Source organism: Grampus griseus (assembly GCF_964374135.1).
Source record: "Grampus griseus genome assembly, chromosome: 2".
NCBI classification, from domain to species: domain Eukaryota; kingdom Metazoa; phylum Chordata; class Mammalia; order Artiodactyla; family Delphinidae; genus Grampus; species Grampus griseus.
Window position 1 is genome coordinate 8,643,635 of NC_139018.1, and position 71,632 is coordinate 8,715,266.

The window sequence follows — 71,632 nt, forward strand, 5'->3', positions numbered from 1 at the left end:
CAGGCCAGTGCTGGCCCTTGAGGCAAACCTGCAGCAAAAAAAAAAAAGGCTGGGAGGTAGCATCACTCTACAGGCATCTAGATGCCAGCTCTGACATTTACCACCAGTGTGACTGAGCCAGTGGCCGCCTCTCTGGGCCTGGGTCCCCCCACTTGCAGGACTAGAGACTGTCTCCTGCCTGCGGGTTGTGGTGAGGACCCAGCGGGATCAGCCCTGGCCGTCAGGATCTCATTAGCCCTCGGCTCCCTTTTCTGCCTCGGAGTAACCGTCGCCTCCACGGCACCCCAGATCCAGGCGTGTTCTGTGCGGTGACCGCCCCGGGGGGCCCACCTCCACCCCCTCAGCCACGGCCACCACGGTCCACACACGCTCTTGGAAGAAATTCCCCAGGCCACTTGAAAGTCCCCGTGGCTGTGATTTATTTTTGCAGTAAGCACACGTGTACACCGCTGGGGACAGGCAAGGCGGCCCAGTCGGGGAAGTCAGCGCCCAGCTGGGGCTTTGGGATGTTGCCCCAGAGTGGGAAGGCCCGGGCTCCCCCCAGCATCTCCAGCCCTGGCCCCTCTTTCGCTTCCCCACCTGCTCTCTCCCCCGCAGTGGCAGGGCTGGTCTCCTCGCCGCCGCCGGCCTGAGCGCACCTCCTGATGCCCATCTTGACATCTTTTCCCATCCAGGGAGCCACGGCGTCCTCGTGGGGGAACCAGACCAGGTCCCGATCCTAGCGCCGCCTCCGACCAGCTCTGTCACCTCTAGAGAGCGTTGCATCCGTGCCTGGGGGAACCAGACCAGGCCCGGATCCTAGCGCCGCCTCCGACCAGCTCTGTCACCTCTAGAGAGCGTTGCGTCCGTGCCTGGGGGAACCAGACCAGGCCCCGATCCTAGCGCCGCCTCCGACCAGCTCTGTCACCTCTAGAGAGCGTTGCGTCCGCGCCTGGGGGGAACCAGACCAGGCCCCGATCCTAGCGCCGCCTCCGACCAGCTCTGTCACCTCTAGAGAGCGTTGCGTCCGCGCCTGGGGGGAAGCACCCCCGCTCAGCAGCTTTAGCAGAGTTCTGAGGGCGGGGGTGCCGGGGGTAGGGCCGAGATATACACTCTTGGGGCCCTGGGTGGGCTCCCGCCTGGTCCGTCCCACTGCATGTCCTCCCCCATTTACACCCGCCCTCCGCTTTAAAGGTCTAGGACCCTCCTGGGAGAGAACTTGAACCCTGCCCACAATGACAATTCAGAGAGCATAGGTGTCACAAGCTGGTTATGGGGACATGCAGGCAGCAGAGAGGTAGTGGTGTGTGTCTGTGTGTGTATATGTGTGTACGTGTGTGCAGTGTAGTGTGTGTGTGTGGTGTATTTATTTGTGTATATTTGTGTGTGTACGTGTGTGTGTGAGCTCTGTGTGTGAGTGGTGTGGCGTATTTGTGTGTACATGTGTATACATGTTTGTATGTGAGTGTGTGTGAGCGTGTGGTGTGCGTTGTATGTGTGTGTGAGTGTGTGTGAGCTCTGTGTGTGTGATGTGGCGTATTTGTGTGCACGTGTGTGTACATGTGTGTCTGTGTTGTGTGTGTGTTTATATGTGTGTGTGAGAGTGTGTGTGAGCGTGCGGGGTGTGTGTGTGTGTGAGTGTGTGTGTGTGTGAGATGTGTGAGTGTGTGTGAGCGTGCGGGGTGTGTATGTGAGTGTGTGATGTGTGAGTGTGTGTGTGAGCTCTGTGTGTGTGATGTGGCGTATTTGTGTGCACGTGTGTGTACATGTGTGTATGTGTCTGTGTTGTCTGTGTGTGTTTATGTGTGTGTGTGTGAGCGTGCAGGGTGTGTGTGTGTGTGAGTGTGTGTGTGTGTGACGTGTGAGCGTGTGTGTGTGACATGTGTGTGTGTGTGTGACGTGTGAGTGTGTGTGTGAGATGTGTGAGTGTGTGTGAGCGTGCGGGGTGTGTGTGTGTGTGTGTGTGTGAGTGTGTGACGTGTGAGTGTGCGTGGCAGGCTGGCACGCAGAGGCCCAGGAAGGGGAAGGTGGAGATCATGCCATCTGGCTCTGGATTCAGGAGGCCCAGGACAAGCAGAGGGCGTGACTGTCCCGGGTCCTCTGGGCTGGGCCCTGGGGTCACAGGAGCAGGGTGCTGAGTACGAGTCTCCCAGGCCCTCGCCTGTCTCTCCCACAGGCTCCGCACTCCTCGTGGGCAGAAGCCTCCGAGCTGGGAGCCCAGAGAGTCTCTCCCGAGTGGTTCAGAGAGGAGGGAATGAGCGGGCCCTGCGCGGCGTGGCCACTTTCACACACGGTCCTGCCGTGTCGGCTGCGCAAAGGCTGTGCACAGTGGTCTTGATTCCCTGATGCAGGTGGGAAGGGAGGGGCTCAGGCCGGTCGGCGACCTGCCCTGTGTTACTCAGCAAGCCGTTGGCCAAGCCTCGATCAGAATGCTGGGCTGTTGGACAATGAGGCCGGTGTCCTCCACCACGGCCTCTGCCCAGGGACTGGAACTGGCTGGAGGCCACCTTCGGAGAAGCTGGCACTCAGGGTCCAGAAGTAGGGACTTTACAGAGTGGTGCCGGCCTACCAGTGGCTGCCATGGGACCCCCTGGGGTCGGAGCCCATTCCCTTGGGGAAGGCACCCGGGCTCAGAGCTGGTGGGCTCAGAAGCCTCACCTGTGCCCCAGAGCCTTTAGGACATGTGGGCGTGGCAAGACCCATGGAAAGGAAGGCTGGAAACCTGCCACCCGACTGTTAGTCTGCAGTGACAGAGAGACCTCCTCGGAATCCCTGCTCCCTCCAGGCCAGAGGCCACACTCAGGGAATGCCATTGCTCACCGGCCCTGGCGTCTGATTGTCACTGCAGAGTCCGACCTCCCAGGAGGCCTGCTGAGCCTACCAGGGTACAGGCCCTAACGGCCAGGAGGGCGCTGCAGGTCCCCTGGGGACCAGGCTGGGAATGGACAGAGGGGTAAGATGAGGCCCTGGCCTTTGAGGGGGCTCACAGGCTGCAGGAGAGGCAAACACACAGATGATGCCAACACAGCATGGCTAGTGCTGTCCCTGAGGGGCCAAAGGCAGTTGCGGGGCACCAAGGAGAGACCTAGCTTCTGGGAAGGGGTGTAGAAGGCTTCCTGGAAGGAGGGACCCCTTCATCTCAAAGACTGAGTAGGAGAAGAAGCTTGAGGAAGGTGTGGAAAAGCATCAGAGGCACGGGAACAGCATGAACGAAGGCTCAGAGGCATTGGAGAGCATCGTGTGCTTAGGATCCTGGGTAGTTCAGATTTTCCTCAGTTTCACACCAGCTTTTTCCCCTCTCTGTTTGGAAGAGTCAAGCCCTCCAATAAGGTCTCAACTCCACGGCTGGGTGTTCCTGCTTTAGACCTGGGAAATGCTCCGTGTCTAAGGCACTCTGCGGCACCATCGCAGGCCCATTTTAGAGCTCAGCCCCCAGAGGCTGGCGTGGGGAGGGGCTGTCTTTGCCCTCCCTTACGTGGGGCTGTTTGGGGGAGAGGCTGCCCTTGTAAATCTGCTCGGAAAGTTCTTTCTCCCAGTCGTAACCAGCTCAGCTCTGCCTCAGTGGCCTTCACCAGTCTGCACCTCTCAACGTGTGAAGCAGGGCCTCAAATTCCAATGCCCACAGGGGCCCATTAAAGTGGGGTGCTGGAGGTGAGAGCAGATGCTGACGCTGGGGGAGGGGTGGGCACTCTGACGGCCAAGGTCTGACCTAAAGAGCCGTGTGTGGCCAGGTGGGGCATTAATTTTCAGCCTTGCCAGAGCCGTCTGCATTCCTAGAGAAGCTGGGAAGCTGAATTTTTATGTGAAATATCCCATTTTAAAATTATTGACTCTTGTAAGAAATGCTGGTGGCTAAATACTTAGCACATCTGTGAGCCTGTTGGTTCGTGGGCTCTGACTGAGACTTAGGTATAAAAGGTTCAAGCAGAGATGATGGGATCCCAGGCCCAGCGGGGGGCAGGGCTTTGAGCTCTGCTCTCCTACCTTCAGGGACATGGGACCCTCCCAGGGAACAGGAGGCCAGTGTGGAAAGAAGGCCTTCACGGGTCCAACAGAAACCCCCAACCAGGCAGATCGTCCTTCCCACAGCCTGGAAAGGCTGGGATGCTGGGCCCCAACTGTGCTGCAGGCCACTCTTGACCGCAAAGTGTCTGCTTATCACTTCCTGTCTCAGCAACTTATCCTAATTCTCCGCATGGCACAGATCGCTTCCTAATATTTCCTCCCCCTTCGCTATTTTCAAAGAGCCAGCCTTTGGTTTTTCCTTAGATGGAATACTGATATTAACGTTTGTTTCCTTTCTAATTAATCATTTTGTTTTGTCATCATTATTCTTTCTTCTACTTCTTTTTCTTTCTTTCTTTTCTTCTTTCTTCTACTTTTTTTGTCCATCCAGCTTCTTGAACTGAACATTTTATGCATTTACTTGCAATCTCTATAAACAATAATACAATAATCATCATCATAATTATTATTATTAACATGAGTTCAACTATGAGTATGGCTTTGTCTGTATCCCATAAATTTGATTAACAGTGTTCTTGTAACTGATCTTGTCTCAGATATCTGTAATTTCAGTTTTGATGATCTCTGATGGGAGAGTTCTGAGGAAGAGCATTTCCTAAAATTTACAAGTGATCTGTGATGTTTAGTTTCTATATTTCATATTAATTTCTACAGTATGGTCAAGTAATGCAGCCAGTAAGAGTTTTATATCTGGGACTATATTAAGGTTTTCTTAGGGCCTAGAACATAATCAATTTCTATAAATATTCCTTAGAATGTATTTCCTTTGTTGAATACAATATAAGCTAATTTATCATAATTTATAATAATTATGTTACAAATATAACATACTATAATTTTATATATATATATATATATACTCTTCAATTCTTCTAGTGGTTATCTTTAAAATTTTAACAAACATATTAAAATTTGTGTCCATTATTAGCATCAGGAATAGAAAAATAGCTGTTCTTCCAGCTAAGATAAAATCTTTAGTGTACATCAACTATACTTCAATTTAAAAAAATCTTTAGCACACTTTTCCTCCTCCCTTCTTTTTCTCTTCTCACTTTGCAGATTTAGCTGGAATAATAAGAACTTTTTGTTCCAGATTATTTCCTCATTTTTGTGTCTATTTTAGGTATCCTGCCTAAACAGTTACAAAGCTTCACAATCACAATACAACCAATTTGTCAGCCATAGTTTAGAATTGAACTGGTTTAACTGATCAGCTAATTTTCCCTATAACTTGTCTTTCCTTTTCTTGCATTATTTGATGGGATTACTTTCCCATTTGGCTGGAAGGTGCAATCTCAGAGGCTCTGGAAGGACCAGAGAGCCTCCCTACTGCCGTCGGGGTGTCACCCCTGCTGTGTAGGTATTCACAGTAGGTGCCGCGCTGGGTTGGGTTCAGTCTTTTCCCTGGAGGGGATTTCGTTTGGGTGGGAGAGGCAGGACACAGCTTGGTGCTTCCTGAGGCCCAAATCCACCTGCAGGGGAGCTAGGCTGGGAGCTGTCTGAGGCCCCGAGCTCTCAGGGAGAGTGTGTCTGTCGGTTCCTGAAATGACGTGGGAGGGGGCGGTGATACAGCCCTGGGTACCAGGGTTTGGGGGCCCTGAATTTCGGCCATGGAGATTAAGAGGAGGCATCTGGGGATGGCGGCTTTGGGGTCTAGGGCAGGGACAGGGCCTGAGTTCCTTTCAAATTTGCTCCCCCGAGAAAGCCATTTGCAAAGGCAGTGTGTGTCCATGGTTGGTCTTCCCGGTCAGGCCACACCCCCTTGGAATATGGTCACTTGGGGACCCAAAAGAAAGAAGAGGGAACACGATGTCACAGGTACACATCAGCGCAGTAACAGCCACAGAAGCGCTGGGCTTGCCCAAGTGCCTGGCACGCTACAGTTTACCGACACCCCACGAGGTGTCTGGCACAGGCGCTGCTGACCTCGTGAGGCTCAGAGAAGCAAAGCGACCTCGCTGAGCAGGCTCAGCCAGCTAGCCAGTTTGGATCGGGGTCTGGAAGCCAGTTCTCTGCGCCCGCCTTCCCAGAGCTCCACTGGCCAGAGAAATCAGAGGGGCCTAGAGGCGCTGGGGAGTGTGGGCTGGAGACCTGAAGTGGGAAAAGTTACAGGGCTCCAGCTGTTGCCACCCACAGGTGTGCTGCCTAGGAATATGAGTGCGGGCACGCTGGGGTCCCCTGGGAACCCCCAAGCTGTAGTGACCCCACTGCGGGGCAGACAACACCTCTGGTAGTCCCAGGTCCTTGCTGCCGTCCGCCTGCTAAGTGGGCACCTGCAGTAAGCCTGGCCCTGTTTGCACTGCCCTAGCACCATCCGAGATAAACCTCTCTATGCTCCTCAGGAATAGGAATGACTACCCCCATCGTACAGATGAGAAAACTGAGGCTCGGGAGCCTCTCCAGCAGTAAACAGTCGGAATTTGAACGCAGGGCCTTCAAATTGTTCCACCCTGCTTTGTGCTGCGATGATTTTTTTTGGAGGGGGTTCACATTTTTCTAACCTGTAGAACCCTGCAGATTCCAGAGTCAAAGGAATACTTTACTTCTTGGGTTTGTTCTGGAAAGTATATTTTGATTGAAGAGCTGTGGAAGTTTTGCTCAGGCAGGACCCATGGGATGAGAATTATACAGTCCCACTCCAAGAGATAGAAAGTGGCCCAACGCTCAGTGGGAGAGGGATTTAGCTTCAGTCTAAGGAAGGACTTTTTTTTTTTTTTTGCGGTACGTGGGCCTCTCACTGCTGTGACCTCTCCCGTTGCGGAGCACAGGCTCCGGACGCACAGGCTCAGCGGCCATGGCTCACGGGCCCAGCTGCTCCGCAGCCTGTGGGATCTTCCCGGACCGGGGCACGAACCCGTGTCCCCTGCATCGGCAGGCGGACTCTCAACCACTGTGCCACCAGGGAAGCCCTAAGGAAGGACTTTTTAACAGTACAACCCTCTCGAGATGGAGCAGGCTGCCTTGTACAATAGTGACCTCCCCGTTCCTGGAAGCATGTGCACAAAGAAGTCAGGGGATTCCTGGGCCGGGTGGGTGTTGGAGGTGACGTACTCAGTCTTAGTATCGAGTCTTAGGAAGTTCTGATCATCTGATTCATGGCTCTGGGATTCCCTAAGTGCCTTCTGAATCCTCAACACACAGTCCTGCACTGTGTGCTTTAAAAAAAAATTAGACTGTATTTTTAAAGCAGTTTCAGGTTCACAGAAAAATTGTGCAGAAAGTACAGAGAGTTCCCATATGCCTCCTACCCTACCTGTGCACAATCTTCCCCACTTATCAACATCCTGCACCAGAGTGCTGTGTTCTTACAATCAATGAACCTACACTGACATATCATATCGCCAAAGTCCATGGTTTACGTTAGGGTTCACTCTTGATGTTGTACATTCTATGGGTTTGGACAAATGTATAATGACATGTATCCGCCATTACAGCTTCATGCAGAGTAGTTTCACTGCCCTAAAAATCTTCTGTGCTCTGTGTGTTCATTCCCCCCTCCCCCCAACTTTGGCAACCACTGATGTTTTTCACTGTCTCCATAGTTCTGCCTTTCCCAGAATGTCATATAATAGGAATCCTACAGTACGTAGCCTTTTCAGATTGGCTTCTTTCACTTAGTAACATGCTCTGTGTGCTTTTAGTGCCTGCCAAGTGACCAGTATTCATTTATTCATCCATCCACCCATCCATCCATCCATCCATCCATCCATCCATCCATCCAGCTATCCATCCATCCATCTACCCATCCAGCCATCCACCCACCCATCTACCATTCAGTCATTCAGCAAATACTGACCTGTGCCCACTTCATGGTAGGCACGGTTCTCAGTGCAGGCGAGCCAGCTGTGAATGGACAGACATGATCCCTACTTTGATTTTGAAAACCAGAATCCCCTGGTGGGTCTGCAGGGCAATCTCCAGTGCCCTCTCTGACCCCAAGGCTGCACAGGTCAGAAAGGCAGCCATTAATGTTACCCTCAGATCCCCTCTGAACTTTTTATCCAGGCACGGTCACTGTGTTAGCAGAGACCACGTGGCACGGCTCTTTCCCCTGCTTGGTGCCGTTGGCCAGCATGTCTCCAGTTCGGTCTAATCCCATGTCTTTAGTCTCACCATTCGTCAATCATCGGAACCTTCCTATAAGTGACAGACCTGAGTCCCAAACAGGTCAAGGCCTTTCCCGGACCCTGAGCAGAGGGCTTTGCTCAGTTACGTCCTGGCTCGGAGACTCAGTTTCCTCATGTGTTCTGTGATGGCCTCGGAGCGCATGACTGCAGGGGTTCTGTGAGTTCCCGGCAGAGCTGGGATGAGACCCTGGGTTCCTGGCTACGGGGCCAGTGTGCGAGCCTGCATCTGCAGTGTTCTCCAAATCCCCTTCTCCTGGCTCGTCCCCACCCCCCGCTTGACTCCTGTCCCGAACGGGAGAAAAACAGTGAACTCTTCCTTCAAGTTTGTGGGGCTCCTGTTGTGGAATGTCCCCTTCACCCCGACTGCTGCCAGGGCCCAGAAGTACACAGAACAGTTTTCCTCCAGACAAGGAGAGTGGACAGTGTCCTGTGGGGTCACTCACCCTGCCCCCAGCCACCCACTGAGAGAAGGAATAAGAGGCGGCTTGGCCCTGGGGCCCCCATGGCCCACTACTGGGCCAGAGCTCCCACTTCCTGTGGACTGGTGGGAGCCCCAGGCAGCCTGACTCAAGGAGGCACATTCTCACCTGCCTGGGAGAGCAACTCCCACCCCCCACCCCGGCACAGCCTGGGGAAACTACCTGCCCTCGGCAGCTCTGATAACCGCTACGATTTATTGAGCACCTACTGCACATGCGACACTTCACTTCATCAGCCCATTTCTGTCTTTGCCCCCCATCCTGCCAGGTCAGCTTTCTGGCTCAGGAAACTGGGAAAAAAAACGGACTCAAAAACATTACCCAGGGGATGAGAGCAGAGCTTGGTGCCAACCCAGGACTAGATGCAAAGCCCACGCTCTGAACAAACAAACTGTTTTATCCCTCCATCCTGGACAGCCAGGACCAGACAAGAGGGATGTGAAGCTTGTCTGAGTTATCACCACCACCGCCCCAACGCACATCATCAGCCGTCCTTTACAAACCCCCTTCCGTCTGTGGTCTGATTAACTCCAGCCGCCCCGGGGAGCAGGCGAGCAGGGTACTTTGCAGATGAGAAACTGAGGCTCAGAGAGGTTAAGTAACTTGCCCAGGGTCACATAGGGCCAATGAGCGGTAGGGCTGTGAGTGAAAAGCCAGATTCTTGAGTCTAAACCCCACACCTTCCCTGCTTTACCACCCTCTCTGCTTTAGTGCAGGAATCCACCCAAAAGTCAGGTCACTAAATGACTCACATAAATACACACCTGCCTGTCTGTCTCCTCCATTCAGGGAGAAGACAAACCTAGAACAAACAAGAACATTTCTCTTGCTGGGAGTCCTTCTTGTTACCTGTAGGGAAGGAAGGGAACTTTCCCAAACTCCCTAGGACCTGAGGAAAACTTCTCACCCAGCCTGGGAATCAGCCCCCATGTCACCCATCTGCCCGCCCTCCCTCTGTGTTCGGTCTGCCTGTCCTTCCCCGAGAAGGTGAGGCGGCTGGACCAGCCCCTGCCCGGCACCCACCTTGTCCGGAGAACAAACGCGGGCACTTCGTAGCTCCCTGGTCCAGCGGGGCTGCCCGAGGGCCCCAGTCCTCCGAGGAGCCTCCGGAGCTGAGCTGGAGTGGCAGTGGGAACAGATCATCTTTCAAGGGCTGGGCTGTGATGTCATCACCATGCTGGGCACTTCCTCCCTCCACCTCCAGCCTAGACCAGAGCTCCGGCTCCTGCCCAGCGCCGGCCCCAGCCAGGCTAGCTGCAGCTTCCAGATCCCAGACCTACAGATCCCCCCTACAGAGGGTAACTGCATCTGCCCAGGGCTCCTGCTGCCCTCTGTGCCTGGGGGGCTGGGCCAGCCGCATGGATGATTTCCAGGTTAGTCCATGGAATGTTCTCTTGTGTAGACAGCCTGCCCTTTAGAGGCTCGGATTGGCAAACGCGTTCTGGGCTCCAAGTCAGCCTGGATTTCAGTCTCCGTGCTGCCGCTTTCCTGGCAAAAAACCTCGGGCAGGTGACTTAACATCTCTGAACTCTGAAATGTAGCTGACAGTGAAAAATCTCAGAGAGGGGAGTGGTGAGGATTAGCAACAGTTCTGACGTGTATATAACTTTTACTGTGGCAGGCGCTTTTTTAAAGCCCGTAAATGCATTAACTCAGCTAATCCTCCCAGGAACCCAGGCAGTCTGGCTCCAAACTCTGTTCTTAATCACTTTCCCATCCCTTTTCTCAACTAAATGAAAATTTGGTGTGAATATTGGATGCATAGCAGGTGACCCTTAAAATACTGGTTTTCTTCTTTCTGGTATTGAGGTAGGTAGCTGACACACTCCACAAGTGAATCCATTTGTCTAATAGCACATGTATTGCTTATCATTATTTCTTTTCCCTGTGTGGTTGTTTTGTGTCCGAGTTCAGGTGTAAAACAGTGGGCATTTACACAGAAGGTAGAAACAAGGGTGGCCAGGGAGGCAGGGGAGTTCTGATTTTTTTTATGCCATGTATACTTCCAAAGGGATGATGGCAGCAGAAACTCGGAAACGTCTTCAGAGATAGAACACCTTTCCCTGTCCTGTTTTCTGGTGACACTTCCGGATCTGTGCCTCTGAGACTCTGCCATTTCTTTGGGGATGTTTGCCTGTGGTTTCCTCACACTTCAACACTGGTTGGCTTTCTTAGCTTCGCTCTGGAGACTAACTGACAGTCCACAGCACTTAACACTCCCAGAAGCTTAGAAGCTGCAAAGTATGGGGGCCTTCGAACATTTTTGCTAAAAGTCTTAAAGCCTTTCCTTCAAAAGAGAGCTGATGACGTGGGTCCGGTGGGACTGGGGGAATAAACGGGAGGGTCACAACTCCACCTGCCGTCTCCCCTTCCCCTGTAACTTCTCTGAACCAAGTCTTCAAACCAGCGACTGAGTCCAACTCCATTGTCAGAGATACGGGGAAACTGAGTCCCAGAAGGGTTAATGGGGAGGCCTGGGATCTAGGCCTGACTTGCCTGTGAACTGGTTGCATAAACTTGAATGTGGTCCTTTCCCTGACCTGGTGTCTCAGTGACTCCTCTGCAGAGTGGCTGGTTCTACGGTGCTGGGACTCCTTGATCTGAGGTTTCTGACTTCCTAGATGGGAGCAGTGCTCTGTGGACAGGCTGCCTGGTGTCCACCAGCCCTATAACATGGACTGTGCTCTATGCTTTTTCCAGGATAGAGGATCTATAGTCTTCGTCAAATTACTGAAAGGATCTTCTATGATCCAAAGCATCTTGAGTCCCTCAGACATCAGAGAGAGAGAGAGGCAGACCTTGTGAGGTCCCTTCCAGCTCCCATATTCTAGGGTTCTACTTCTACGAGATGAAAAATCTTCAAAGATCTGAATCCAGTGCTGATGCTTCTGTAAATACTATTGACAGAGAGAGCTCCAAAAGGCATCATCCCTCTACACACTTCTCCATCCACCACTGTAATATAGTTTTTTTTGTGGGGGTGGGGGTGGGGGGGAGATGCTATCTTGACCCAGTTTTGAAATCCTGGCTGGCGGTTGGTCAATTCTTCTTGAACAGCTAAGTTCACACTCCCATCACTTCCCTTCTCGGGCTTTCACACTCTGGGCCACTATGCACCTGCCCTAATCACACGGGGGCCAGGTACCAAACAAATATGGACAGCCCCTATACCTTGGAACTTACAAAATGATTCAAATTAGCCAGTCCACCCGGAGCCTGAGAAAGCTGCCTGACCCATCTTGCTTGCTGTACATAAGCTCTCCCGGTAGCACCTGCTTGCTGTTACTCTGTCCCCAGGTGCAGCCCCTGTGCGGCCCTGCCTGGAAGACTTCTCTCCTCTGGGGAAGTAATTAACAAAAAGTTCTGCCTTTCATCTATCTGAGTGCCGTTGTGTCATGTCTCTCCAACAAAAGAATCTTTAAATCTTGTAAAATAATCCCCCACTCTTCCATTCACCTACACTTGTATCTACCCATTCACCCATCCACCCACCCGCTCTCCCATCCACCCATCCGTCCATCCATCCATCCATCCACTGATTTATCAGACATCCGCATAGGTGGTCTGTGCATTGTGAGGCAGAAGTGAATGAATCCATGCACCCATGTCTGGAAGGAGCCCACCACTGAGGCCAGGGAACCATTTCGAAGGGAATTTCTCACAAACTCAGTAACAACCCACACTCATTTATATCTGGATCGGCACATATTTGCATTTCATTTTTGCTATGAGAAAATTTAGCTAAACCCTTCCTGCGAAATCTGACGCCCCTGACTTATTCTATCCCTTTCCACTTATCCACTTGGCTGGGGTCACAAGGGGACTCAGCCCTGCCAGGACTCCGGCTCCAGCCAGCCCGGGGGTCTTCAGGGACAACTAGAGGAGGCACCAAGTTCCTCCTGCATGTAACCCTGATGGCCTCCACACGAAGCCAGGGCCCCTCTGTGGCTTGGGAAGAACCGACCCCTGGCCTCTCCAGCTCAAGTCCGAACCTAAGCCTTAGCAACGCGCAGTCATCTAAGTCTCCCAAATGTGGCGGATGGCAGCTGACTCCACGCCTTTGCACGTGCAGCGATCTCTGTTTGGAGCGCCCTTCCTTTGGAAACTCCCGCCCTTCTTTTAGGAGCCGCTCACGGGCCTTTTCCTGATGTGCCTGGTGGAGGCTGCCCCTCGCCTGCACTCAGCGCGCTGGCCGCTTCCCTTCACAGTGCTGAGTTTTCCTCCATGCCCCCTGGACATGAATCCCATGAGGCAGGGACTCCTGTCTTATTTATTTATTTATTATCCTGTCTGTTATCCAGCACATAGCAGGGCCCCTGTGAACTCCTGCCGGTGGAATGAAGACACAGGTCCATCTACGGCCAAAAGCCCCCAGATCCAACCTCGCTGGGGTGGAGAAAAGAGTCCATAAAACAGAACAGCAGGAAAGCAAGCTACGTGTGCACGTGTATGCACACGTGTTTGTTTATGTATGTCTGTCCCTCCATCCCAGTGTTCCAGAACTTCCTCTCCAAATGTCTGTGTGTGAGGCTGAGGTCCTCAGTCCCCTCCCCAGGAAGGCCCTTCTCCATCCACCTCCAGAAGTGGGCTGTGCTTTTGTCCAGAACTCTGTGGTCTTGACCAGAAAGCAACCCCTGTTCTCTGTCACTCGGCAGCCGCCCGGCATACCACAGGCAGACCAATCCTGAGAAACTGGGTGAGCACGGATTTTGATTCAGAGCGAAACATGCACAAAGCCTACAGTGTGGACTGGTTGACACTGATGCCAACGTCCACAGACCCTGCAGAGCAAGTCCCAGCCAACGTGCAGCCCCCTCCGTTCTGCCTCTGTTCTCGCCCCGACCCCCAGAGGCCCCCATAGCCCTGCAGGAAGCTTCGTCCTGGGCACAGCTGGCTCTCAGTCCCCAGCTCCGACCCCCGGGCTGTCCATTCCCCAGTGATAAGTTACTAGCTGATTACAGTTCTTCTGAGTAAAGGAGAATTAAAATTTTCATTTATTAACATGTATTTTACCATTCACCTTTATATCACTCAGCTTGAAGTGCAAATATCTGTGCGTTTAACTCACGTGTGAAATCACTGAGATAGCGCCATTTCTATTCTGCAGTTTATACGCGCATATGCATTTTGTTCTTTCCAGAACAGTGGAAACATGGAGAGAGCAAACTCTTCTGCTTTGATTTAACTCCTTGATATGGGTTGTTTTCCTCACAATTTCTGTCCGACTGGACTTTCCCACACCCTGTCCCCAGATTTAGGGCATGAGTGAAATCCTTGCTATTTCTGGTGCAAAGACCTTCAGAGCTGCGCTCAGAGAGGAACTTGAGGAAGGAAGTGGGGGCGAAGGGCACAGGGAGGCTAATCTTTCCTCCGTCTGTCTGTCTGTCTCCCTGCTGCCCTGGGAGGTGGATGGGGGCCTCGTCCTGCTGGGCCGGCAGGTTGGTGGGAAGGAGGCCTCGGTTGCCGGTCGGCCTGGCCACACTGCTTCCTACCTCTGTCCTCAGCCCTGGGGCTGCCGCTGCTCTTACGCCCAGAGGTGATTCCTCACTTCCTGCCCGGGGGGCAGGCTGGGGGCTGCCGAGTTTGGGAAATCCTAAGGGTAAGGAGCCCAGGCTGATTCCTGGCATCCCTTGCCCCTCTTCTCCAGGGACTGGCCGCTGAGCCAGGGTCCCCAGGGAGCCGGCTCTACCTGCAGGGTCCTCGTGCCTCCCGTGGAACCTGGGACCCCAGGTCCGGTGCCCACTAGGCTCGGCGCTGAGGCCCCTCCTTTCCCCTTCCCACCCCCTCATCAGGAGACTGAAGCTCCGAGAGGAGATTTACTCTAGTGAGTGGCGCCCTCGGATCTCCCTATTCTGGGTATTTCATAGAAACGGAATCCTATGACATGTGGCCTTTGGGGCCTGGTTTCTTACACGCAGTGTCATGTTTTTGAGACTCAGCCACACGGCGGCACATAGCGGTCCTTCATTCCTGTTTGTGGCTCAGCAATGCTCCGTCCTATGGCTGGACCACATCTGCTTGTCCCTTCCCCCATGGATGGACTTCGGGGCTGTTTCTCCCTTTCAACCACTGTGAATAACGTTGCCAGGAGCACTCACGTGGAAGTGTTTGTCTGGGTTCCTGTTTTCAGTCTTTTGGGGATGTACCCAGCTGGGCCACGTGGTAACTCTGCGCTTCACTTTTGGAGGAAGAGCCAGACTGTCTTCACAGTAGCCGCATCAGGAAGCGCCCCTACCCCTTGCTGTTCCCCACTCATAGGTTCAAACACCTAGAGCGCTGATGCTGCTGGAGGGTTGCGGAGAAGGACACTGCCCTGGGGGGCATTCTGGAGCGAGCAGAACCCTATGGGGCCTTTCCCAGACAGACCCCTCCCTGATATCCTCTGCTGTAGCTCCTCTCTGAAGTACCTGGGTAATAGCATCTGATGCACATTTCCTGAGTTTTTCAGACGCTAACACCACCACCAAATGGAAGAAATTAATTGGATAATCACAAGCATGCAGCCCCCAGACCTTCTGGCGCCTAAGGATTGATAAGGTTAATTCCCTGTGATACTGCTCTGTTATCTCACCATCAGCCAATCAGAGAACTGTGGACAAGCTGATCACAGACCCTGGGGTGCCCCGCCCTCGCCTGGCCTTTAAAAATGCTCTGCCCCTATGATACTGTATAGCACAGGGAACTCTGCTCAATATTATGAAATAACCTAAAAGGGAAAAGAATTTGAAAGAAGAATAGATATGGATAACTGAATCACTTTGCCGTACACCTGAAACTAACACAACATTGTTAATCAATTGTACTCCAATATAAAATAAAACTTTTTTTAAATTAAATAAAAAATAGGGCTTCCCTGGTGGCACAGTGGTTGAGAGTCCGCCTGACGATGCAGGGGACACGGGTTCGTGCCCCAGTCCGGGAGGATCTCACATGCCGCGGAGCGGCTGGGCCCGTGAGCCATGGCCGCTGGGCCTGCGCGTCCGGAGCCTGTGCTCTGCGAAGGGAGAGGCCACAGCGGTGAGAGGCCTGCGTACCGCAAAAAAATAAAAAAATAAAGAGCTGTAAATTGCTGCTCTCAAAAAAAAAAAAAAATGCTTTGCTGAAACTTTTCAGGTAGTTTGGGGTTTTGGGGGGCATGCGCCACCCGTTCTCCTTGTTTGACCCTGCGATAAACCTTCCTCTGCTCCAGACTCTGACATTTCGATTTGTTTGGCCTCCCTGTACATCGGGCACATGAACTTGCGTTCAGTAACAATTCGAGTTTCTACTGACTCAGTGCACTAACCGTTGATCACCATCACCATCAGCTTCCATTTCACTTCATCCATTTGTTTCGTGTATTTTCAGTTCAGAGAGGTGCATTCCCACGTGCTACGCATCAGTCTTACAACTAAGAAGAAATGTTGAGTAACCTGCCCAAGGTCCCCCAGCTAGAGGGTGGCCGAGCTGGAGCAGGAATCCAGGCCTCCTCTGCACTGTAGCCTGCAGACGGGAGCCTCTGTTTCCCAGTGGACGTGGCCCCCGAGAGCCAGCCGTTCTCTGGAGCACTCTGCTCCCCTTCCCTCTCTGCCCAGGCTGGCACTGCATTCAGATTCTGAATTCGCCCCAACTCTCCCTGGGAGAGAGAAACTTAGTACACAGCATTGTGGGCCACATTCCTCTGCCTGGGGGCCTCCAGCCGGGTGCCCTTCACTCTTGAGTAATTTCCCTTTGGCTCACCTTCAAGTCTGTTTTCCTAACGCAGCCCCAGGCAGCTCCCAGCCTCCACCCCCTGCCCTGGCTGGTGAGTCCCATCCACCCTCTGGAAAACACAATCAGCCAGGCTCCCACGTGCCCAGCACCTTGCTCTAGACAGGCCCCTCCAGGCAGGTTTCAGGTGACATCTCCAACCCACACAGTCAGCTTCTAGGTGGGAACCATGTCCCCAGTGAGGAGACAGGCTCCCAGAGGTCAACAACCTGAGCCACCACTAGCCCAGACCCAGCCACTCTCACTCAGGCCACTGCCGTTAGCCCTGGCCAGTTTCCCACTTCCTCTCCTGCCCCTCCCACCCTTCCCTTTCACAGTTGCCAGAGGGATCTCTTTTATTTTTTAATAGAAAACTTAAAAAAAATTGCACAGAGTCACGTTCCCTCTTTGTGGTGTCCGGTTGGTTCTGTGAGATTTGACAAAGGCACAATCGTGTATCCACACCCTCGTGCCCCGCAGAACAATTCAATCACCCTGCACATTGCCTGCAGGCTCCTTTGCTGTCAACCCTCCCCAGTGCCCAGCTCTCTGGCAAGTGCTGATCTGTTTTCTATCCAGAGGGATTTTAAAGAAGGTAAAATCAGTCTCCGGTGCATCTAAAGTAAAATGCAGGTCCAGACCTCTTGCTCACTCAGTGCATACCCTGCCACAGGACATTAGCATCGCCCACTCCTCCCCCAGGAATGTTCCTCCCTCTTCTCCCAGGGCCAACTGCTCTCCTCCCCAAGTCACAGCCTTAGTGGTTCCTTCTTGGGGGGGGGGGGCGGGTCTTCTCTGCCAGCCTGGCTAAGAAGGTGCCCTCCTTCCCACCTGGGGCCCTTCTACGGAACACCCACAAGGTGCAAAGTTGTATGTGTGTGCTCGTGTGTCTCCTTTGTCTGCCGTGAACTCACAGCTCCATAAGGGCAGAGCCGTGTCTACACTGCCCGCCAATCCACAGGCAGGCAGGTCCTAGGTGTTCAGAAAACACTCCTTGAACAGATGAAGGGCGGCTGCTGATGGCAATAAACCCAGTCTGTGTCTGACTCTCAATCTGTACCTTTTCCACTGTGCCTTGTGCGTCCCCAGAATTCTCACTCATCTGTCCATCTATTCATCCGTCTGTCTATCAAACACTCACTGAGGCCAGCTCTGTCCCTTGTGCCAGCCCAGGGCTCCCAGAGCTGGTAAGGCTAGCCCCTGCGTTCCCACGGTCAAGATTAACAGCCACCCATCCCCACCGTGCACTTCAGAGGTGGGAGAGGACTCCCCCGCCCATGTCCTCATGTTGCCTCTTCCTCCCAGCCCTGTGGGGTGAGTGACACTAGAATAATCAACAGAAGGGGAAGTGACCTGCCCAAGGAGAGCATGACCTGAAGATACCGCAGGACACCACAGCGCCCTCAGAGAAAGGCAGGAGATGGGCAAGAGGATGTGTCCTCAGGTGGGCAGAGAGGGAGTCTGGATCCCGGAGGGTCCACAGGAGAAGGCAGGGCGGAATGGGCACCTCAGAGCTGGGGGGTCCCTCAGTGCCCCGCAGGGAAACGGGTCCAGAGAGGATGTTTTAGTCAGCCAGCCCATCCTTGAGGGTCCCTGTGTTTCTAGGGTGGGTCACAAAAGCAGTTGCGTAGGAGACGTAGGGGAGGGGTGGCCTGGGGCCCGGGGAGGAACCAGCCCTGACGATGTCAGGGGAACATGAGCAAGTCCGTCCTGTTGTTTCTGCCCCATAAATAGGCACCACCTTCCAAACACCTCTCTGTCTCAAACACTGAGGGCGTGGAGGTGATGCCAGAAATAGGCCAGGGCCCCCCAAGCTGCAGAGACGGTGTGGGCGGTGACCGACTGCCCTTCTGGGAACCGAGCTCTGTTCTCTTCCCAGACCTGAGTGATTCAGAGTGAGGAGGTGACCTTTTCCTTTCCTGAGGGCTACGTTTTTAATTTCAGGGTTTATTTGAGTTGTTTGTTTGTTTGTTTTAGCAACCTAATGGAAGCCGAAGTGAATTTTGTCAAATTATTGAGATGGACACAGCGCCTGGCCCAAGGGAAATGTGTGATAAACAGTTGCTGATTGATTAAGCAGATGCCTTCTCCCCCCTCCCCTCTGCGCACAGAGCACTTGAAGACCTACAATAGAAGGCTGGTCTTTGGCGCAGGTCTGTGCACCCAAGGCCATGAGTAGGTGGCCCAAGCCTGGCGGTGGGCGTGGGAGTGGGGACACTAGAGGCTGGGCTTGGAGGCTGTCCAGCCAGGAATGGTGTCCCAAAGCCACCTTGGAGCAGCTTCGCCTGTGTAGACACTGTTGCTGCCACTGCTGATGCGCCCAGGCCCTGGCACTGGACGCTGGTGCATCAGGGAGCTGTGGGGCAGCTGCCGCCACCCTCCTGGGATGCGTTTCCAGGTCCTCACTAGCTTCTGATTCAAAGGCCATTTGGGAACGTCTGATTGGGACTCGTGGCCACATGCCTGCACCCCAGTTGCAAGAGAGGCTGGGAAAGCATTTGCTATCCTCCAAAACTCATTGGGTGGGGGATCCCCCAAACTCAGCAAAGGTATTCCGAGACGGAGGGAGACCAACGGGAATAAACATGCTCACAGCAGTGCCCTATGGACCTTCCATGCTTAGGCCAACCCGTGTCTCATATCGCCATGCCTCTGGGCCTTTGCTTGTGCTGCTCTGTGCACTCAGCCTGACATTCTACTGCACATCCCCCCATCTGTGTGCATGACTATATATATTCCTCTTGCTCTGCTCCCCCCATCACTCCCAATATGGTAATATAAAATATTTGGTTACATCGAGCATCAGTTTTCATGTTACTTTGTCTCTGATATGAAATGTTGTTTCTGGGTAGATGTATAAGATCTCTGCTTCTTCTTTTTTTTTTTTTTTTTTTTTTGCGGTACGCGGGCCTCTCACTGTTGTGGCCTCTCCTGTTGCGGAGCACAGGGTCCGGACGTGCAGGCTCAGCGGCCATGGCTCACGGGCCTAGCCGCTCCGCGGCATGTGGGATCCTCCCAGACCGGGGCACGAACCCGTGTCCCCTGCATCGGCAGGCAGACTCTCAACCGCTGCACCACCAGGGAAGCCCCTCTCTGCTTATTCTTGTTCCTCTTTTTTTTTTATAGCATTCTGTTCTTCTTTAATGGGTGCACTATTTCATCCTTATGAACATATAAATTATACTTTTAAAAATTTCTTCTATTTTCTGCACTGCTTATCCTTGGTCTCTTTTCTTCTTTGCTTTTAGCTTAGAGGGTTTCCTCAAAGGGCCAGTTCCCTTAGCTGTCTGTTTCTTTTGAAGAGTGAGCTGTCCAAGGTTCTGCATACCTGGGCTGGCCTCAGTGCCAAGCGCACCTCATGGAGGAACAACCATGCAAGCAGGGAATGCTGTCGGGGAACCTCCAAATGTCAGTGCTGCAGTGTTTCCTCTGCAGCCACTCAGCTTCCCAGAGAAGAGCCTACCGATCCCCTGGCTTCCCAGGGACAGGTCTGTGGGTGCCAGAGCTCAACGTGCTGATGGTTACAGCTCCCTAGGCTGTTCAGCTTCACACCTCACCTTTACGCCTTTCCATCTGACTTTTCCAGAGGATAAACCTCATGTCCTGGGGCTGGAGGTGGCATGGGAAGGAAGAAGCTGATGCAGGTGTCAGACAGGGGACCGGCAGCCCAAACATTTTGTAGAGAAACTTTCATCCAATCTCCACTCCCCTTTTGGTCCGGAATCCAACACCCTCCTTTCGTGGTACCTGGTGCCTCAGACGCCGATCCCCTGTGGGTTCTGTGGTCAAGTGGTGTGTTTATATGGACTCTCCTTCTTCGTGCCCTTAGATGGAAACCATCTCCATTCTTCCAGATCCCTCTTCTGCTTTCACTCCACTAACAACGTCGTGACTCTCTCAGCTGCGAGTGCAGCTTCTCCTGCGTTTATGTTCTTATAGAGTATTATCATTTTTTGGTGATACCTCTCTTAATATTTTAAAGGGGTTTTGGGGAGACGGAGGAGACCCATTAATGGTGAATGTGCCACTTTTAACAAAAATTGGCATTTTACTTTCTATGACCTCCCTTCTTCCCACAGGACGTGCATGACTTTCCCCCACTGTGACATTGCCCGTTGTCCCTCCCTGTACCCCTGTCCCTCACTGCCCCCCATCCCCTCTCTACTAAGCTCATACAGCCCTGATGCCACTGTCGACTGAGAATTGCCAACCCCAGCCGGACCCCAAACAGCGCCTAGAATCGCCCATCGTTTCTCGTCTACTGGTCCTTCTCTTTTCCTTCAAATCCCAAAATTTCCTCTTCCTCCAAGCAAATGACCCTCCTGCTACTTCACAGGGAAAACCAGAATCACTGGATGAGGGTTCCTCCTGTTCTCGTTACCACCATCCTCTCCAGCCTGGGTACCGTCTTCAGGGACACATTTGCCCCTCCCCCACCCAGTCTCCACCCAGTAGCCCAAGGGCCCCTCCAAGAACATACCTCAGCATCTGTCACTTAAAACCCTCACCGTTTCTCACTGTTCCTAGACTTGTCAACCTCCCCCTACGCCCTCTACTCTCCACTCAAGCTTCCTTTCAGTCCCAGAAAGAGCATGCACTCAATATTTTTACATTTGCTTTTCTCCAAGGGTGATATTAAAAATATTGAACGATGGCAATATGCAACAACAGGGTCCCAGAGGCCTCCTGCTCTACGAGGAGTTACCCTTTAACGTCTGGATCGCGAGAAGGCATTAGCTCCTGGGGCCGCTGTACCAAAGGGCAGCAAAGTGAGTGACTTAAACAGCAGATATTTATTGTCTTGCATTTTTGGGGGCTGGAGGTCTGAGGTCAAGGTGTCGGCAGGACTGTGCTCCCTCTAAGGGTGTCGGCAGGCCTCACTCCCAGCTTCTTGGCTGTGACAGCTTAACTCCACTCTTCACATGGCGCTCTCCTGACGTGCGTGTCTGTGTCCAAATTTCTCCTCTGTATAAGGACACGGTCATATTGGCTTAGGGACCCACCCTAATGACCTCCTCTTAACTTGATCATCTGTAAAGAACCTATTTCCAAATAAAGTCACATTCGTAGGGATTGGGATTAGGGCTTCAAAGATTTTTCTAGGGGACACAATTCAATCCTTATGGGTTGACCAGAGTGTTAGCGGTGGGCATGTGGGAAAATATCTATTTATTGATGCATATGGAAGAAGGTGACTATTTTAATAACCAGGACATCCTGGCTGAACATGTACTCAGCCAGCCCTGGAACTCTCCCCATCACTTCCCATTCCCTTCATGTTGCAGCGTCCTCAGCTTAACCATACGTGCCCCTGAGCCCCTGCCCTGGAAGCCCCGGCTGCAGGGGCTTGTAGCCGTGCCATGAGCACCACAGCACCCAGGCCTCCCTGCCGTGACCTGTCCGTTAAGAGGGATTATTTCCCTTCCCTGGGCACCTGGAACCCAGCAGGTGCTCCAGGGTTATTTGCATGCATGTCTTTTTCCCATGGAGTCCTGGGGGCAGTGGCCTCATCTCTTACACGTCAGCCTCACCAGTGTGGTGGACACTGGAGAAATGGTGGATGAATAAACAAATGCTTTCATGAATGGATTTTTAACCCGTCCACCAGTATCGGGCTGTATCAACAACCTTGCTTTGTTTTACACTCTGATAGGTGACGTGGAACTCACAGGCCAGCAGGTAAGAGACTTAAACAAACATTTGGGGAGGGGAGGTTTGCTGTGTAAGATAAAATCTGACCTCCCGTGCTCCATCGTGAGAAGGAAATATGAGCTGCAGGTGGGGAAGGGCAGATCACAAAGGAAGGTCCCTAGGCAATCAGGGCTCTCTGAGAAAGGGGAGGAACGCTAAATCTATCGGCGTCGTCATTTCATGGTGGAGGTAAGTCAAATCACTATGCTGTAGAGTGAAGTAAGTCAGATAGAGAAAGAGAAATACTGTATGATGTCGCTTATATGCGGAATCTAAAAAGAAATGATACAAATGAACTTATTTACAAAACAGACTCACAGATTTAGAGAATGAACTTACAGTTAAAGGGGAAGGGTGAGGAGAAGGGATAGTCAGGGAGTTTGGGATCGACATGTACACACAGCTATATTTAAGATGGATAACCAACAAGGACCTACTGTATAGCACAGGGAACTCTGCTCAGTGTTATGTGGCAGCCTGGATGGGAGGGGAGTCTGGGGGAGAATGGATACATGTATGTGTAGGGCTGAGTCGCTTTGCTGTGCTCCTGAAATGATCACAGCATTGTTAATCGGCTGTACGCCAATATAAAATAAGAAGTTTAAAAAAAATTCAAAAATATGACTATGCTGTACACCTTAAACTTATACAGGGCTGTTTGCCACTTACATCTCAATAAAACTGGAGGGAAAAAAAACACATATTGCTGAAGCCCAGCCCCAGAATTTCTAATTTAGTAGGTGCGAGCTGGGGCCTGGGAAGCGGGGCTTCTAACAGATTCTCAGGTAATGCTAATGCTGCTTGGCTTCAACTTGAGGATCACTGATAGAGTCAACAACTTCAAGGTAAAAATGGGAACGCTAAAGCCCAGAAATGTGTCTTGCCCAGCAAAATTGGCTAATGCCCAGGATGGACGTAAAACCAAGTTGTCACCTTCAAGTCAGTATAACCCCTACAGCAGGCTGCCTTTGGGGCACTCCCTCAGGAGAGGATGCCTGCCTGACCTCGCAGTGATTCGAAGAACAATCACGGAAGGAAAGAATTAATACCTTGGTGGTGTTTCACCTGGTTCTTGTTTATATTGTATTTTAATGTCTGATTCCAGAATCAGCCATGTTCTTGACATCTGCACCAATCTTGCACCACCAAGCATTCTATTTTGTGTGTGGAGATCTGATCTGTTTTTAAAAGCAACATTGCAATCACAGTATCATTTTCAAAAGGCAATTCTAAAACTTACTAATCTTCTCTTCCTAATAATAGAGGGTTCTCAGGACTAAGGTCTGCTATTATAAGATCACTTTTCTCTGTAGTAGCCCCCTGGTAGATAACTGATTGGGGAACTAACAAAAAACCTACCATGATCATTGAGAGTAAGGAATTAAAATAAGTACTGGGAGACAATTAAAAAAAAAAAAAGAAAGGGACTTCCCTGGTGGCACAGTGGGTAAGAATCCGCCTGCCAATGCAGGGGACATGGTTTTGAGCCCTGGTCCGGGAAGATCCCACATGTCGCAGAGCATCTAAACCCGTGCACCGCAACTACTGAGCCTGCGCTCTAGAGCCCACGAGCCACAACTACTGAAGCCTGCACACCTAAAGCCTGTGCTCCGACAAAGAGAAGCCACCACGATGAGAAGCCTGCGCACCACAACAAAGACTAGCCCCCGCTCACCACAACTAGAGAAAGCCCGTGTGCAGCAACGAAGACCCAACACAGCCTAAAATGAAAAATAAATAAATAAATTTATTTTTAAAAAAAAGAAAGAAAAGAGAGGAAGGCTGGGAGCCATGATGCACTGGCAGGGCCTCCATACGAGGGGGTCCGGAACAATGACGAGCTTGGCAGAAAGGCTCCATGTGGAGCACAGGGTTCCTCTCGGCTCCTTTGGAAGCTCGGCCAGGACTTTTCATTCCGTGGGGCTCAGAGGACTCGGCGGTTCATTCCTCTGTTTGTCCTCTGCCCACCTCTGTCTACACCCCTCGTGTGTTTTCACCAGGAGTGACCCCAAGTAACAGGTGGGGTTGACGCTGTCACCACGTGCCAGAGCTGTGGCCTTGGGGGCGGCCCGTTCAAATTGTCCCCTGTTCCGTGGTCAGGTCTTCTGCTCATTCAGGCTCAAGGGTCAACTCTCCAGGAGGCTCGCCGGACTGCACGATCTACAGTAGCCTCCAGGGGGAGGGGCAAGATGGTGTAGGGGATTAAGAGGTATAAACCGCTATGTATAAAACAGATAAGCGATAAGGATATATTGTACCGCACAGGGAATATAGCCAACATGTTATAATAACTCTAAATGGAGTATAACCTTTAAAGACTGTGAATCTATGTTGTACCCCTGAAACTTACATAATATTGTAAATCAACTGTACCTCAAAAAGAGTAGTCTCTAACACGCACGCGTGCGTGAACACCCAAGCCACACAAACCCAAGTACACACACATCCCACCAACACACATACACTGACACCACACACACACACACACACACACACACACACACACACACAAGGTGGTCCATTCTGGCTCAGAAATTAAAATCTTAAATTGCAGCTGGAGACTCCGCGTGGTTAAGCAACAGCCCCTCAGGTACGTGTGGATTTCTCGACTCCACCCTCAGGCACAGGGGTGCGGAGATCAGATGTCTGTGCTGCAGAGCTTCAGAGACACTGGGCATCCACCCCATCAGCCCAGAGGGTGTGAACCCAGGGTGCGGTTCACCTGACCCCCGGCTCTCTGGCCCGGGGTCTGTCTCAGCAAACCCTTCTGAGCTCCGCGTGCGGGCACCCGGTCCCCTGCAGCGCCGTGAAGGCTGGTTGTGGACCCCGAGTGGTGGGCGTGCAGCCTGGGAGAGGGGCTGCCTGCTCCACACTCTGGATCTGCTGTGAATCTCAGCTGAGGCCCTTATCTTGCCTTGGCTGGGCTTCCTCATCTGTCAGATGCAGAAGGAAGACAACACCGAGCTGACAGGCTTGTGTAAGGACTTAGTGGGCTACGCATCCATGGAGACTGAGACACAGGCTTCTGGGCAGGACGCTGTCTGGGAGGTGACCACGTGGACCAGAGGAGGAGCTGGTGGATGGGATGCTAGGAAGGCGGGCAGGCGATGCAAGGATGCTTTCCTGAATTGGCCACTGCTGCGGGTGCTGGGCCCTGTCACCTCGAGGACCTTCTAAGGTGGGTTGCACTGTGTCTCAGAAATGCCTGCCCTGGGACAAGAGAGAGAGGCATTTCCCCAACTCGGGGAGGGTTTCCCAGTGAAGCACTGGTTCCCCCACGCTCTTTTTTTTTTTTTTTTCCATTTTAACATCTTTATTGGAGTATAATTGCTTTACAATGGTATGTTAGTTTCAGCTTCACAACAAAATGAATCAGTTATATATATACATATGTTCCCATATCTCTTCCCGTTTGCGTCTCTCTCCCTCCCACCCTCCCTATCCCACCCCTCTAGGTGGGCACACAGCACCGAGCTGATCTCCCTGTGCTATGCGGCTGCTTCCCACTAGCTATCTACCTTACGTTTGGTAGTGTATATATGTCCATGCCTCTCTCTCGCTTTGTCACAGTTTACCCTTCCCCCTCCCCATAGCCTCAAGTCCATTCTCTAGTAAGTCTGTGTCTTTATTCCTGTTTCACCCCTAGGTTTTTCATGACATTTATTTTTCTTAAATTCCATATATATGTGTTAGCATACGGTATTTGTTTCTCTCTTTCTGACTTACTTCACTCTGTATGACAGACTCTAGGTCTATCCACCTCATTACAAATAGCTCAATTTCGTTTCTTTTTATGGCTGAGGAATATTCCATTGTATATATGTGCCACATCTTCTTTATCCATTCATCCGATGATGGACACTTAGGTTGTTTCCATCTCTGGGCTATTGTAAATAGAGCTGCAATGAATATTTTGGTACATGACTCTTTTTGAATTATGGTTTCCTCAGGGTATATGCCTAGTAGTGGGATTGCTGGGTCATATGGTAGTTCTATTTGTAGTTTTTTAAGGAACCTCCATACTGTTCTCCACAGTGGCTGTATCAATTTACATTCCCACCAACAGTGTAAGAGGGTTCCCTTTTCTCCACACCCTCTCCAGCATTTATTGTTGCTAGATTTTTTGATGATGGCCATTCTGACTGGTGTGAGGTGATATCTCATTGTAGTTTTGATTTGCATTTCTCTAATGATTAGTGATGTTGAGCATTCTTTCATGTGTTTGTTGGCAATCTGTATATCTTCTTTGGAGAAATGTCTATTTAGGTCTTCTGCCCATTTTTGGATTGGGTTGTTTGTTTTTTTGTTATTAAGCTGCATGAGCTGCTTATAAATTTTGGAGATTAATCCTTTGTCAGTTGCTTCATTTGCAAATATTTTCTCCCATTCCAAGGGCTCTCTTTTGGTCTTCTTTATGGTTTCCTTTGCTGCGCAAAAGCTTTTAAGTTTCATTAGGTCCCATTTGTTTATTTTTGTTTTTATTTCCATTTCTCTAGGAGGTGGGTCAAAAAGGACCTTGCTGTGATTTATATCATAGAGTGTTGTGCCTATGTTTTCCTCTAAGAGTTTGATAGTTTCTGGCCTTACATTTAGGTCTTTAATCCATTTTGAGCTTATTTTTGTGTATGGTGTTAGGGAGTGATCTAATCTCATACTTTTACATGTAGCTGTCTAGCTCTCTCAGCACCACTTATTGAAGAGGCTGTCCTTTCTCCACTGTACATTCCTGCCTCCTTTATCAAAGATAAGGTGACCATATGTGCATGGGTTTATCTCTGGGCTTTCTATCCTGTTCCATTGATCTATATTTCTGTTTCTGTGCCAGTACCATACTGTCTTGATTACTGTAGCTTTGTAGTATAGTCTGAAGTCAGGAAGTCTGATTTCTCCAGCTCCGTTTTTTGTTCTCAAGATTGCTTTGGCTACTCGGGGTCTTTTGTGTTTCCATACATATTGTGAAATTTTTTGTTCCAGTTCTGTGAAAAATGCCAGTGGTAGTTTGATAGGGATTGCATTGAATCTGTAGATTGCTTTGGGTAGTAGAGTCATTTTCACAATGTTGAATCGTCTAATCCAAGAACATGGTGTATCTCTCCATCTATTTGTATCATCTTTAATTACTTTCATCAGTGTCTTATAATTTTCTGCATACAGGTCTTTTGTCTCCTTAGGTAGGTTTATTCCTAGATATTTCATTCTTTTTGTTGCAATGGTAAATGGGAGTGTTTTCTTGATTTCACTTTCAGATTTTTCATCATTAGTGTATAGGAATGCCAGAGATTTCTGTGCATTAATTTTGTATCCTGCTACTTTACCAAATTCATTGATTAGCTCTAGTAGTTTTCTGGTAGCATCTTTAGGATTCTCTATGTATATATAGTATCATGTCAGCTGCAAAGAGTGACAGCTTTACTTCTTCTTTTCCGATTTGGTTTCCTTTTATATCCTTTACTTCTCTGATTGCTGTGGCTAAAAATTCCAAAACTATGTTGAATAAGAGTGGTGAGAGTGGGCAACCTTGTCTTCTTCCTGATCTTAGTGGAAAAACTTTCAGTTTTTCACCATTGAGGACGATGTTGGCTGTGGGTTTGTCATATATGGCCTTTATTATGTTGAAGAAAGTTCCCTCTATGCCTACTTTCTGCAGGGTTTTTATCATAAATGGGTGTTGAATTTTGTCAAAACCTTTCTCTGCATCTATTGAGATGATCATATGGTTTTTCTCCTTCAATTTGTTAATATGGTGTATCACGTTGATTGATTTGCGTATATTGAAGAATCCTTGCATTCCTGGAATAAACCCCACCTAATCATGGTGTATGATCCTTTTAATGTGCTGTTGGATTCTGTTTGCTAGTATTTTGTTGAGGATTTTTGCATCTATGTTCATCAGTGATATTGGCCTGTAGGTTTCTTTCTTTGTGACAGCCTTGTCTGGTTTTGGTATCAGGGTGATGGTGGCCTCGTAGAATGAGTTTGGGAGTGTTCCTCCCTCTGCTATATTTTGGAAGAGTTTGAGAAGGATAGGTGATAGCTCTTCTCTAAATGTTTGATAGAATTCGCCTGTGAAGCCATCTGGTCCTGGGCTTTTGCTTGTTGGAAGATTTTTAATCACAGTTTCAATTTCAGTGCTTGTGATTGTCTGTTCATATTTTCTATTTCTTCCTGATTCAGTCTTGGCAGGTTGTGCATTTCTAAGAATTTCTCCATTTCTTCCAGGTTGTCCATTTTATTGGCATAGAGTTGCTTGTAGTAATCTTGCATGATCTTTTGTATTTCTGCAGTGTCAGTTCTTACTTCTCCTTTTTCATTTCTAATTCTATTGATTTGAGTCTTCTCCCTTTTTTTCTTGATGAGTCTGGCTAATGGTTTATCAATTTTATTTATCCTTTCAGAGAACCAGCTTTTAGTTTTATTGATCTTTGCTATCGTTTCCTTCATTTCTTTTCCATTTATTTCTGATCTGATTTTTATGATTTCTTTCCTTCTGCTAACTTTGGGGTTTTTTTGTTCTTCTTTCTCTAATTGCTTTAGGTGCAAGGTTAGGTTGTTTATTCGAGATGTTTCCTGTTTCTTAAGGTAGGATTGTATTGCTATAAACTTCCCTCTTAGAACTGCTTTTGCTGTATCCCATAGATTTTGAGTCGTCGTGTCTCCATTGTCATTTGTTTCTAGGTATTTTTTGATTTCCTCTTTGATTTCTTCAGTGATCACTTCGTTATTAAGTAGTGTACTGTTTAGCCTCCATGTGTTTGTATTTTTTACAGATCTTTTCCTGTAATTGATATCTAGTCTCATAGCGTTGTGGTCAGAAAAGATACTTGATACAATTTCAATTTTCTTAAATTTACCAAGACTTGATTTGTGACCCAAGATATGATCTATCCTGGAAAACGTTCCATGAGCACTTTAGAAAAATGTGTATTCTGTTGTTTTTGGATGGTGTGTCCTATAAATATCAATTAAGTCCATCTTGTTTAATGTATCATTTAAAGCTTGTGTTTCCTTATTTATTTTCATTTTGGATGATCTGTCCATTGGTGAAAGTGGGGTGTTAAAGTCCCCTACTATGAATGTGTTACTGTCGATTTCCCCTTTTATGGCTGTTAGTATTTGCCTTATGTATTGAGGTGCTCCTATGTTGGATGCATAAGTATTTACAATTGTTATATCTTCTTCTTGGATCGATCCCTTGATCATTACGTAGTGTCCTTCTTTGTCTCTTCTAATAGTCTTTATTTTAAAGTCTATTTTGTCTGATATGAGAATTGTTACTCCAGCTTTCTTTTGGTTTCCATTTGCATGGAATATCTTTTTCCATCCCCTTATTTTCAGTCTGTATGTGTCTCTAGGTCTGAAGTGGGTCTCTTGTAGAAAGCAAATATATGCGTTTTGTTTTTGTATCCATTCAGCCAATCTGTGTCTTTTGGTGGGAGCATTTAGTCCATTAACATTTAAGGTAATTATCGATATGTGTGTTCCCATTCCCATTTTCTTAATTGTTTTGGGTTCGTTATTGTAGGTCTTTTCCTTCTTTTGTGTTTCTTTCCTAGAGAAGTTCCTTTAGCAGTTGTTGTAAAGCTGGTTTGGTGGTGCTGAACTCTCTCAGTTTTTGCTTGTCTGTAAAGGTTTTAATTTCTCCATCAAATCTGAATGAGATCCTTGCTGGGGAGAGTAATCTTGGTTGCATGTTTTTCTCCTTCAACACTTTCAATATGTCCTGCCACTCCCTTCTGGCTTGCAGAGTTTCTGCTGAAAGATCAGCTGTTAACCTTATGGGGATTCCCTTGAGTGTTATTTGTTGTTTTTCCCTTGCTGCTTTTAATATGCTTTCTTTGTGTTTAATTTTTGACAGTTTGATTAATATGTGTCTTGGCGTATTTCTCCTTGGATTTATCCTGTATGGGACTCTCTGTGCTTCCTGGACTTGATTAACTATTTCCTTTCCCATATTAGGGAAGTTTTCAACTATAATCTCTTCCAATATTTTCTCAGTCCCTTTCTTTTTCTCTTCTTCTTCTGGAACCCCTATAATTCGAATGTTGGTGCATTTAATGTTGTCCCAGAGGTCTCTGAGACTGTCCTCAGTTCTTTTCATTCTTTTTTCTTTATTTTGCTCTGCATTAGTTATTTCCACTATTTTATCTTCCAGGTCACTTATCTGTTCTTCTGCCTCAGTTATTCTGCTATTGATCCCATCTAGAGTATTTTTCATTTCATTTATTGTGTTGTTCATCATTGTTTGTTTCATCTTTAGTTCTTCTAGGTCCTTGTTAACTGTTTCTTGCATTTTGTCTATTCTATTTCCAAGATTTTGGATCATCTTTACTATCATTATTCTGAATTCTTTTTCAGGTAGACTGCCTATTTCCTCTTCATTTGTTAGGTCTGGTGGGTTTTTATCTTGCTCCTTCATCTGCTGTGTGTTTTTCTGTCTTTTCATTTTGCTTATCTTACTGTATTTGGGGTCTCCTTTTTGCAGGCTGAAGGTTCATAGTTCCTGTTGTTTTTTGTGTCTGTCCCCAGTGGCTAAGGTTGGTTCAGTGGGTTGTGTAGGCTTCCTGGTGGTGGGTACTAGTGCCTGTGTTCTGGTAGATGAGGCTGGATCTTGTCTTTCTGGTGGGCAGGTCCACGTCTGGTGGTGTGTTTTGGGGTGTCTGTAGACTTATTATGATTTTGGGAAGCCTCCCTGCTAATGGGTGGGGTTGTGTTCCTGTCTTGCTAGTTGTTTGGCATAGGGTGTCCAGCACTGTAGCTTGCTGGTCGTTGAGTGTAGCTGGGTGCTGGTGTTGAGATGGAGCTCTCTGGGAGATTTTCGCCGTTTGATATTATGTGGAGCTGGGAGGCATCTTGTGGACCAGTGTCCTGAAGTTGGCTCTCCCACCTCAGAGGCACAGCACTAACTCCTGGCTGCAGCACCAAGAGCCTTTCATCCACACAGCTCCTTAATTTGGGATGATTCGTTGTCTATTCATGTATTCCACAGATGCAGGTACATCAAGTTGATTGTGGAACTTTAATCCGCTGCTTCTGAGGCTGCTGGGAGAGATTTCCCTTTCTCTTCTTTGTTCTCACAGCTCCCAGGGGCTCAGCTTTGGATTTGGCCTCGCCTGTGCGTGTAGGTCGCCGGAGGGCGTCTGTTCTTTGCTCAGACAGGACGGGGTTAAAGGAGCCGCTGATTCGGAGGCTCTGGCTCACTCAGGCCGGGGGTAGAGAGGGTCACGGAGTGCGGGGCGGGCCTGCGGCACCAGAGGCCAGCGTGACGTTGCCAGCCTGAGGCGTGCCGTGCGTTCTCCCGGGGGAGTTGTCCCTGGATCCCGGGACCCTGGCAGTGGCGGGCTGCACAGGGTCCCCGGAAGGGTGTGTGGATTGTGACCTGTGTTCGCACACAGGCTTCTTGGTGGCGGCAGCAGCGGCCTTAGCGTCTCATGTCTGTCTCTGGGGTCCGCACTTTTAGCCGCGTCTCGCGCCCGTCTCTGGAGCTCCCTTAAGCAGCGTTCTTAATCCCCTCTCCTCGCGCACCAGGAAATAAAGAGGGAAGAAAAAGTCTCTTGCCTCTTTGGCAGGTCCAGACTTTTCCCCGGACTCCCTCCCGGCTAGCCGCGGTGCACTAACGCTCTGCAGGCTGTGTTCACGCCGCCAACCCAAGTCCTCCCCGGGTGCTCCGACCAAAGCCCGAGCCTCAGCTCGCAGCCCTGCCCGCCCCGGCAGGTGAGCAGACAAGCCTCTCGGGCTGGTGAGTGCCGGTCGGCCCCGATCCTCTGCGCTGGAATCTCTCCGCTTTGCCCTCCGCACCCCTGTTGCTGTGCTCTCCTCCGCGGCTTCGAAGCTCTCCCTTCCGCCACCCGCAGTCTCCGCCCACGAAGGGGCTTCCTAGTGTGTGGAAACCTTTCCTCCTTCACAGCTCCCTCCCGCTGGTGCAGGACCCGTCCCTATCCTTTTGTCTCTGTTTATTTTTTTCTTTTGCCCTAGCCAGGTACGTGGGGGGTTTCTTGCCTTTTGGGAGGTCTGAGGTCTTCTGCCAGCTTTCAGTAGGTGTTCTGTAGGAGTTGTTCCACGCGTAGATGTATTTCTGGTGTTATCTGTGGCGAGGAAGGTGATCTCCGCGGCTTACTCTTTCGCCATCTTCCCGGAAGTCTATCCCCCCACGCTCTTGCATGGTGCTTCCGGGAGTGTGGAGTGGGGTCGCCCAGGCAGCCCATCCTATAGATCCGAGAAGCCCTAGGGCAGGAAGAGAGGGTCAAGGGTGGATCCAGAGGCTGGAGGTGGTCAGCCTAGAAGGGCTGGTTAGCGGAGCCACAGCTGGCGCAGGGCTGAGGCTGTGAGGGCGCCCAGGACACAAGCCCCACCCTCCCCATCACCATGCCATCACCGTGGCTCCGCCGCTCTCTGTGCGAGAGAAGCAGAGCCTCCTGCTCCCAGCGCCTGTCTCACGGCTCTTGGTGCCTTGCGGCATCTGTGTGTCCCTTCTCTCTGTAGGTCTGCCAATAGCCAATAGCTGGTTTTTCGGAAACTCAAGTCCAAATTCTCAAGCCTGCATGCAATGGGTACAAGTGGTCCCAACCCTTCACAGGTGCCCTACAAGCCTGGGGCCAATCTGTCCATGAACCTCTGGGTCAGATGCCCTCCTCAGGCTCATGAAACCCATTTTGCCTCCCAACGGATCTGATGTTAGGAAGCCATCCGTTCAGCCCTCTCACCTCCCCTTTCCTGATCCTAGGAGAGAAAGAGAGAAGGCCCTCGCTTGACTGTTGTGGAACTTGAGGCGTGCCAAACCTACGGGTGCTCCGACAACTGGGCCCATATCCCCAAAGGGTGATGTGGTAGACAGAATAATGGCTCCCTCAAAGATGTCCACGTCCTATGTTATGTCATGTGGCAAGGGGGAATTAACTTGTAGATGGAATTAAGGTTGCCGGTCAACTGACCTTAAAATAAAGAGATTATCCTGGATTACCCGGCCCCAATGTAATCCTATGGGTCCTTAGATGTGGAAGGAGGGGGCAGAAGAGTCCATGGCAGAAGGATGTAAAGTGAGAAAAACTCTACCACCATTGCTGGTTTTGAAGACGGAAGGGGCCACCAGCCAAGGGATGCAGGAAAATTCAAGGGAGTTAATATGGTGATCCAGGGAGATGGAGGGTAATGGGGCACACTTCTGCCTTCTTCTTTCATGGGGCTAAAGTGAGCCAGACTTCTCCAGCAAGGTTGGCTGCTGGGTGGTCCCAGTAGGTCAGGCGTTGAAGCCACCAGAGCAGCTTGCCCACCTGGCTCCTCCTACCCTGCCCATTAAGCTGGACAAACACAGATCCCTCGGCCCACAGGTTGGCAGCAGGAAGAGGGGCTGGCTGTTGGTGACGAGGTCTGAGGCCTCCACCATCTCCACAGCTGGGTGAGAGGGATGGCACGGTGGGGCTGGCATCTTGCTGGTGGCCGGGCCCTGGGCGGGGCTGGAGGAGCTTAGGCACATGCCATCCCTGCTCTGAGCCGTTTTCCCATCTCACCCAGGCTGTATCACCGGGCTGTGAAGATTGAATACACTGTGCTGTGGAAGCATTTTGTTGAGTTTGAATGCCCCGCAGGTGGCAAGGGCTCCCCACCGGGCCACAGTCTCTGAGCCCAGCTTCCCATCTGAAGGAGAGACCTGCAGGAGAGATGATTGAGGCCCCGCTGATGTCTCGCCTCTGACTCACGCACGCATGAAACCCCCCAAGTGGCAGGGCAGCTGGAAAAACACTGAGTTGGAGGGTAGCGTGCGGACGGCCAGATGGTTTTCATCTTAGTGATGATGAAACTTGAGATACCAGGATGCAGATGGGGACCCGAGGCTCTGATGTGGTGAAACGTGATCCCTCCCGCCAGCTTCTCCATGCTTATCCTCCTGTGCTCTCTCTTTCTCTGTCTTTGAATCTGAGATGTTCCTTTCAAGTTGATTTCACATTTGTTTTCTGTCTGTGCTTGTCACTCTCTCCTTCTGTGTCCTTTTCTTTTGCTTCTCATTTTCCTCTCACTGTTCTTACAGGTTACCTTTTTGTATCCCCTGCAGCAGCATCAAGGCTCACCCTTCTTTTTTTTTTTTTTTTAAATTTTTATTGGAGTATAGTTGATTTACAATGTTGTGTTAGTTTCAGGTGTACAGCAAAGTGAATCAGTTATACATATACCTATACCCACTCTTTTTAAGATTCTTTTCCCATATAGGTCATTACAGAGTATTGAGTAGAGTTCCCTGTGCTATACAGTAGGTTCTTATTAGTTATCTATTTTATATATAGTAGTGTGTATAAGTCAATCCCAATCTCCCAATTTATCCTTCCCCCCGCTTACCCCCTGGTAACCATAAGTTTGTTTTCTACATCTGTGAGTCTATTTCTCTTTTGTAAATAAGTTCATTTGTACCCTTTTTTAAGATTCCACATATAAGTGATATCATATGATATTTGTCCTTCTCTGTCTGACTTACTTCACTCAGTATGACAATCTCTAGGTCCATCCATGTTGCTGCAAACGACATTATTTTGCTCTTTTTTATGGCTGAGTAATATTCCATTGTATATATGTACCACATCTTCTTTATCCATTCCTAAGGCTCACACTTCTCAACCTTCATCATGCTGTAATGCAGTCTCGGGGATCTGCCCTTACCCTCCTGCCCCCCAGATCTCGTCAGTCCTGTGTATCACTCCCTCAGATCCCCTAATCCTGGCTGGGAAGTAATAGACAAATGTGTTAGTCCATTTACGATTCATGCGCACTTTATAGGAGTGTCTCCTGGGGTGACGTTTTTACCTAAAGCCCGAGCTTCTGTAGCACGTGGCAAGTGACTTGGGCTGAGACCTGTTGATGAAGAAGCTTTTCCTGGTTCCACACCACACTCACCAGGGATTTTCTCTTCTGGATCCTGAGATAAATGTCCTTTTGGATTGGTGGGAGTATTAGTGGAATGAGTACAGAGCTGTCACAGCAAAGAGCCCCTCATCTCCCAAGAGTGGCTACAGGCATAGACATCTATGTCTTGCGCTCACATAATAGTTCTGAAGTGAGCTATCCGGGGAGGCTGTACTCCATGGGGTCATTCAGGGACCCAGGTTCCTACCATTTCTTACTCCATTATTCCCTAGCTCATAAGTCAATTGCATGGTTGGAGCTGGGTCACTGCCAGGTCTGGGTTCCCTCTTACAGGAAAGGAAATAGAATGTGGTAGAAGCACTCCCTGTGGCTTAAATTCTAGACCTCCAAATAGCATATATCACGCCCATGACAGCCTGGGGAATACAGCCTAACCAGGCAGCTTGTGTCCAGCTATACACGTTCATTACTAAGAAATAAGGGGAATAGGTCCGGGTGGACAGCTAGCCATCTCCGTCACATGGGATAACAGAAGAAGCTATTGCTCTGATTCTGTCCCCATCTCTGCCCTCTTTATTGAGATGGGGAGCTCAGGATTCCAGCTGTAGGCTAGTCCCATAAGTGGCCTCTTTGTATGAAGGACTCAGGAGATTCTTGGGAAAATACTCATTCCAAGGGAAAAATCTGTTCTTGCTGGGTTCAAGGCAGAAACGACCAAGATAGGGAGAGAAGTGCTTCTGAGCACAGCCTGCTGTCACTCAGATACCTTTCTGGATCAACCCTGTGGACACATGCCTAAATCAGAGAGGAGGTGCAAGGAAGGTGAGTCAAAGCCAAAAGAAACCTCCTCAAACACAGGAGAAGGAGGCAACCTGTGGGGCAAACCCTCCCAGGGACAGCCTGGCTTTGCCTGCCCACCAGGCCCACGTCTTCTGAAAACAGCCCCTTCACTCATAGGTCCCCTTGGTCCCCACTGCATCAGTTTCATGGAGACTTTAAATCAAGTGGTGGGTGTGTGTTGGGCCGATCAGAGGCTCTTGTCCAGTAACTTGACCTCTGAGGGGATGGATGTGAGGCTGGACCAGGGTCAGGGCTCTGTGGCCCAAAAGGGCACATGGGGACTTCTAGCCTGTTGGTGACATTCTGTTCCTTAACCTGGTGGTGGGTACATGGGAGGCCAGTTTATTACTATGTCCTTGTTCTTTTTTTTTTTTTAATTTAAGTATAGTTGATTTACAATGTTGTATTAGTTTCAGGTGTACTGCAAAGTGATTCATATATATATATTCTTTTTCAGATTTTTTTGCCGTTATAGGCTATTACAAGATTTTTTTTTTATTGGAGTATAATTGCTTTACCATGTTGTGTTAGTTTCTGCCACATGGCCAAGTGAATCAACCACATGTATACACACATCCCCTCTCTCTTGGACCTCCCTCCCCACCGTATCCCACCCAAGTGGGCCATCCCAGAGCACCGAGCTGAGTTGCCTGTGCTATACAGCAGGTTCCCACTAGCTATCTATTTTACACATGGTAGTGTATTTCTGTCAAACTTAATCTCCCAGTTCATCCCACCCTCCCCTTCCCCACTCTGTGCCCACATGTCCGTTCTCTACGTCTGCCTTTCTATTCCTGCCCTGCAGCTAGGTTCACCTGTACCATTTTTCTAGATTCCACATATATGCGTTAATATACGATATTTGTTTTTTTCTTTCTGACTTACTTCAATCTGTATGACAGACACTAGGTCCATCCACATCTCTACAAAGGACCCAGTTTCATTCCTTTTTATGGCTGAGTAATATTCCATTGTATATATGTACCACATCTTCATTATCCATTCATCTTTCGATGAACATTTAGGTGGCTTCCATGTCCTGGCTATTGTAAATAGAACTGCAGTGAACGTTGGGGTGCATGCGTCTTTTTGAATTATGGTTTTCTCAGGGTATATGCCCAGTAGTGGGATTGCTGGGTCATATGGTAGTTCTATTTTTAGTTTTTTAAGGAGCCTCCTTACTGTTCTCCACAGTGGCTGTATCAATTTACTTTCCCACCAGCAGTACAGGAGGGTTCCCTTTTCTCCACACCCTCTCCAGCATTTATTGTTTCTAGATTTTCTGATGATGCCCCTTCTGACTGGTGTGAGGTGAAACCTCATTGTCATCTTGATTTGCATTTCTCTAATGATTAGTGATGTTGAGCATCTTTCCTGTGCCTCTTGGCCACTTGTATGTCTTCTTTGCTGAAATGTCTTCCGTCCATTTTTTGATTGGGTTGTTTGTTTTTTTGATACTGAGCTTCATGAATTGTTTGTATATTTTGGAGATTAATCCTTTGTGTGTTGCTTCATTTGCAAATATTTTCTCCCATTCTGTGGGTTTTCTTTTCATCTTGTTAATGGTTTCCTTTACTGTGCAAAAGCTTTTAAGTTTAATTGGGTCCCATTCGCTTATTTTTGTTTTTATCTTCATTACTCTAGGAGGTGGGTCAAAAAAGATCTTGCTGTGATTTATGTTAAAGGGTGTTTTTCCTATGTCTTCCTCTAAGAGTTTTATAGTGTCTGGTCTTACATTTAGGTCTTTAATCCATTTTGAGTTTATTTTTGTGTGTGGTGTTAGGTAGCACTCTTATTTCATTCTTTTACATGTGGTTGTCCAGTTTTCCCAGCACCATTTATTGAAAAGACCATCTTGTCTCCATTGTACATTCTTGCCTCCTTTGTCATAGATTAGGTGACCATAGGGTTTATCTCTGGGCTTTCTATCCTGTACCATTGACCTATATTTCTGTTTTTGTGCCAGTATCATCCTGTCTTGATTACTGTAGTTTTGTAGTACAAGATATTGAGTATAGGTCCCTGTGGTATACAGTAGGTTCTTGTTGTTTATCTATATATAGTAATGGGTATCTGTTAATCCCAAATTCCTAATTTATCCCTCCCACCCATTACTATATTCTTGACTCCATACTGATATATTATGAACGTAATTTTTCCCCAGTTTTATTGAGGAATAATTGACTTACATGACCGTATAATTTTAAGGCATAGAGCCTGCTGGTTTGATTTACATGTATTGTGAATGAACATAATCTTTTATATGTAGGCTATAATTCAGTAACAAAAATAAGGAAGTGGTGGTGGGTTGATCTGTCCTGCTTGCAGAACTCGGAAGAAACCCCATGCCAGTTCCTGGTCCTGGATGTTTCTCCGTGTCCTTCTCAAGACCTGGCTGTCCAACTTCTGTGATGCTGGGAGATTTTTCCCATTTCTCTGCCTCCCCCTCGTCATCCTCCCTGTCTCCTCCCTACATGTACCAGAACTGGTTTCTGCTGCTAATAACTGAAAACCCTTCCTGAAATAAAGGAAACATGATATGAGTGTGTACGAGTATGTGTGAGCGTGTGTGAGTATGTGTGTGTGAGTGTGTAAGACCCACTGAGGAGAGCTGACTCAGCTTCTGCAATGACAGGTATTGGACAGAAGAAGGAAGTGCTGTTTTCTGTTTGTGGTCCCGATTTTACCTCGTGGCTGGAATGGTTGGTGTAGCACTACCTGTGGCCTAAGTGTTATTGGAGTGGAAAGTGAGGGGCAGATTTTGCTCCCAGGCACAGGAAGTCTTGGCAGCAAGAAACAGCAGTCGGGCCGAGATGCAAAAGAAAATCGACGACCGTGGGGTACACAGAGTCAGGGCTGAGGGGCCTCCACGGTTCTCTGATTCAGCTTCTCATTTTGCAGAGGAGGGACCTGGCCAGAGAGCTTCGATAACTTGCCCTGGCTTACACAGAGGATCTTGAATCTGAATTTGCCATGAGGCTGTCCCACTAGAAAGAAAAGAGTGAAGCTGAGATAGGATTGCTCAGCTGGATGACATGGGTGGGAAGGGAAAGCAGGGAGAGGCTGGGGCAGAGAGAATCAGCTGTACGAGTGAAAGGTATCTTCACTTGTTGCCGCATGCTTTAATTAATCAGTGTATGATCACAGATGGGGCAATAATGGAGACATTTTTGAGTGTGCTTTTGTCACCCAGGCAAACAATATGTGACCAGGGATGAGAAAGCATGATTATTGTTCTAGCCAACCAGAAATACAATCTGGATTATAATAGATATTCATATATTCAGCCTTTGATTTCTTATTTATTTATTTTTAAATATTTATTTATTTGTTTGTTTGCACCGGGTCTTAGTTGCGGCAGGCGGGCTCTTTAGTTATGGCATGTGAACTTTTAGTTGCGGCATGCATGTGGGATCTAGTTTCCTGACCAGGGATCGAACCCAGGCCCCCTGCATTGAGAGCATGGATTCTTAACCACTGTGCCACCAGGGAAGTCCCTATTCAGCCTTTTAAATTGTATGTCAATCTCTGATGTGCCCAGTCACTGGCATTGGGGACGCTGTGAGAGCAAAGCAGGCTCTGACGTTTCCTTGGTGGTGGACCTAGACTTTCGGGGAAGACATATTAAATATGTGATTTCACAAATGATTGATTAGCCATTTCGGTGCCACTTGACAGGGAATTGCTCCCGTGGAAGCGGCACTTAAGCTCCTGCCAGAAGAAGGAAGGTTAGCTGGGAAGCCGGGCGGGATAGGTTTCCCAGGTGGTGGGAGCAACATGTGCAAAGGCCCTGGGGCTTGGAGAGTGTGGCTTCTTGGTAGAGCTGAAGAAGGCATTTTGTGAGGAATTGAGAGAAGACGAGCTTGGCCAGAGCTTGGTGAGTGTGGCAGGGGCCGTGAGAGAGCTGAGTCTGGGGGTAGAAAAATGGAGAGGGGGAGAAAGACCTCGAAAGCCATGGAAAGGAGTTTGGACTTTGTCCTGGGGTCAAGGGAAGCCACTCGGGGGTTCAGCGTGTATGAGTGTGTGTGTGTGTGTGTGTGTTACGGTGTGTTTGTTGCCGAAAGCTCAGCCAGCCTCTGGGCCCCGGTGCCGAATGGAATCTTGGAGACAGAGTTTTGGGTGAAGTAGAAAAGAATAGCTTTCTTGCTTTGCCAGGCAAAGGTGGGCACAGCAGGCTCGTGTCCCTCAAAAACTACGTGTCCCGACCCGGGAGGAATTGGTGAGGAGTTTTATAGCAACAGTTCAAGGGTGGGGTTGCTGAGCAGATTAGGGTGTGTGCAGGGCCTGCGCTCCTTTAATCTCATCTCAGGTGGTCTCCTAATCTTGATGAGCGTCTTTGGTCCCTTTAATCTGGCCTCAGGTGGCTTCCTGGCTGCTCCTCCCTGGTCTCTGCATCCCCTCCCTTCCCCCAGTAGCAGCTGTTTGAATTTGCCCTTTGGAACTCAGGAGAGGCCATGGAAGCTGGAGTCTGTTCCCTACAAACAAGAAATGGGGGACAGGAAGGCTTCCTTGCCCAGAAGCCCCAGAGGGTCCTGCCCGGTTTCAGGTTCTCCAGAGAAATGGAAACAATGGGCTGCATATACACAGAGAAAAAGATTTATTTTAAGGAATTGATTCATGTGATTACAGAGGCCGGCAAGTCCAAAATCAACAGGGTAGGCCAGCAGGTTGGAGACCCAGGACAGGGCTGTAGGTGTTGGATCGCCAGCCTCCATAATTGGGTAAGCCAATTCCTTAAAATAGATCTCTCTCTCTATATATATATTCTATTGGTTTTGCTTCTCTGGAGAACCCTGACTAATCCAGATTTCTCCTCTTCCCCTCGGGACTGTCTCCTCCTCTTCTAAGGTCACTCGTGATGGCAGAGATGCCTACAGCTCCCAGCCCCCCCACCGTACCCCTCACACCGTTTTATCCCTAAGGTCCTGGGAGGTAGGCTCCAGGGAGACCAGGATCAAACTGTGGGCAGCAAAGTGATCATGAGCACCAACTGTCGGGTCTGAACCTGAGTTCTGGACCTCCTGGGGGCACATTGCTAAACTGCTGGTGCCTCAGTTTCCTCTTCTGTAGGGAAGGGCTGATTCTGTTAGTATCTGTCTCATGGGTGGGGTGGAGGGTGGAATGGGTCTGCTCTGTTTTACTGAGGGAAATCTGGAAGTCAGACGAGTGAGGACATTGCATGGTTTCTCTGCATGTTAGTGAAGCCTTCCTAACCCCCAGGGCCTCGGTTTGCTCATCTGCCAGGTGGGTAGGACCAGGCCAGCTCGCCCTGCACTGTTTGTTTTCCTGAGTGAAGGCAGAGACAGCTGGCTCTCCCTGGAGAAAATGCTGGGAGGACGGTCTCCCTGGGTCCTGGCAGAGCTGAGGAAGTTTTGGCTGTAAATAATCTCAAGGGGCCGTTCTGGGCTTTTCTGCTGCAATCTCCAACCTCCCACAGATGCCAAGAGGCTCTTTCCAGCAAAATGGAAAAATACTTCCGACTTCTTACAGACCCATGTGCCAAACCCAGCAGGTGCCAGCAGCTGTGGGGCCTTCAGAGCCAAGGGCTGTAAACCTCTCTGCTCAGGGGAGGCTACCGAGATATCTGGGCCCTTCTTTAACTGGCTAAATAGACAAACCGACCTTGAACCTCAGACCAGGCCCACCGTTCTCGGGTCAATTGATGGGAAAAGCCCTCTGCTCTGAAACGTTTGACAACGGAGTGAATCATGGGGTGTGACCGAATGGGTTTATCCTGGATGTCAGGGGACTAATGTTTGTGCACACATCCATTCACCACTCATTCATTTACAAATATTTTTTGAGCACTTAGTATGCTCTAAGTGCTGGGGATATTGCAGTGAAACAAACAGGCCAAGTCCCTGACCTCATGAAATTTATATTCTAGAGGGAGGAGATTAAAACGAAATAAGCAAACAGATGGATAGACAAGATAATTCTAGATAGTAACTGATCATAAGAGTGTAATGGAAGAGTGAGAAATAGGGTGTGACTACAGGGAACTAGTAGTGATCAGGAAAGATCTCTCCAAGAAGATGACATTGAAGCGGAGCATTGGATGGTGAGAAGGGAGCAAAGATGAGGTCAGGGAGGGGAGCTTTGCAGGCAAGGGGGAGAGCAAGTGAACAGACCAGAGACAGGAGAAAACCTGGCTCACAACGAAAACCATACAGAAGGTCAGCACAGTGAGAGTACAGTGTACGAGGGTGGGTGCCACAGGAGGTGATGCGTAGCCAGCAGAATGTGAAGGAAGAGGAGGCTTGCGTTAGCCAGGGTAGGTTAACACTAGCTGCAATAACAAATGACTCCCAGAGCTCAGAGGCTTGGCGATGCAATGAAGGGCTGATTCTAGCTCACTTCTTAGCTCTATGTGGGTGTAGGGGATTCTCTCTCCTTCAGTCTTTGAGGAACCCAAGCTCCTGATGTCACGTGACTCTGTCTTCCCCCAGTGCCTAGTGCCTGGGAGCCTTCCATGGGATACATGCATGCATCCAGCCAGTACCCAAGGGAAGAGAGAGGTGATGGGGACCTGTGTGGTGGTTTTCAGGAAGAGGCTCGGAAGGGGCATCGTTGCCTCCTGCTCGCATTTCACTGGTCAGAACTCAGATCCCTGATCTTTCCCAGACGCGAGGAAGTGGGGCTGGGAAATGTCCAGCCGTGCACCGGATGTATTGATGAAAACCAGCCAGGTTTTTCCTCAATACCAGAAAGGGTGGTGGGAGGGACTGGATCTTATAGGGCTTTGTAGATCACAGTCAGGAGTTGGTTTTATTCCAGGTGGGCTGGGAGGCTGGTGGAAGCTTATAAAGGAAAATGCATCACCTGGTTTACATTTGTGTTTTGCCTCGGACACTAAGCTACTGTGTCATGTGTGCAAACCTGAGCTATGGATCCTCCTGGACCTTCAGTTTTATCGTCTATAACATGGGGGAATTGGAATTCAGATTATTTTTAATACCCTTCTCCTCCACATCTCTTGTGGCATACATCAGTCCTCCCACGTACCTACTCTATGGATTTTTGGGGACTTCAGGAAACTAAGACCATGTCTACCAATACTGAGGGGTGGAGCTCCTTCCAGGACAGTCCTGGGGTCCGGAATAGAAAGTGAACAGGATGGAAAAGCCACAGAAAACCTTTCCAGTCCTCTGGTGGCCAGCCCTGGTAGCTGAGCATGGCCCAATTCCTGGTCCTTCCCATCTTCCAAGTACTATACTGATACAGAATGTCCCTCATTGCGTTTCCTACCTCCTGGGTTATTGACATACACACACAAGTTGAATGAATTGTCTTCTTCCCAGAAGCCCCTTCCAATTCCTCTCCTGGACCCAATTCCTACACATCTTACCAGATTCCACTCAACGCCTCCTTCTACTGCTTACTCCTGTCCACCGTCATTTCTCACTTCTCTGAAATCCAACACACTTAGGGTGTATATTATCCAATCACTGGATATTATTTAATCAGTGGCCTGTTCATTTATTTATTATTCTTTCATTTTTAAAGGTTCATGTCTGTGGAGTGCTTTTTATGAGCTGTTGATTTCAATTTTTTTTAGAATTTTTTTTTCTAAATTCATTCATTTGGTTTTTCTTTTCTTCTTTTGGCTGAGTTGGGTCTTCGTTGCTGCGCATGGGCTTTCTCTGGTTGCGGTGAGTGGAGGCTACTCTTCGTTGTGGTGCGCAGGCTGCTCATTGTCATGACTTCTCTTGTTGTGGAGCACGAGCTCTAGGCACACGGGCTCAGTAGTTGTGGCATGAGGGCTCAGTAGTTGTGGTGCGCAGGCTCAGTAGTTGTGGCGCACGGACTTAGTTGCTCTGCAACATGTGGGATCTTCCCAGACCAGGGCTCCAACACATGTCCCCTGCATTGGCAGGTGGATTCTTAACCAGTGCACCACCAGGGAAGCCCTCAATATTTTATTTAAAAGCATAGCCTGCCTTATGAGGTAGGTAGCTATCACATTAGTCTAAGCTGCAGAAACAAGTCAATCCTGATGCCTCAGTGGCTTAAGCAAAGGAAGTTTATTTCATGTTCACATCACAGGCCAGCTGGGTCCTTTTGCAAGCTCTGACTTGGGGACCCAGACCTGTTTTGTCTTGTGGGTCCACCAACTAGTTGTTTCATGATCTCCTTGGTTCATCCAGTCAGTATGGGGTCCTGGGGCCTGGAGAGTAAGAAGAAAGAGAAAAGGCTTATTTGTGGGAGACCCTATGAGCTAGGCATGCAAGTGGCATACATCACTTCCTCCCACATCCCGCTGGCCAGAATATGGTCACGTGGTCTCATCCAGCTGCAAAGGAGGCTGGGAAACAGAGTTTAGCAATATGTCTGCAACGAGGTGAAAATTGATATCGGTGAACACTAGCAGTATCTGCCCCAGTAAGATTATTTTAGACATGAGCAAACAAGGACTCAAGTGAGGTGAAACGAATCACCCACAGTCACTGGGCTAGGAAGTGGGGTGCCGGGGAACCTGAGCTTAGATGTCAAAACACAGCAAAGTGTTCATCGTAACATGTTAACTGAAAATGGCAGGAAATAAAAAGTATGCAATTTGATCCCACTTATATTACATATTTACACACACACACACACACACACACAAGTCCACATACAGAAAACAGACTGGAAAAAGATACACCAAAGTATCATTGGGTTATATCTGGGTTATATTTCATTGCTTGGACTATAAACTTTTCTTTATATTTTTTACCATAAGAAAATAATTGCAATTACTTTTTAAAAGTAGTTGATTAATTTTTCTTAAATGTTCTATTTCCATAAAGCATATGATAAGAACAAAACAGTTGCATGTGACAATAGGATTCTTACTAGCGGTAGTAATTTCTTACATCTGTGATTCCACCTCCTTATAGCTTTCAAAGTCCTCTTGCATATTTCATTTGTCGTTTCGTTTATTCGCTCAGTGAGCTCCCACCCACTTTCCACCAGGTCCTGGTGAGGCTCTGGATGGCACAGAAGGGACCTAGACCCAGGAGTCATCAGTTGAGCCGGCATTCAAGCAATTGACAAATACAGGAATAAAGTCACGGGTGGGTTTAGTGATTGCCTGACAGGTGGGCCCCAGGTCATACGGAAGCCTGCATGCTGCACCTTGGGGTTTGGTCAGTTTCCTGTTGGCACTGGGGGGCCCAGAAGCAGGGATCTTGGGCCATCAACCTAGATTGCAGAGCTCACTGCTGTGAATACGGGTTGTGGCTGGGTGAACATGGAGCTGAAGCCCAGGGCATCCCAGGAGTCCGGGGATAAGAGTCTGATCTGAGACCAGACCCATGCCCAAGCCAGGGCTCTTTCTAGAGCATTTCTTAGCCATCAGATGGCTTGGTGGCGGAATGTTCCCTCTGTGCTTTCCTCAGACACTTAGAAGGACTCTGCCTGCACAGCTGAGCCCAGAGCCCTGTGGGTCCTTATGTGCGACTTTGAAGCTGGCCACAAAGTCTGCAGGCAAACATATTGTTGGGATTTATTGTTTGTGTATCTAGAATCTGGGGAGCATAAACAAGGCCATATCTGCCACCCACTCTTAGGAGTGGGTCAGGATGTCCTGTACCAGACCTGTCCGCCTGGACTTTCTGTGATTGGGCATGGTGCAAGCACACACACACCCCAAACACATACATACACACGCTCACTCACTCACTCACTTCTTCTCTGTCTGACCAGATCCCTGCCCCAATGCAGAGCTGCCTTTATTACCCACTTCTCTGCATTCTTGATGGCAGAGAGCCTTACGTTTTCGCTGAAACCAATTTAGATGCGAGAAAAAAAAAAAAAAAAAAAAAGAACGTGGAAAAGATAGCTGTATTTCCAAACTTTATTTTTCTGTAAGCAATGGAGAATTTTTTTGAACAAAATCTTACATGGACAAAGTTGCTCAGGTTAAAGCCAGGTGGGGCCCAGGCCCTGGTCACTGGGCAGTAGCCTCCTCAGCCCCCGGTGTTGTCTGAGAAATCCTGGGAAAGCAGAGGCGAGAATGGCCACGCGCTGACCAGGGTCAGGAGTGCCCGCCTCCAGTGCCCTGCATGGCGGCTCCCTGAGACTCTCGGGGAGACCACAGAAGGGATGCTCTGGACCTGAAGACTCTGCCCTGACTCTCTCAGGGCCCCAGCTTCCCATCTGTAAAAACAGGATGCTCACGTATGTGAAGCCACCTGGGACCAAGGGATCCCTGCTCCCCGCCTTCCCCATTGTGAAGGTCAGTGGTATCTGAGTTGATTTCTAGCACCGTGATTCCATGGGGGAAGCCCTTTGTGGATAAGATACAGAACTTGGAAAAAGTAAATCATATTTGGGAAAATTGAGGGACCTCCCAGAAGAACTGTTGATGCTTTCCTTACTCATTGCCTTGTAATCCTTCCTTCAAGGCAGATTTAAGGCATTATGTACTTTTTAGCCTCAAAGCCACTTTGGAAACTTGGGACAGATCCTGGCAAGAAGGGAATTTTGAATTTGCAGGCAACTGTGCTAACTCTTTCAAATCCACGGTTGTCATTTTCAAAGATTCGGTGGCAATATAGCCGAAGGGACCTTCCACTTTACAGGTGGGAAAACTGAAACCCCACAGGTAGGAGGATCAGGTTAGAGGACAAGCCAGTGGGGGGACCCAGTATTCCTGACTTTGTATCACTGCAGGTGGCTTAAGAGCACGGTCTTCAAAGTATAAAAGACCCTGCACGGAATCCCAGCTCAGACAACTAAAAGTCCTTCGATGGTGGGCAAGTTACTTAAAATCACCGAACCTTAGTTTTCTCCTTCGGAAAATGGGGTAGTTCCTAGTTCACAAGGATGATGTTGGGATTAAATAAAATGGGTGTCAAATGCTTAGCCTAGTGCCAGGAACAAGGAAAGTGCTGGGAAAATGTTACTCCGCTATGATTGCCCTCATTTCCTGGGGAAGGAAACTGAAGCTCAGAGAGCTTCAACCTCTGGCTGTGCGTGACTCCAGAGCCTGTGTCCCTAACCAGCACACCACGCGGCTCGGGCAGAGGGAGAAACACCGTGCACCCCAGATTCCTCTCAATGTGTCCCTATAACCAGCACACCACGCGGCTCGGGCAGAGGGAGAAACACCGTGCACCCCAGATTCCTCTCAATGTGTCCCTATAACCACCACACCACGCGGCTCGGGCAGAGGGAGAAACACCGTGCACCCCAGATTCCTCTCAATGTGTCCCTATAACCAGCACACCACGCGGCTCGGGCAGAGGGAGAAACACCGTGCACCCCAGATTCCTTTCAATGTGTCCCTAACCAGCACACCACGCGGCTCGGGCAGAGGGAGAAAAACCGTGCACCCCAAATTCCTTTCAATGTGTCCCTAACCAGCACACCACGCGGCTCGGGCAGAGGGAGAAACACCGTGCACCCCAGATTCCTCTCAATGTGTCCCTATAACCACCACACCACGCGGCTCGGGCAGAGGGAGAAACACCGTGCACCCCAAATTCCTTTCAATGTGTCCCTATAACCACCACACCACGCGGCTCGGGCAGAGGGAGAAAAACCGTGCACCCCAAATTCCTTTCAATGAGAGCATTTTATGTCTTAGAAAGAAACTCCAGGGCTAAGCCTGTTTGGGATAGAAGCGGAGCCTTCAGGGGCCTGTGTGAGGGCAGCAACACCCTGCTTGCGACCGGGCAGAGGATGCTGGTGAGTCTGATGTGTGTAGGTGTTGAGAAGAAGGAGGTGAGACTGAAAGAGGAAGGGAAGAGCCCGAACCCGGGCAGAGGGAGATGAACCCCTTGGCCACGCATGCCTTCGATCGCTAAACTCACAAAACGTGGCCCCAGAGGCATCCTTGGGCTTCACGAGCAGGACCCTGAGCTCAGTATCAAGCCAGCATCCAGGATGCAGAAGTGCAGAGCTGGAGACAAAAGCTCGAGGAAGCAGGTCTTGGAGAAGTCTCGAAAATCACTTTGTGGGTGGCAGGTTGGGGTGTGGAGGGGAAGGACCCTCCGGAGACTGAGAGGCCCTAAATTAGGAGTTTGGATGAAATGTCTCCAAATCCCTGAGAGGCAAGGAGGCCCAGATGACCCTTAGGTTCTGTGTGTATGTCCGTTTAATTAGTTTTCCATGAACCTGGAGAAAGCCTGAGAAGTTTGCTCTTTCCATTCAGATTCGTGCAGCTCCCTTGGCTGTGTCCGGCATCCTGGGGTCCTATCAGTTCGAGCTCTGAGTCCCAGGACCAATCCTCCCAAGCTTTAAACACCCCATCCTCTCGGCCTCTGGCAGAACCTGAGCCTCCTGGACCACCCAGGACCACCCGCTTCCAACGGATGCTTTGAACATTCCTAATCTGACCCCGTCTCCCACCCGCCCCTCCCATCCACCCCTCCCTCTGAGCCCTCCAGAGGTCAGAGTCAATCCTGAGTTCTGCTAATTTCACCTTGTACTAATTCAAACCCAGGCTATCCGGGACTCTGCTTCCCTTGCAGTCTTCTCCAGAGGCTGATATTTTTTCCACAGTCTCAGGATCTGGGAATAGTAGTCAACGCTGCTGCTCTTCACTCCACTGCCAAGCTGTCTCCTCCCTCTTCAAAGCCCCCAGCTCCTTTGAAGTGCGTTGTCCATCTTCATGACCCTTGCCCCTTCTCCTGTCTCTCTTTTGTTGACTTTCCCATCACCTCCCTTAGTCACCAGTAATGTTAGTACTGACTCACTACTCTTCCTCCATCACCATGCCCTTCACCGTTCTTGGCATGTGCACATCCTTCTGTCCTGGAAGATGGATTCTTGTTCAAACGATTTTTTGAGGAGTCCGACCAAGAAAAGGGGAATGAGGTTAGGGCAGGTGGAAAAGCTAAGCAATAAAATAGACTCTGCTGGAGACCAGCTTTTTGCCTAACCCCACGGGGAGCTCTGGAGTATTAACAGTACCACAGAGCTCATTCCATCCCCAGGGAGCCCCCTCTGTGCCCGCCGCCTCGTCTGCCATTGGCTGAGATCTGCAGAGAGCCGGGAGCATGGCCTCCTGGAACCTGAGTAGCAGTCACAGCATCATCCAACCCCAAACAACCGCCTGATCTCAAAGGACAGCCAGGGCTTCCCTGGTGGCGCAGTGGTTGAGAATCTGCCTGCTAATGCAGGGGACACGGGTTCGAGCCCTGGTCTGGGAGGATCCCACATGCCGCGGAGCAACTAAGCCCGTGAGCCACAACTACTGAGCCTGCGCGTCTGGAGCCTGTGCTCCGCAACAAGAGAGGCCGCGATAGTGAGAGACCTGCGCACTGCGATGAAGAGTGGCCCCCACCTGCCACAACTAGAGAAAGCCCTCGCACAGAAATGAAGACCCAACACAGCCCTAAATAAATAAATTTTTAAAAAAAGGACAGCCAGTGATCTCTTCGGCCACCCAGCTCAGCCAACCATTGGCAATCATTTTTTAAAATTTTTTTGGAGTATAGTTGACTTACAATGTTGTGTTATTTTCTGTTGTATAGCAAAGTGAATCAGTTATATATATATACATAGATCCACTCTTTTTTAGATTCTTTTCCCATGTAGAGTATTATATTTCCCATTACAGAGTATTCAGAAGAGTTCCCTGTGCTGTACGTAGGTCCTTATTAGTTATCTACTTTTTTTTTTGCAGTACGCAGGCCTCTCACTGTTGTGGCCTCTCCCGTTGTGGAGCACAGGCTCCGGACGCGCAGGCTCAGCAGCCATGGCTCACGGGCCCAGCCGCTCTGCAGCATGTGGGATCTTCCTGGACCGGGGCACGAACCCGTATCCCCTGCATTGGCAGGCGGACTCTCAACCACTGCGCCACCAGGGAAGCCCTAGTTATCTACTTTATATATAGTAGTGTGTATATGTCAACCCCAATCTCCCAATTTATCCCTCCCCACACCCCGCTTTCCCCTCTGGTAACCATAAGTTTTTCTACGTCACAATCTTTTTTTTTTTTTTTTTTTTTCTATTTTTGGCTGCATTGGGTCTTCGTTGTTGTGCGTGGGCTTCCTCTAGTTGCGGCGAGTGGGGGGCTACTCTCCTTTGCAGTGCATGTGCTTCTCATTGCGGTGGCTTCTCTTGTTGCGGAGCACAGGCTCTAGGCACGTGGGCTTCAGTAGTTGTGGCACACAGGCTCTAGAGCGCAGGCTCAGTAGTTGCGGCGCACGGGCTTAGTTGCTCCGAGGCATGTGGGATCTTCCTGAACCAGGGATCAAACCTGTGTCCCCTGCATTGGCAGGCAGACTATTAACCACTGCGCCACCAGGGAAGTCCCTCTAGGTCTCAATCTTGATTTGAAGCTTCCCACTTTCTGACCACCAACTCCTATTCTTCCAATTCACTTCCTTCCAAAACTTCTCTTTTCCAACTCTCTGCTCAAGCCTCCGCCTGCACCTATAAGTTGCTTATAGCCAGGAAAACTGAGGCAATGGAGCTGGATGTTTATATGTCAGATTGAAAAGCACAGATCTCTAGAGGCAATGAACACATTCAGTAAATCCACCTCTACTTTCCTAGAGATTCCACCTCCATTTTCCTAGTTTACCACTTCTTCCCTCTCTGCATCTTCCACCTTGCTTTCTTCCCTTCCTCTTGGCTGATGACCTTGTCTCCTATGTTATAGAGACAGTCAATCTATTCAGATGGAGACATCCCATCACCAAGTCACAGCCTCTCAGCACCGCTCTCCACATGCTCCATAATGGAAGATATGTCTGCTTCCATCACTATGCTCAGTATTTCTTTCCCTCTCACCCTCTCAAGGTCTTCCCTTCTGTAATTAACCTTTCTCTTTTCCCCATCACCAATGACACCCTTTCTGATGGGCAGCCCAAATATGTCCTAAAGGCAGCCTTTGAAACGCCTCTGATGGCACCTGCGTCTCCACACACCACCCCATTCTTCTGCTTCCTTCCCAGCACCACAAAGGTTTGTCTATTTGTAAAACTTTATTTTATTGAAGTATAGTTCATTTACAGTGTTGTGTTAATTTTTGCTGTACAGCAAAGTGATTCAGTTATACATATATATGTACATATATATACTCTTTTCCATTATGGTTTATCACAGGATATTGAATATAGTTCCCTGTGCTATACAGTAGGACCTTGTTGTTTATCCATTCTATATATACTAGCTTGCATCTGCTAATCCCAAACTCCCACTCCATCCCTCCCACACCCCCTTGGCAACCACAAGTCTGTTATTTATGTCTGTTAGTCTGTTTCTGTTTTGTAGATAAGTGCATTTGTGTCATTTTTTTCTTAATTTTTATTTTATGTTGATGTATAGTTGATTTACCATGTTGTGTTATTTTCTGTTGTACAGCAAAGTGATTCAGCTATACATATACATGTATCTATTCTTTGTCAAATTCTTTTCCCATTTACGTTATTACAGAATATTGAGTAGAGTTCCCTGTGCTATGCAGTAGTTCCTTGTTGATTATCTATTTTATATATAGTAGTGTTTATATGTGAATCCCAAACTCCTAATTTATCCCTCCCCACCTTTCCCCTTTGGTAACCATAAGTTTGTTTTCTAAGTCTGTGAGTCTGTTTCCGTCTTGTAAATAAGTTCATTTGTGTCATTGTTTAGATTCCACATATAAGTGATATCATATGGCATTTGTCTTTGTCTGACTTCATTTAGTATGATAATCTCTAGGTCCACCAACGTTGCTGCAAATGGCATTTTTCATTCTTTTTTATGGTTGGATAGAGTAGTATTCCATTGTATATAGGTACCACATCTCCTTCATCCATTCATCTGTCGATGGACACTTAGGTTGCTTCCATGAAGTGTGGTCTTGACTTGTTATCTCCACTTTCTCATCTTCTCCTCCAGCCTTTCTAAGCCGGCTCTCGTACTCACGAATCCCCATGAGATGGCTCTAGGTAACCAACGCCTTCCATCGTGCCAAAGCTCAGTCCTCTGTCCTCCTCTCCCTCAACCTCCTGCTGTCATTTGATGTAACTGGCCACCTCGTCCTCCTGAGACTCTCCCCTCCCTAGGCTCCCACCTTGCAGGCTGATACCTTTCTGCTGCATCTTCCTCCTTACCAACCACCGCCCCCCACCCCCCAGTGCCAGAGTGCCCCAGGGCCAGCCCTCAGCCTTCCTCCGCTCTCTGCCCATACTCCACAGCCGAGTGCACGCAGCCCATGGCTCCTCCAGTCATCGTATGCTGACTCCAAAGTCCCCGTCTCCATCCCACATGTCTCCAAACTCTTCCTCTCTCCATGCCAATGGACCCTCTCCACCCACATGAGTAACAGACCCCTCTAACCTAACAGGACGAGATTGAACAGTTGGTTCTCACCCCTACTTCGCAGTCTGCCTCTTCTTGAATCTTCCCCAAGACAGGAAATTGCATCACTGGTTGCGTTGTGGCTACGTCAGAAACCCAGAGGTTGCCCTTGATTCCCCTCTTTTCCTCAGACCCTTCTTCCAAACTGCCAGTTAGTTTTTCCTGGGAGCTCCACCCCCGCCTCAGCCCCTCATTCCTCCAGCTGAGCCCAGGTCACCGCCAGCTCTCACGTGGTCCCCAGAGAGCTCCTGATGGCCTCCCTCCTTCACTTTCCCCAGGAGCTGAGTGATCTCATTAAGGCCAGATATTGCCATTGAGGGTTGCTGCCGTCAGATCGCGTCATGCCCAGTCTAATGCCCCTGCGGTGGCCTCCCGTCCCCTTCAGATGGAGGCAAGGTTCTTTATGGGGCCGGCACCCCTGCTCGCGCTGGTCTCACGCCTCTGCCTGCTTCACCCCATCCCTCTAAGCTCCAGCCACCAGCCGCACAGACCTGCTTTCTGCCCCTCATCCCGTGATGCTCTCCAGGCCTCTCAGGATCATTTCAGTCATCCTTCAGTTTCGAATGTTTTGCCTGAGATCTTTTTCAAAAGATTTTTTAAAAAAACTTTTATACAATTTTAAAAGGTTACTTTCTACTTACAGTTATTACAAAATATTGGCTGTATTCTCCGTGTTGTACAATACATCCTAAGCCTGTCTTACACCCAATAGTTTGTGCCTTCTGCTTCCCTGCCCCTATAATGCCCTCCTCCCGCACTGGTAACCACTAGTTTGTTCTCTGTATCTGTGAGTTTGCTTCCTTTTTTGTTATATAGTTTGTTGTATTTTTAGATTCCACATATAAGTGAGGGCATACAGTATCTGTCTTTCTCTGTCTGACTTATTTCACTTAGCATAATGCCCTCCAAGCCCATCCATGTTGTTGCAAATGGCAACATTTCGTTCTTTTTTCTGGCTGACTGATATTCCATTGTATCAATATATATGTACCACATCTTCGTCATTGATCATCTGCTGATGGACACTTAGGCTGCTTCCATATTTTGCCTGAGATCTTGGTGTTGCCTTCTCATTGCTCAGAACTCAAAGGTCGCCTCTTCGGGGGGCTGCCCTGGCACCCCTCCACCAGCCTCCATCACAGGCTTATCTCCTTCACAGGCTTCCTCAGTTCCTGACATCATCTCACTTACGTGTCCGCTTACATGTTACCACGTGGCCCCGCAAGAACGTGAGCTCCTTGAGGGCCGGGTTCCACTTGAATCGCCCATGGCCTGTGGCCTTGTGTGTAGGAAGATGTCTGCTCATCCTAGCTGCTCAAGATTCAGACCTGCAGGTGCCCAGAGCAATGACCAGCCCTGTGGGACTAGAGGAATAAGCCACGTTCAAGGGTTGGTGGCAGGCGTGCCACAGGTGTGCCTGCGGGGGTGGGCAGGCATGCTGGGGCAGGCCACACCTTGCTTGTGGTGGGGCTGGCCCAGGACACCGAAGGACGGGGACACAGAGGCTGACAAAGCATGGCGTGGGGCGGGGGCGGTTGCCAGAGGTCTCTCAGCTCTGCCAAGGTGATTTCCTTCAGGGCCACAGAAGAGGAGGGGACCACGCAGAGCAGGAGGAAACGCACCCTGTAAAACCCAGGCTCCTGCACCCATCCGAGGCTAAAAACACCCACTCAGCTGCACACTCAGGACCCCACCCAACGACGTTTCAGAAGAGGGACATTAGCACCTGGGAGACACTGGCCAGCTAGTCCGTGGCTGTCCATCAGATACAGCCACTGGGTTCAACAAACTGAACACTTTGGGACCTTATGGACCTCCACCTATAGTGTGTCTGCAGCTCAGCAGGGAGCAAAATGGGGCTGGTTGGTTGAAGACCTGGGCAGGAACCAAGCAGACCTGCCTCACAGTCATGGCCCATCTGTACCTGGGGTTGGATCTCAGGCTCCCTGGGCTAGGCCCTCTGCCCTGGATAGGGCTCTCTGAGGGGCAGGAGCAGAAGTGAGATGGGGACAGACATGTAGGAAGGCACGGGAGACACTTCATCTGGGGTTGGATGGAGATTGGACCTTAGCTGAATCACCGAGCAAGATTTTGAACTTCTTTGAGCCTCAGTTTTATCATCTGTAGGATGGGCTCAGTCACTCCAGGATTGGCCAAAGGACAGATGAAGCTTGGGCTTAAGACACCCATAGAGCTGGGCATCCTATCAAAGGGGATGGATGGTTTGATATTTCAAATATTGATGCACAGTGGTCAGCTCAGGCAGCTAAGACTTTCTGATATTTTAAAATAAAATAAAAGTTAACCTTCCGGTTAAATCATAGCATTTGACTTGACACATAATAGGTGCCCAATACACGTTGTTGCTTCCCTCTGTCCTGGCTTCTCAGAGGTGAAGTGGGAAGAGGCTACAGAAAGCTTTCACCAAATGGACCTTTGGTGAGGGGTCCTCTGACGCTTTTCTGGAGGACAAAAGCCACATCCTCTGCGTCCTGCATCCCTGTAAAGCCCATGTATGGTTGTCGGTGTGGAGTTCCAGCTCTGAAGAAAGTGCTTGCTCTGGGGATAGGGCCACCTTTCCATTGTGAACTGGGCACTGAGTCAGTGAGCAGATGACCGGGCACCCTGCCAGGTATCAGCATCGAGGGCGGGACATATGACGGGGCGATGCGGAGTCCTGGTGGGATGGGGCAAGTGCCGCTTTAGATGAGGTGACATTTGAGGAGGTCCCCGAAGGACGGGAGGGAGCAAGACGTCCAGGTCACTGGGGGAGCAGCTTCGCAGAAGGAAGGGCAGTGTGAGGCCTCAGCATGGGCAGGGCCTAGGATGCCCAGAGCACACAGGGAGGGACTGAGCAGATCAAAGTGAGCCGGGACAGCCAAGGGCGAGGAGATGGAGGGTCTTGGAGGGCAGTGAGGCCAGGGAAGCTACTCGCTTTGTCTTTTATTCTAGGTGGGATGGGAGGGGACCCCTGGAGCGTTCTGAGCTGAGGAGAGACAGATCTAACTTAACCTCTCAACAGATGGCTCTGGCTGCAGTGTTACTCATAGATGAGGGGGCAAGGGTGAATGACCAAGAACAGTCATGAGTGTTTTGCAACAATGCAGGGCAGAGATGGTGGTGGCTTGGGTTGGAGGCTCACCAGATCTACGCGGATTGCCCGCCGTAATCAAAGGTAAAGTTGGCCAATATTCCCTGCTGACACCGTAGTGGAGCTAACATAGCAGATATCCTCCGGGCACTGATGGAGCAGGTGCTTTTCGTGCCAGCTTTCCCAATAAAACAGCTAATCTTTATTAAATGTCTGCTATGTACCTGCCAGGCACTGCTAGCCTGAATAGAGCAGGGCTCAGAACCAGAGATGCTGGCAGGAGACTTCATTTCACACGTTATTGAGTGTCCCTTACTAAGGAGGTTCCAAGCGTCAGGGAGAAGCTAAAGACACGTGTGGCTAGTGCAGTTCAGCAGAATTGAGGTGACATGAAGCAGGGTGACCTGAGGCTCCAGGATGAAGCAGCGTGGGCTGCCCCTATGTCAGCAGCATCTTAGTTCCCTCCCTTCCCCTCCCTGCGGGATGGAGCTCTGTGCCAGGCCAGGGGAACAAAGTGGAACAAACTATAGACCTTGCCTGTCAAAGGATTCCAACCAGCCAGGGAGAGACACACACTTCCTGGAAAATCTCTTTCGAGCATAGGTAACAGAAAAGCCAACAGAAACAGACTCAATTGAGAAGGAATTTCAGAGTCTGACATGGCTGAAGAATCCAGGAGTATGTCTAGCTTCAGGAGATGCTTAACCAAGGCCCATAGGATATCACCAGAATGCCAGGACCCTGTGAAACAGGATGGGGAAGAATGGATCCCCAAGATGTTATTACTGGAAGTAGAGAGATGGGCGCTGGGCAGCCACAAGCCACCCAAGAGACTCTGCAACAGCCAGATGGACGCCAAGCCAAACTATGAAAAGTTATCTGAGAGGAACATTGAGGATGGAGACGTTGCTTCCAACTGGGGTGATCAACAAGTGGTCACAGGAAAGGTGATGAGCTGAGAGTTAAAGGAGCATTTCCATAACGCCATTCGCAGCAACATGGATGGGCCTAGAGATGATCATACTAAATGAAGTAAGTCAAAGAGAGAAAGACAAATACCATATGATATTGCTTACACGTGGAATGGAAAATATGACACAAATGAACTCTATCTAGGAAACAGAAATAGACTCACAGACATAGAGAACAGACTTGTGGTCGCCAAGGGGGAGGGGGAATGGAAGAGGGATGGATTGGGAGATGCAAACCATTATATACAGAATGGATAAACAAGGTCCTAGTGTATAACACAGGGAACTATGTTCAATATCTTGTGATAAACCATAATGGAAAAAGTATGAAAAAGAATGTATACATGTGTATAACTGAATCACCTTGCTGTACAGCAGAAATTAACACAATATTGTAAATCAACCATACTTCAATAAAGTGAACTTTAAAAAAATAAAGGAGCATTTCTAAGAGGTATAACATGCAGGAAGAAAGTCATCCAAGATGGGGGCATGGCATGAGCATGATGTGGGAGTAGATCTTCGGTGCGGGGAGTAGGAAAGCGAGTGGCTGGACCATCAGGAATTTAGGAGATAAGGGAAGAAATGGGATGGGGCTGGATTGTAAAGGGCCCTTCGTGTCAGCTTGAGGAATCCAGACTTCCTTTTCTAAGCAATGGAGAGGAATTAGAGGTTTGAGGGCAGGGAGGCAATGTGTTCTGTGCTTTAGAAAGATTGCTGGGTGGCAGCGCGCAGAGGGGACAGGAGAGGAGGTGAGGCTGGCAGAGAGCACAGTTAGAGGAGGTTACTGTGGGTCTGAACTGGGTAGAAATCTTGGCAAGGGGGAGGGAGGTGGGTTTGATGAAACTGAGACGTTAGACCAGATGCGATGGAGGGGCTGGTTAAATGTGGGAGCTGTGTAGTAGGGAATTGATGGCTTATGCAATATCCATTCTCTTCTTTCTTGCCAACAGAAGCTCAGTTTTGTTCAGGGCAGCAATGTGCCTTGTGATTGCTCGCCTTCCCAGGTGTCTGGCAGTGGGAGGTGCAAGGCAACTAGTTGTGTAACCCAGTTGTGCCAAAGCGACATAAACAGAAGTCTATCAGACAAAGCTATTGTTTCCCACATAAAAAGGAACAAACTCAGTTGACATGAGCCTTTGCCCTGCATCATCTTTGCCTTGACATGTCCTGCCTGGAATGTAGCTGCAATGCTTGGAGGTAGAGTAGCATTTTTGTGACCATGAGGATGAAAGCTTCCAGGTAAGGATGGTGGAGCAGAAGGCTACAAGGGATCTGGGTTCCAGATGACTTCCTTAAGCTGGTGCCCCAGCCCCAGACTGCCTGCCCCGAGACGTCATGTTACACTATACAAACAGACACCTTCTTAGTTAAGCCACTGTCGTTTGAATTATGACACATACAGCTCAAGCCAATCTCAGGAGATACAGTGGGGATGAAGGCAATGTTAGAAATGACTTTGGAAATTTGAAGAACAGGTAGAGATTGATGCCATTAGCTGAGATTGAGAACAGGTTTGGAAGGATCAGCGTGGCAGGAAAAGAGCCTGCCATCCAGAGTCAGACTGGCCGGAGGCCAAGTGGGAAATCCTTTAGCCTGCTCAGCCTCGAGTTACCCATCTGTGAAATGGGATTTTAAAGTCTAATTTATCAAGAAGACCAGAAACAACAGATTCATCATGTAAAGCATCTGATACCTGCTTTGGGTTCCCAGTAACTTATGGAGTTGCTTTTGGAGTGTCAGGAAAGAGGAAGCCAGCCTTGCTGGGGATTCAAAGTAGAGCAGTTAGTACAAGAAGGTCACTGAGAACTGTGGCCTCCTTTGTGTCCCAGCCCAAAGGCCCCTCAGCTTCCCAAGGGTTGAGGATGCCCCCAAACTGGTGGTGAGGCCAGCAAGGGCTCCGGAGGGGTGAGCCAGCCGGGTGGGGGGCTACTGACTGCCCTCCTCTTCTCATCCAGCACGAGTACATTGTGGGTGACGTACACACCAGGCACAGAGATGACTAAATACGGGGTGGTCTGATGTTTGTGGGCTCATTCTTGTTACTAAATTTCGTGCAGCCATAAAAACTCCAAGGAGCAAACAAACACAGCTGACCCATAATGTGTTTATAATGGTTGTTAAGAAGGGAGGGGACTTTTATTCAGGCACTCCAAATGGTGACTCAGCTCTCCTTCACCCCCTCCACACACAGACGGCTCACTGGAAACTGGAAGAATGTGGGCAGCAAACACCTGGGAGCCAATATCTTGCCGGACCCTGACCTCAGGGAGTCAGAAGTTTCAACGGCCAGAAGGGGCATTGACGGCATCGAGGGCACTGCCCATCGGAGCTCGAGTGCCTGCCCAGTTCTCTGCCAGGCTGGTGTTCAGCTGTGTCTCGATACCTCCCGAGATGGGGACCTCACTGCCCCCAGGACGCCCGCTTCATTAAGACTCTGAGAACTCTGGGGACAGGTGGCAGGTCTTATTTGACTTGCACTCTCAGAGCCTGGTGCAATGTCAGATTCCAGAAAGGTCCATCCTGTTCTCTCCATCCAGCACCGGCCTTGACTGAGCTTTGAGCTAAGTTCTGGGGGATCTGAGACACGTAAACTCGGTCTCTGGGCTTGAGGAGCCTAGAGTCCAGAGAGGGTGGAAGGAAGTAAACAGGTGATGACAATAGAGTGTGATGGGTGCCACCATGGGCTGGAGTAGGTATAAGGGTTGAGTGGGCACACGGAGGGGACACTCATCAGGCACTGTGTGGGGGTGGGGGTGTGTGGTATGGTGGGGGGACGGGAAGGCACGTGGGAATGAATGGTTGAAAGACCTCAGGTCAGTAGAGATTTCTCTGATTCATACCATCTACACCAGGTCCACCGGAGCCCCCAGTTCTCACCCTGGGGAAATCCAACTTTTCCCAATATTTCTTGGGGATTTAAGTTCCCATGGACACCTCTGGCCCCAAGCCCCCGATTCCACGGAATTCAGTTCATGGCTCATCTCCCTGCCCCACATCCCACCTGTGTGCGTGGAACCTGACTGGGACCCCAGCTCTTTGATTCTGCAAACTAAACAAATGATATAGAGCCAACAAGAAGCGAACATGAGTGAGCATGCAGTGAAGATGCTCTGAAGGTCTGGGAGAAGGCGCAGGGAGTGCATCGCAGACAGACCACCTGGGAGCCCTTCCACCAACCTCACCTTGGCGCCCTCCCCTCTGCACCGCCCTAAGCCCCAGCCTGCTACAGCTCGGCGCATCCACTCCTTCTGCTTACCCACCTCCCTGCCGGTCCCCGAATCCCATGTTTTCATTGTCCCCAGAGCAACCCAGCTCTCGGCAGCCTTCGGTTACCCGTCCAAACCCACCCGTACTCAGCAGGACAAGAGCGCCTCTCACAGAGCAGGGTCTTTCCCCTTTAGTAGCAAGACATTTGCAAATAGTCCTCACACTGGGGATCCCTGTGTTCCTAGCAAACCCCAACCAGTCTCCCCTGGGTCTTTGTTCTGCCCCTCAGGCTGTGAAGAGCTGGTGTGTCCCCCCCCCCCCTTTCCTGGGTGCAGGGCCGTGCCAGCACCTGTCCTCGCTCTGTGCCGACCTGGGAAAGAAGTGACTGGCCAGCCTTCCACTTCCCATCATGGACCACGAGAGCATTTGTTCCAAGTTCGTACTTTCTGATTTTCCTTGCCCTGCCCCCCGACAGGCATCCAGGGTGTGAAGAAATTTGTCTGTGCTGCCACTGTGGTCAGGGGTTTTGAGCATAATATTGTGGCAAGAGGTGGTGTGGAAAAAAATGTGTGGTCAGAGGCCATTTCTGGAGAAGCCCGGGGTTTGGGTTTTCATCTCCTTCCTGCATCCTTATGACAGGCAGTTGCTCACAACTGGGGCCGGAAAGGAGCTTGGAAGCTCTCAAGACTTCTGTCACCCTGGGAGTCTGCCCTTGGGTTCTCACAGGGGCAGAGAAAGGGATCAATTTGTCCCTAACCCTTGTCACTCATGGTATGAACCCCTGCCTGCCCCCCAGTTGTCCTGGCCTCTGGGTGTGGCCATGAGCAGAGAAGAGGGGCTGATAGAGAAAGGGAAGCAGGTGGCTGGCTGTCACCTCCGCCCTCCCTTCTCGCTGTCCCTCCGCTTTGAGGATGCACTGTCCCTTCTGCTTTTCCCCAAGGGTGGGGTGGTGATTGGAAGAGCAGGAATCAGCAACATGGCAATTGGTCCTCCTTCCTTCCGTGTTTCCGAAGGGACCAAAGGGCCCATGATTGCCCTCTGAACGGAGAAAGGGAACAGCAGGGGTCAGGAGAGGTGGGCAGCAACCTGGTTTTCCTGCCAACTCCCCTTTCAGCTCTGAAACCGAGGATGTTGGCTCAGGCTGCGCTGTGAGGGCTGTGACTGAGTTCGAGGAGCCTCTTCAGCTAATTCCTTCCTTATTCCCATCTCACTAGGAAATCTCCACAAACCCACAGGCTCCTGAGGGGCAAAGGCTTCGCTGGGTCACCTCTGTGTCCCCAGCGTCCAGCCCTGTGCCAGCCCACGACGAATGCTTCAAAGATGCAGCTGGTGAGACCGGGTGTTAGAGCCTCAGCCTGCAGCCCTGGGGCCTCTGGGTGACCTTTGCATGTTAAAAACATCCTGGAGCCTCACCTGTAAACAGAAGATGAGAACGTCCACCCAGCAGGGCTGGTGGATTAAGGACTAATGATTAAATGAGTGCATTAGTTTTCTTATTGCCGCATAAGAAATTACCCCAAAAGTGGCTTAAAACAAAACTTGCTTGTTATCTCACGGTTCTGACAGTCACAAGTCCAGGCAGGCCCACTGGGCTCTCTGCTTCTGTTCTCATAAGGCCAGAATCGAGGTGTCAGCCAGGCCAGGTTCTTATCTGGAGGCTCCAGGGAAGGATCTGCCCCCAAACTCATTCTTGTTGTTGGCTGAAGCCAGTTCCCTGCAGCCGCAGGACCAAGGTCCCCACGTCCTTGTTGGCTATGGTCAGGGGCCATTCTTGGCTTCTAGAGGCCACCACATCCCTCAGCAAGTACCCCCTTCATCGCTAAAGAGCAAAGGTGCGTAGAGTCCTTCTTGGGCGTCTAACATCTCTGACTTCTTCTTTTGCCTCCAACTGGAGAAAACTCTCTGCCTTTAAAGGCTCACCCGATCGGGTCAGGTCCCCACCAGATAACCTCTGCAAAGTCCCTTCACAGAAGTACCTGGGTTAGTGTTGATTGAATAACCAGGGGACGGGAATCTGGGGCCATCTCTAGAATCTTGCTAATGTCAAGTGCTTGGCAAAGTGGCTGGCACCTAGTAGGAGCTCAACGTCATCAGGGAGCTGGATGATCCAGTGACAGTGGCCCTGCCACCCACTGGGCTTGTGTAAATCACAGAGGTGCCCCTGGGGCATGACTCAGGGCACCGAGATTACTGGAAGATGGAAAGAACAGATCCCAAGTCTTTCCTGCCTGGACGAAGCAGCTTTTTTGTGACCATGAGGAAAAGACCAAGACCCTCACAGAAAAAAAGGCCCTGATATCACCTAGCCACTGAACCTGTACCGGCACCACTGAGAAATCACTAGGGGACTGGGGGAGCAGGTTTAAACGGGGGGCGACCTGACCTACTAGAACCTCTAAAGGGGTCAGTGTGACTGCTCTGTGGAAGATGGATTTTAGGGGACAAGAATGGAATCTGAGAGACCAAGTATGAAGATACTGCTTTAGGCCTGCCGACTTAAACCAGGGTGGGTGGCAGGGAGAGGTGAGTGAACTGGTGGATTCTAGATGCTCTGCAGAGGAACCGGAGAGACGTGGGGAGGCCTGTGGGAGGGAAGTTGAGGGGGGCGGAGTGTGGACCAGGTCCAGGTGGAGATGCCTCGGGAAGAGAGAGCGAAGGACTCCGGCGGGCAGACACAAGTGTAGGCCAGGTCTAAGGAGAAGAAGAGCGGGTAATACTCTCTCCACCCAGAAACAATGACTGACAGTATTTGGTTCACTTGCTTTTAGAATGAATTTCTAATGCACTGTTCTGTTCTGTATTCTTTGCCAGAGTTGTAATCATGTTATATATACAAGTGTGTGGACCCTGTTTTCCCCCGCTTAACATTATATCATAAGCGCTTCTCTCAAGTTACTTCTTATAAGTGTCTTTTTTAAACAGTTGCATAATCTTCCATCAGGTAGATTTGCCATAGTTTATTTAGCTGATCCTTTTTATTAGAAATTAGCTTGTTTCCACATTTTCAGTGTCATAAATAATACTGTGATGACACAACTTTGTACATAGCTGGTGGTTTGCTTGGAGATGCAGGGCCCACTCATCTCATGCTTGGGATCTGCCAGGCTGAGCCTTGGCCAGGCATAAACAGCCACAGATGTATTCTGTTTGGCCCTACAGTGCTGGTCTGCTTTTTTTCTTTCTTTTTTTTTTTAATGGAGACTTCACATACAAATTCTATTTTCAGCTTCTTTTAAAAAATTTTTATACAAGTTTTAAAGGCTACTTTCCATTTACAGTTATTACAAAGTATTGGCTATATTCCCCATGGTGTACAATACATCCTTGAGTCTATCTTATACCGAGTAGTTTGTACCTCCCACCTCCCTCCCACTCCTATGTTGCCCCTTCCCCTTCTCCACTGGTAACCACTAGTTTGTTCTCTATATCTGTGAATCTGCTTCTTTTTTATTATATTCACTAGTTTGCTGTATTTTGTAGATTCCACATATAAGCAATATCAGATAGTATTTATCTTTATCTGACTTATTTCACTCAGCATAAGGCTCTCCAAGTCCATCTATGTTGCTGCAAATGGCAACATTTCGTTCTATCTTAAGGCTGAGTAGTGTTCCGTTGTATATAGATACACACCACGGCTTCTTTATCCATTCATCTGTTGATGGACGCTCCCATGTCTTGGCCATTGTAAATAATGTTTACAGCTTCTTTTGAAGAGTCAGAAGATTAGGTGATCCTGGGCTCACATTCCTGCATGTCACCCTCTGCTGAAGCCCTTTAGGTGGGGTAGGATGCTCTCTTTAATCCCAGCCTCCACTGCTCTCCACTGTATCCTTCACATGGAGGCCATATGACAGTAGTCATTTACCACTGCACTTATGCTGATTTTTTTTCTTAACAAGAAGAGTGAGATATTTCTAACCTCTCTATGTACTTCTTTCAAAAATGGGAAATATTGACTATAGTTCCCTATGCTAAAAAGTAGGTCCTTGTCGGTTATCTATTTTATATATAGTAGTGTGTATATTTTAATCCCAAACTCCTATTTAATATCTTGTAATAACCTATAATGGAAGACAATGTAAAAAAAGAACATATATATATATATATATATATATATGTATGACTGAATCTCTTTGCTGTACATCTGAAACTAACACAACATTGTAAATCAACTACATTTCAACAAATTTTTCTTTTTTTAAAGTGGGAAATAAAGGATAGACTGAGAGGGTTTGGGGTTTCATAAAACACAGGAGAGAAACTTTTTCTTGGTGGAATTAAAGACTATTCCTAATACTTAATATGCAAATCAAGTATATCTTTGTAGAAAAAAATGCAATGAACGAAGACATGTCACGGAAGTTTGAGACAAGAATGATAGGCTCCTATACCTGGGCCTGCTTCACCAATTACAATTCTCTGCTAAGCTCCTGGTCAGTTTCTGTGTCCAACCCCTTCTATGGGATGCTGTACCAGTCAGGAGGCTCTGGACAGCAAATAAAAGATATCTGAGGCAAAGAGGCTTAAACGATGAGGAAATGTATGTCTCACGTCTAGGCAGAGTGGGCTTCAGGCAAAGTTCTATCAATGTTTGATGCTCTCGTCAGGGACCCAGATTCTCTCCAGTCTCTTTACTCAGTCACCCTGAAGCTGGTCCGTGGCCTGATTGCAATACGGTGGCCAGTGACAACAGGGCAATGTGCTTCCTTACACCCACCAGGAGAAGACAGGGAAACCCTTTTTTTTTTTTCTTTTCAGTTTACTGCAGCACTTTTATTTCCTCACAATGACACATTGCTGGGGCCTGATGTTCTCACACGACAGTAGAAAACCAAAATCTGTTGTCATCTCTTAAAGAATTGAGAATTGCGTCCAAAAACCTCACATAAATTAAAAGAATGAATAAATTTACAGCTGTGAATGCAAACCGCTTTCCAACTCAAGGCAAGTGACAACCTTCGGTGCCCTGGCGGGCAAACTTCGGTAAGAAAGGAAAGCAGGCAGAACTTGTTGCTGATTTTGACCTTGTATTCAAGTTAACTCTTCCCTTGGTACACGTTTAATATCCTGTGCATATCTTCGATTGAAACCCCTATTTACACGCGGCTCCGTCACTTCATGGCTGTGGTGAGAACACGTTTATGGAAGAGAAGTCCAGTGGCTTGATGAGAATCTGGGAGACCACGAGTGTCTCGATCTGTGCAGGGTATTAATGTGTCAGAGCTGCATATTCCAGGATTTCTCTAGAGGCTGGCAGGAGTCCTGAACCAGCTGTCATTTCTCTCTTGCTGGTAGTCTTATAGGGTTGGGAAGGTCCGAGTCTTAGGACCTGCTTTCCTTTCAGACAGGGAGACCTTTTAACCAACCTTCTGAATCTTTCCCTTCAGTCTGATCAGGGCAACTTAGGACACATGGCCGCCCCTGGACAGATAATAGGCACGGGGGTAGGGACTGAGGGGAGCAGTGCTGTGGACTGATGAGCTAGATACATCACAGCTGTGGATGGATCTGGGGAGTCCCCCTCAGGCCCACCACAAGCCCCTCCTTGAGCCCTCCTGACTCAGCTCATCCTCATTCTTCGCTGTGCTTTATATCTGCAAGGGCTCCGACTCAGCCCTTCTTGAGTGAGGTCCCATATCAAACCCCAGCAGAAGCCGGCTGGCCCCAAACCAGGCAATCAGCGTCGCCGCTGTCGCCTATATCCCTCCTGCTGGAGAGGAGACGGGCTGCTCCTTTCTCAACACTACCCTTCATTTCACTCTTCGGTTTGGGACTTCAGTGATTTCCTACCAACTCCAGATTGCAAAAGTCTAATTATTTTTTCTAGCCTCCATACCACCCCGGGAGATTGGGTGAGTGGGACAGCACCGCAGTGGTTTGTGGAACAGAGACGTTTCAGTAAACAGGGGTAGAGGTTATTTTTCCCATCAAGCTCCTGATTTCCTCACTGCAGAAATACAACCTGTATTGTATGAAATACAACCTACATGCAAATACAACCTGTAATTGCCAGTCAGGGTCTCCTCGGGGAACCAGTTGTAAGGGGCTGCGGGAGCGCGGCTTCCCTTGTTTCCAGGTTCCATGCCTCGTGCAATTGATTTTGGGGGCTGGGGAGGTTTTCCAGCTAATGAACCTGTCACATAGCTCTCAGCTAATCTGACACCACATCCTGGGCCAGTGGCAGCTACAATCCAGGAAGCCCAAGCCCCTAAAGTGATAAGTTTTGCAGCTGCCTTCCCGATGTTAATGTAATCGCGCCTCTGCTACCATTACTCTGGATGGGAGATTAGTCTAGGGGGATCTCTCCAAATGCACATTAGGCCCACAGCCAGGGCTGCATTCTCGTCTGCATGTGGACCCCTTGCAAAGATACTCATTTAAGCTTAACAGAGGGTGAAATCACAGAATACTGGAAGCGGGGGAAAGTGGTAACTGGGGGGTCTGCGAGTCAAATTCTTGTAGAACTTGCATTACGGTCACTTGGGGTGCTGGTCAAAAGGGACGATTCTTGGGCGTCAATACCACATTCCCCCCAAAGACATGAGTCAATGACCCAGAATCTCACGCCAGTCTTCCCCCAGCCACACCCCTCCCACACGCACAAGGGCTCTTATTTAGAGACGATAGGGTCACAGTAGGAGTTTATGGCACAGTCATAAAAAGTCTGGGTCTCCACATCCCTATACAACTCTAGCCAGCTGGGAACTGGGAGCTTAATATACTAATATTGCATCCGTATCCTTCTACTTATGGGGCTGCTTTGTGGAGTGGTACAGATGGCGCCCTGCCCAAGGGGGTCTAGTCAAAGGGGTGAGGGGACTTCTCTTTCTATTCCCCAAGCCATGCCCTCTGGCCTGGGCCCACTGCTGGAAGAAGCTCTGTCTTTTTTTTTTTTTTTTTTTTACAATGTGTGTTAGAGTCAAGTATACAGTAAAGTGATTCTCTTATACATATATATATATATATTCTTTTTCAGATTCTTTTCCGTTATAGTTACTACAAGATATTGAATATGGTTTCCTGTACTATACAGTAGGTCCTTGTTGTTGTTTATCTATTATATATATATATATAGTGTATATCTATTAATCCCAAACTCCTAATTTATCCCTCCTCCTCTCCCCTTTCCCCTTTGGCAAACATAAATTTTCTATGTCTGTGAGTCTGTTTTCATTTTGTAAATGAGTTCGTTTGTATCATTTTTATTAGTTTCCACCTGACAGTGATATCCTACGATATTTATCTTTCTCTGTCTGACTTACTTATCATGATAATCTCTAGGTCCATCTATGCAAATGGTATTATTTCATTCTTTTTATGGCTGAGTAATATTCCATTGTATATATATACCACATCTTCTTTATCCATTCGTCTGCTGATGGACATTTAGGTTGCTTTCATATCTTGGCTTGTAAATAGTGCTGCTATGAACATTGGGGTGCATGTATCTTTTTGAACTAGAGTTTTCATCTTTTCTGGCTATATGCCCAGGAATGGAATTGCTGGATCATATGGTAACTCTATTTTTAGTTTTTTAAGAAACCTCTGTAATGTTCTCCACAGTAGCTGCGCCAATTTATATTCCCACCAATATCGTAGGAGGGTTCCCTTTTCTCCACACCCTCTTCCAGAAGCTCTTTTTTTCATACTTCTTTTCTCCCCCTATTTTTACCATTCAGTTCTTATATTCTATATTCAAATTTATTGTTTTATTTTTATATTGTTTAGGCACACTGTGTATGCAGTTCTTTTTGAATTTAGATAAAACTTAGACAGTGAAGTGTGCAGATCTTAAATGTCCAGTGTGATGGGTTTTGACAAATGTTAATGCCCATGGAACCAACTCCCAATCAAGAAAATAAATATGTCCATTTCCACAGAAAATTCCCTCATGGCCCCTGCTAGTCAATCTCTGCTTCCCAAAGGCGACCACTGTTTGGATTTATATCACCACAGAACACAATTGTTTGGCCTGTTCACAACTTCTTATAAAAGGAATCCCATGTGGTCTTTTGTGCGTGGCTTCTTTTGTTCAGTATAACGTCTATGAGAATTGCACACATTGTTGTCTGTATTGGTGTCATTTTCTATTGCTGTGCTGCATTCCCTTGTTAGAATATTAGACTATTTATCCACTCACCTGTTGAGAGACATTTGATTTGTTTCCAATGTGGGGATATTTTAAATAAACCTTCTGTAAATATTCTTGTATAGGAGTTTTTGTGGGCATATACTTTCATTCTTTTCCTTGGGTAAATATCTAGGGGCAGAATTCTTGGTCATTCCATAGAAGTTGAACTTTATAAGAAACTGTATGAGTGGATACAGTGGTAGTTTATACCGTATGAGTGTATAAAGTATAAGTGTAAGCTCTATAAGAAGATGAGAGTTTCAGGTGTTCTATCTGCTCACCAACATTCGCCATTATTAGATTTTTAAGCTTTTAGCTTCTCAGGTGGTATGAAGTGGTATCTCACTGAGGTTTTCATCTCATTTTCCTCGGGACTAATAACGTTGAAGACTTTGTCATGTGCTTATTGCCGTTTGTATATCTTGTTTTGTGAAATGTCTCTTTAAACCTTTTGCTCAGTTTTTATTGTGTTGTGTGTCTTTTCGTAATTGAGGTGCAGGAGTTAAAAAATATGTCCTGGATACGAGCTGTTCTTCAGATATACGTTTCATAGGTATTTTCTCCCAGTCTTTGGCTTACTTATTCATTTTCTAAAATATAATACCTTTTGACCAGCAGATGGCTTTGATTTTGGTCAAGTCTAACTTTGCAAAAAATTTTTAGTGCTTATTGCTTTCTCTGTCCCATGTAGGAAACTGTTCCCTTCCGCAAGCCATGAAGATATTTTCCTATATTTGTTTTTAGAATTTTTATTTCAGCCTTTATGTTTAGGCATACGATTCATCCTAAATTAATTTTGCTTAATGATCTCGGTTCATGTTTACCCCATGTCATTATATGTTCTACAATTTACTGAAAAGACTTTTCTTTCCCCATTGGATTGTTTGGCACCTTATAAAAAATCAAATAACCTACCTAAGTGAGAATTTTTTTCTGGGCTGTTTATTCTGTTCTACTGATCTATTTGTTGATCTTTATGTCAGTACCGTATTGTCTTGATGAATGTAGCTTTATGGTAAGTCTCAAGGTCTGAAGTTAGAAAGTGTAAGTCCTTCAACTTTTTTGTTTCTTTTTAGAATTGCTTTGTATATTCTAGGTTCTTATCTTTCCATCCAAATTTCAGAAGTATACTGTCAATTTCTGGACTTAAAAAAAAAAAGACTGCTAGTAGTTAATTTGATTGGGATTGCATTAAATCCATACATCAATTAAAAGGGAATGGACATCTATAAAACATTCAGTCTTGAATCCATGAACATAGTATAGCTCTCTGTTTATTTATATCTTTTATTTCAACATTGTTTTGCAGTTATCAGTATATAGGTCCTGCATATATTTTTCACATTTATTCCCAGGTATTTAACTGTTTTTGATAACGTAAATGCCATTGCTATTTAAAATTTAAATTTCAAATTGTTTGCTGCTAACATATAAATATGATTGATTTTTATATATTAACCTAGTATTTTATGACCTTGCAAAATTCACTTATTAATTTAATAGTTATTTTGTAGCTTTTTAAGCATTTTATATGTAAACAATTATGTCACCTGCAAGAGTTTTATGCCTTCATTTCCTACCTTTATGGCTTTGATTTTTGTTGTCTATTTCCTGGCTAAAACCTAGTACAATATTGAATAGAAGTGATGAGAGCATGTATCCTTGCCTTGTTCCTGGTATTAAGGGAAAAGCATTACATACTTCATCATTAATTCTAGCTGTAGCTTTTCCATAAATGCCCTTTCCTTCAATTTCTGTTTCTCCAAGACTTTTATTATAAATGGGTGTGGAATTTTCGCAAATGTAATTTTTTGTATCTATAAAAATTATCACGTGTTTTCCCTTTTTGTCTTTTTTTTTTTTTTTTTTTTTGCGGTACGCGGGTCTGTCACCGTTGTGGCCTCTCCTGTTGCGGAGCACAGGCTCTGGACGCACAGGCTCAGCGGCCATGGCTCACGGGCCCAGCCGCTCCCCAGCACGTGGGATCTTCCCGGACCGGGGCATGAACCCGTGTCCCCTGCATCGGCAGGCGGACTCTCAACCACTGCGCCACCAGGGAAGCCCTTTCCCTCTTTGTCTTAATATGACAACTTACATTGTTTGCTTCTCAAAGCATCAGCCAAGTTTGCATTCCTGCAATGAAACCCATTTAGTCATGATGCATTATTCCTTTTATTTAGTACTGGATTTTGTATGATAGTATTTTGTTAAGATTTTTCATGTTTATATTCATGAGGTGTATTTAATCTGTAATTTCTTTTTTATGTAATGTCTTTGTCAAGTTGTGGCTATAGGGTTATGCTGGCTGATTATTTCTGCAGAATAACCCTTCTTTCATCCTTGATATTAATAGTTTATTTATTTTTATTTTTTAACATCTTTATTGGAGTATAATTGCTTTACAGTGGTGTGTTAGTTTCCACTTTATAACAAAGTGAATCAGTTATACATATACATATGTCCCTATATCTCTTCCCTCTTGCGTATCCCTCCCACCCTCCCTATCCCACCCCTCTAGGTGGTCACAAACCACTGAGCTGATCTCCCTGTGCTATGCCACTGCTTCCCACTAGCTATCTGTTTTACATTTGGTAGTGTATATATGTCCATGCCACTCTCTCACTTTGTCCCAGCTTACCTTTCCCCACCGCCATATCCTCAAGTACATTCTCTAGTAGGTCTGCATCTTTATTCCTGTCTTGCCCCTAGGTTCTTCATGACCATTTTGTTGTTGTTGTTGTTTGGTTTTTTTTGTTTTTTAGATTCCATATATATGTGTTAGCATACGGTATTTGTTTTTCTCTTTCTGACTTACTTCACTCTGTATGACAGATTCTAGGTCCATCCACCTCACTACAAATAACTCAATTTCGTTTCTTTTTATGGCTGAGTAATATTCCATTGTATATATGTGCCGCATCTTCTTTATCCATTCATCTGTCAATCGACACGTAGGTTGCGTCCATGTCCTGGCTATTGTAAATAGTGATGCAATGAACATTGTGGTACACGTATCTTTTTGAATTATGGTTTTCTCAGGGTATATGCCCAGTAGTGGGATTGCTGGGTCATATGGTAGTTCTATTTGTAATTTTTTAAGGAGCCTCCTTACTATTCTCCATAGTGGCTGTATCAATTTACATTCCCACCAACAGTGCAGGAGGGTTCCCTTTTCTCCACACCCTCTCCAGCATTTATTGTTTGTAGATTTTTTGATGATGGCCATTCTGGCGGGTGTGAGGCAATACCTCACTGTGGTTTTGATTTGCATTTCTCTAATGACTAGTGATGTTGAGCATCTTTTCATGTATTTGTTGCCCATCTGTAAGTCTTCTTTGGAGAAATGTCTCTTTAGGTCTTCTGTCCATTTCTGGATTGGGTGTTTGTTTTTGTGATATTGAGCAGCATGTGCTGCTTGTATATTTTGGAAATTAATCCTTTGTCAGTTGCTTCATTTGCAAATATTTTCTCCCATTCTGAGGGTTGTCTTTTCGTTTTGTTTATCAGCTGTTGAGGGAAGGATATTGTAAGCAGCTCTTTGCAGGAAACCCCTTTTCTTGACAATTTAAGTAAAGCTACGCTGTAACTAACTTTTAAACCACGTGCCTCTATGCTCTACTCATCTTGGGCCCTAACACACCTTTCAAATCTTTTTTTTTCTTTTCTTCTTTTTTTAAGTTTATTTTTTATTGAAGTATAGTTGAATTACAATATCGTGTTAATTACTGCTGTACGGCAAAGTGACTCAGTTATACACATACATACATTCTTTTTCATATTCTTTTCCGTTATGGTTTATCACAGGATACTGAATATAGTTCCCTGTGCTATATAGTAGGACCTTGTTGTTTACACCTTTCAAATCTTTTTTTTTTTTTTTGCAGTATGCAGGCCTCTCACTGTTGTTGCCTCTCCCCTTGCGGAACACAGGCTCCGGACGTGCAGTCTCAGCGGCCATGGCTCACGGGCCCAGCCGCTCCGTGGCATGTGGGATCTTCCCGGACCGGGGCACGAACCAGTGTCGCCTGCATCGGCAGGCGGATTCTCAACCACTGCGCCACCTGGGAAGCCCCTTTTCAAATCTTTTGATCACACAGTACCTTGCCTAACAGGTTGGTTTTTTCCATAGATCAAAGAAGTAGAAATGAAGAGTGAGTAATTAACAGATGACCAGATCTCTTCCCTAGCTTCCTCTTCAGGAATCTCATGAACAAACTGCGTGAACT

General features: G+C 48.4%; 2 long non-coding RNA genes across 2 annotated transcripts; one reads left to right on the plus strand and one right to left on the minus strand.

The window, feature by feature from the left end:
- Positions 1-4,307: 4,307 nt before the first annotated feature.
- Positions 4,308-9,765, minus strand: LOC309818783. The gene is made up of 2 exons (XR_014296379.1): positions 9,635-9,765; positions 4,308-4,414 (listed from the first exon to the last, which is right to left on the minus strand). It is a non-coding gene; the product is annotated as an uncharacterized lncRNA (long non-coding RNA).
- Positions 9,766-9,820: 55 nt separating this feature from the next.
- On the plus strand, positions 9,821-38,061 carry LOC309818782. Its single transcript, XR_014296378.1, has 4 exons — positions 9,821-9,984; positions 20,968-21,108; positions 21,993-22,018; positions 38,048-38,061. It is a non-coding gene; the product is annotated as an uncharacterized lncRNA (long non-coding RNA).
- Positions 38,062-71,632: the final 33,571 nt, after the last annotated feature.